At 33.5% G+C, this 72,089-nt stretch overlaps 2 protein-coding genes across 2 annotated transcripts; both read right to left on the bottom strand.

The window, feature by feature from the left end:
• Positions 1 to 45,252: 45,252 nt before the first annotated feature.
• LOC128989030 (uncharacterized) lies at positions 45,253 to 49,110 on the bottom strand. The gene has a single exon (XM_054410884.1). The coding sequence runs from the start codon at positions 49,108 to 49,110 to the stop codon at positions 45,253 to 45,255; it is 3,858 nt and encodes a 1,285-aa protein (XP_054266859.1).
• Positions 49,111 to 63,260: 14,150 nt separating this feature from the next.
• Positions 63,261 to 68,543, bottom strand: LOC128989029 (uncharacterized). Its single transcript, XM_054410883.1, has one exon. The coding sequence runs from the start codon at positions 68,541 to 68,543 to the stop codon at positions 63,261 to 63,263; it is 5,283 nt and encodes a 1,760-aa protein (XP_054266858.1).
• Between the last annotated feature and the right edge of the window lie 3,546 nt (positions 68,544 to 72,089).

Genomic DNA, 72,089 nt, shown 5'->3' with positions numbered 1-72,089 from the left:
TCCATGCATTCAGTGGGAAATTGTTTGTTCTGAAATATTTGGAAAATATGGAGGTTTTCACAAAACTATATTAATAAATTTATCCACCGGCCGGCTCAATAACTGGCCGTGTAAATCGGAAGTTCAGATTAGTAACTCACTGGACTCTGGGGATGTATATGTATATTAAGTAAAATAGCTACAGAATAGTTAAAGTATAATACTAGCAAAACATACCTAGTAAAAAACCTAGTACATACCGAGCGAGTTGGGTTTTATTAGTACAAAATAAACGCATTATATTGATAAACGCATTAACATTTTACAAACTAAATTTATTTACAAAACCTTCAATAAGAAATCATCTAGAGTTTCAATTTTGTTAAATATTTTAGCTTATGTTTAATTCAACAGTGTCACTGAACCAATAACGCCTGTTCGTTCGTGTTTTGAATATTTTATTGAATTAAACAAACACAACCTTATCTGCATTCTGTAAACAAGATGTATTATTTAGTTCCATACCAATATTCGTGTACACATGGGGATTGGTTAAATTAAACGTTACGACAAAATATTTGCCAATTTATACTTTCAAATGTTTACTTTCAAAAAGTTCTGTACCATTAATTAAGCCATATGATGTAAATAAAGCTATAACAAGAAGCTGATTGATTATAATAGATAAAAAGTATAGCAATTAATTATATTGACATAGTATCGATTAAACAGTTGAATGTTTTATCACACAATAGAGAATGGAAAAGGTAAGTGTAAATTGATTCAAACACATGTACAATCAAAGTGTGAGAGGCCAGGAGGCCTGTCTGGCTATGGTTGCCAATTACGGGACTGGAGTAGCCACGATCTCTGGCCTTCACACGGTTAGTTGTAATTGTTTTTTTTTACGGTGAAGGGTAATTAGTCCAATGAAGAGGATCTTTAATTATTCAAATACTCAGTTCGTTGTTATATGTAAAATAAAGATGTTCATGTTGACTTCACAACATAGCATTTGTGATGTTGCTTGACTATAAAATGTATTTTTCATTTTATATTCATTTTTCTTTCAGAACAATCAAATTAATAGAATTTCTTAATTATTAATATTTTTAGTAGATATAATCTCAATTTGTAATACTTTATAAACTCCAAGGTGTATAGGTAGCCTATTTAGTAATTCCTTCAATCATCTAACTTGATAATAGGCTCATTATAGCTTTACATAATGTTCGTTCACTGCATTGAAATACTCATTGTCTGAGCAAATACTACCAAACTGTATACACGTCTCTTTTACTATAATCATAGGCTTGCTTTGTTGTAAGAATTATATTTTTGTATTAGAGGGTTTAGGTAGCTTAAAATGCTAGGAGGGTTCAAGACGTAACCCCTTTGATTTATACATCATAAGAAGCAATTAATGTACAAGAGGGGTTGTCGTAACACGCCTTGCTGGAAAACTTGTCAATCGTTAATTGTACGTTGCATGTATGAGTTATTAGATAGGGGAGTAAAGTGTATCTTGTGCCATCAGGGTGTCTACGATAGTATATCAAAGAAGGTAAGCTAGCTCATAAATAGCTGGACACCATAACTGACATCTCACACATACACACCCTTACACACTCAAAAGAGGCGAGTGACAGCTAGGTAATTAGTATAGTTAAAGGTTCTAAGGATTCTATCAGCCAAGATACATACTGTGTCTTTTGTTCCATCTTGTCCATCATTGGGTTTATGCTAAAGACTCTGCCATAGGTAGTTAACCTTTGTCTTAGATGTGGGGTTTTACCTGACTCTCTTAAAGTGGCCAAGACTATTCCCGTGTTTAAGAAGGGGGATCCATCACTTCTGTCGAATTTACATCCTATATCCATACTCCCCGTGTTCTCCAAGGAGCTGGAGACAGTCATGAAAATTCAACTCATGGCCTACCTTGAGACTAACAACCTTCTCTCGAGTGCCCAGCATGGATTCAGAGGGGGAACATCCACAACCACTGCACTGATGATTCTTATTGAAACGATTACAGAAGTTTTTAAACGAAACCAGTCAATCCTCCTAAGACTCTTTGATATCAGCAAGGCTTTTGATGTGGTGTCCTATGAGCTAATTATAGGCAAACTCACAAAGTATGGTGTAGGTGGAACTGTGCTGAAATCCTTATCTGACAAATGTAAGCAAGTTGTCTTAATAAATGGGACCTCCTTCAGCATTGAAGACATATTACACTGAGTGCCACAAGGTTCGTTGTTTGGTCCCCTCCTTTTTTAATGTAGTGGTAAATGATCCGTCGCTAAATGGTTCCACTCTCCTTTTCACTGATGACACAACCTTGGTAACCAGAGGAAGTGACTTAGAGCAACTGCACATCGATGCTGACAATCTTTTGGAGCTAGGCAAAAACTAGTTTACAGGAAACCGTTTGGAAATAAATGCCGATAAAATCCAGTCCTTGCTCTACACCCTGAATCCAATCAAAGAAAGGGATGAGGCGGTAAACCCTTAGGGTTCTGGTTGGGTCCTATGCAAATCTAGGAACTCACACATCGATGGGGTATGTGCACGGCTATCCAGGGTAATCTGCCGCCTACGGAAACTTCGGTACATCATCCCGAGGCAGTACTTGCTAACTGTCTACCATGCTTTATTTCACAGCCATCTTGTGTACGGTTTGGTATTTTGGGGTTACTCATCATCAATACAGGACAACTTACTTCTACAGAAGAAAGTTTTAAGAATAATAATGTTAGCCAATTATAGAGAACATTGCAGGCCCTTTTTTAACCTGAGAATTCTTACAGCATTTAGCCAGTATGAGTTAAAATATCCCTACACTACTGAAAGAGAATGTCCATATGCTTGACAAAAGATAACTTTACCACCGATATGGCACTCGGCAAGCCCTACACCTCGATATGCCACGATGTCGTCTCACAAGCACCCTAAAGACCTATCCCCGCAATGCCATGAGGCTTTTGAACACTCTACCGGAGAAGCTGCAGGAGATGAGCACAACATCTTTTAAAACGGGTTTTCGTAATAGCCTATTGAAAAGACCACTATACTCCCTGAATGAGCTGAGTGAAGAGTCCCTAGAAGTTGCGTGAGAGACCCCCACCACCCAAACGTTATAATTCCACCACAGCCTAGATAGTTTATTTTGTATGTATATTCAACGCAATCTATCCGACATTGATCAAATTTGGGAAATGCATTTATTTATTACTAAGCTATAAACATTTTACAAAAAAAACAACACTCTTACCCTCCCTGTTGCAGCAAGCTTAAGTTCTCGTTAAAGTAGTTATATTTAAATAAGGAATGAATGTGATATTTTTAAGGAGACATTTTATTGTAAATCCAATCAGGCAAATGGGGAAATTTGCTTAATCTGCAAGTTTGCTAAGGCAGGGGTATTTTTTTATTTTTGATAAGGAAAGTTAATTGATCTTTAATAATCTTTTACAATAAGATACAAACCACACTATTCCGTTTTGTGTTTCAGAGTGTTAAGTATCAACACTGATACCTGTAAACTACCAACACAGCATGCAACATATCATGTTCGTGATATGTATACCGCTGATGAAATTGTCCTGCGTTAGAATGGATGTGAACAACTCCTGAACATTCTATTTTTTCATAATATACTCGTACCTTAAACTTAAAAAGTTAAACCTTTTTCAGGGGAAAAATAACCAATGTTTAAACTCATATATACTACTGCGTATGCCTTTTGTGTGTAGTTTTTCCGTAAAATTGTACGATGCTAGAACAAAAAAACACGTCAATAGTGTATTTAAGAGGCGTATTTTAAGTATAATTCTAAAATATCTACCCAACGAAAATTGAACCAAGAGCCAGCATTGCCTTATCTGCTCTCGATTTTATACAACAATATTTTATAAAAGACAAAAAAATGTGTTTATTTTTGCGATTTCTTTATAAACCCAAGAATCTCCCTTCATCGATATTCTGAGGTCAATGAATCTACAGTGAGGCTTTGGTACAATATACTCGAACTACGACATTGTAAACACTTTAAATCCTACCTTTGATTCGCATGCTGATTCCTTAGGTTTAGATAGCATTGTTTGAAAGAGTACATATGCTACCCTATGTCGTAGCCTGATAAATATGTATAAATCTAAAATGTATTCACAATAATAACTTCTTGTTCTCTTTTTGTCTACTGTGTGCACCCAGGGCTAGAGATATACAAATATATGTATATCTCTAGCCCTGGTGTGTACCTAAAACATCCGTAAATTCATAATACGCCATTAGATGGCCAGTATATTACAACTATTCACCAGATATCCATAACATTGATTTTTGAGGGTGAGCGCCCTGCCCTGTCTGTCTACACCCTCAATTCTGTCAAAATATCCCTCCTTTTAGGGACATGATTTACTCTTACTTCATAAACATTCGTAATATATCATGTAGTAAGGTGTACAATTTTATTCTAAACATCACGCTATCCTAATAAGCCCGTTTTGAACGTTGTAAGAGTAGCATGGAAGATTTGGAAGAGATTATACAATGCACATTATATACGCACCACGCTCTGTTTGTTTATTTATTTGTGGTTTAACTCACTTTACGTTCAGGTGAAGTGTACCAAAAGAACACATTTTCTAACCCTCGCGTCTAAATTCAACGCTAAACCATTAACTTTATAAAGTCACTGGCTAAAGTCACGTAATCAGTCAAAGTAAAGTGAACCAACCTTTGATGCAGTGTCCAAACTACAACGTAACTAAACTTTGAGTTTTGAACCTATAGTAAAGTAATTTACAGGTTCTGGAATTTATTTTATCTTTATTAAGCTAAATTCTTATTGAATAGCCTATATGCTTGGTTGAAACTATGGCTGTTCAATCATTATCTAAAATACTAAAACGTATTGAAAGTTGTTCTATTTTTGTTCCCTTTTTATGATTATTCAAGACATCCTTTTGTTGATTTTGTTTTGAATGTCTTAAAAACTATGTACAGTGCCGGATGATATTTAGTGTTTATTGTAGGCCTAAATATTAAAAAATTATATTCCTTAAATCTTTTTATAAGATCTTCAAGTACTTAACCTTGAGAAAAATGTGGATTTTGTCATCTCCACACCCTCCTACAATATCATATCTGTTACTCACTATAAGTCCCTCGCACCCCAGGGTGTACCCTACTACCAACAGCTCTCTCAGGAGGGGTAACATAACATTACGAGGGTCAGGAGGGTCAGTTAAAGTCCTTTTATGTATCTCAAGAGATGTTGCACACGTAAAACAACAGCCTATCTCTACTCAACAATTTGTTTCTATCTTCTGTAAAGAATCGACAACAGTGTTATTTTACTTGTTTTAAACAACAATGGCAAATAACTTTTACGTAGAGTGAAATTATATGTTATTATTGCTCAAAAAACGTTTCTCTCAGGACTTGTTCCCGCTTATTGCAGGAACTTGTGATGTCATTGAAACTTTCATTGATACTCTCTGGTGTGGATTAACGACGAGTGAGTACAGTACTACGACTATCCGCAGTATATCCTGATGATTAGACCAGTTCGTTAATACCAAGGCAAAAATGTGGTTCGGATTCCACTATAAACTGTAGGTCCCTTATTTTCCATTAGCTATGCTTTTAGTTAACAGCTGTGTCTAAAGAATATGTCGGCCTTGGTCACTAACAAGACTACAAGATCGCACCACACATAATACACTCATCTCAATTCATACTTGGCTTAAAATACCTACTTTGTATGGTCGCCATTTCAATGACAAGAATGAAATAATGCAATTCGATAAGCTTAGTAATAGCTTTGTGTAATAATGCGTTTACGGTTGTTTAACCTGGTAATTGTAATAAAATTAACTTGGAATGCAATACTTTCAGGCCCCACATTAATTGTCAATGAGTCAGAAAAACGTTTGATTTTAAATAAACATTTTTTCGCATTACTTAAGGTTGAAATTTTGAAAACACGTGGCTTTGTCTGTAATACTATTTTACAGTAGAATACAAATACAATATACCAAACTAATAAAATCAGTTAACATAATCGACTTTATTTGATAAAGTGAAATCTGGAAACTTTACATCAACATTCCACAATGCACGTGAGATTTCTGACACAGAAATGGTTGTGTACTCTTGTATTAAACCTATCTCGAAGTAGCTTTATATGACGTAATTATTATGAACATCAAGCATCTTATTATTTTAAGATTGGGATCAGTATGTTAAACAAACTGATCAACTTTTTTTATTAAACCCTATAAGCCCTATAAGCTTTGCTGACATTTTAAAGATTTAGATTAATTTTCATGCCAGTGTAGTAAAATATAATGTTGATTCCAGTGTGGACGTAACCAGAGACCCATCTCAACCCATCCTACAGAGAACAATAGTTCTTCATTGCAGCAACATTATTGTATGCATTACAGTCCCATAATTATGGGACAAATTGTGTTATAAGGTTTGTATTCATTGGTACAACGCAACGCCTGATAATAATTTTTTTTTTTATAACAATTGTTGTTATATTACGTGTTAGACTGTGGTTTACTTATATTCTCATAAGCTGATACTGATGTAAGCGTTCCTTAACATACCAAAACACAATTCAATTTTTCGTGTGGAGAACTATTTTTATTAAAAATCATTTTGTAAACACGGTTTTTGTAACTATGCTCTATGCAATAAATCCTACTTTTAACAAGTTATTGTGGATACTTAGCCATAATTTAAGAGTATACATATAACGTGTTTAAAAAGTATATTTAAATGTAATGCTCTAAATGTTTCGATTGCATTGATAAGTTATGCCTTTAGCTACGATTTGTGTATTGCATTTACACAATTGTTTACTATTAACTCTTGTGAATATTTTATTATAAAATTATAAAGGAAGCCAACCTAAAACATTGTTTTTAACTCAAAATAAACACTTTAACCTTAATTGTTGGGTTCTTGGTGAGTGTACAATCTTTAACTCATTTGTTCACAGTATCTTTTTATTAGCATTACGCATTTTTTATTTGTCTAAATGGGCGTGAATACTTCCTTTTTACCAGAAGGGAGCTAAAATCACAAGTTGTCATGTCAACTCAGATTCCGATTATTACCCAGCCTAAACTGTTACGCTAACTACTGTACTTGACTTTTGGAAGTGACTTCCTTTTGTCTAAGGAGAGTTTACTGGGATGATTACCTTACATTGTTCATTGGACAAAAGTGTTAACTCTTTGAGTAAAAACTTATTTGTAATCAGGTGAAATGAATTTATATGTAAAATTTTACTCTTTTAACAAAAAAGGAAATTTACTTTTCCCTTTGGTTATCTGAAAATTAGCAAATTATTAGCAAAGCATGAGTACGTTGTTAAAAGCAGCCACAGTGTGTGTTTAGTTTAGTTAAAGAACTAACTAACTATTCTCGTACATATAAAAGGAGATAATGTTAGTTGTTGAGTACCATGAGCTGAGCACCATAACCCACGAATGCGCAATAATGTCAGCTATACTATAGAACTACAGCTATATGTTCATTGGCTGTTACATGTTGACCAAAACCACTTGCGTTTGCATGGCTTGTACAGTTGTTAGTGTTTTGTATTATCAAACCTCTATATTTACAGTAACATAAATATGACGCACTTGATCATTTGAACTATCGGTATCCATATTAGTCATGGATATGATTAGTTTGTATACACTTTGCTGAAAAATAACAATTTTGAAAAACAAATTCAAAAATTTTTCAGTCTCCAATTATGTCATATAATACGTAATAAAGTGTATTATATTGTATTATAAGGTTTGCATTCATTGGTGCAATGCCTGATATTAAGTTGTTTTTTTATTGTATTTATTTTTTGTTCAACATAAGTATAAGCAATAGGGTTTTAATATGTAATGTTTTAAGCTAGAACACTTTCCCTATGTATTTCATTTTTCCCTTTAAATAGGATAGAAACCACGAAGTAATCCAGCTTCCCATAAACCAAATAGCTAATTGCATATCCGGCCAATATGTATTGTATACCAATATGTATATGTAACTCTCTAATCAATATATATATATATATATATATATATATATATATATATATACTGATCTGCCAACATTGACACCTCTTACTTTCATGATAAATACCTAACTGCACCTAATAAAAACAAATAACGAATACGTGTCATGTTACTACATTCTTAAAACTTAAACAACATATTTTCTCGTAGTAGGTTTGGATTAAAAAAGGCTACATCCTTCCTTCACCAAGCTGGTTAATTTGCAGTAAAGGTATAACTGTGATATTAAATGTTTTCCCTCAAGTAAAGGTATACGGCCCAGTGAACTATGTGGTAGTTGGTTCCGTTATAAAACTGAACGTGAAGGCCATATAACGGGTGACTGAATGACTCAGGGCCTTATCACAAGTCTACACTCAGGCTATAGAGTTAGTGTGGCTTTACATACAACATACAACATACTACTGAGGGAATACAGTACCAAATACATGCCATGTTAAATCAATGTTAGCCTGAACATGTAACACAGATAATTTAGTGACAGTGGAGATAATTTGCAAAATGAAAAGTATTAAATAAGAATGAATGCTCTTTGTCCAGTGTGAAGCTTACCATCACTCAGCATTATGTTATCACTAAGATGCAGCAAGACTGGGTAGTTAGTGCTAAGCCTCGTTGTGCCTAAACGTATTACTTTAGAAAATATTCACAGACGACGCTTATCGGCTTGGCTTGTGGAGAGACCATTCTACACAGTTGAGGAGTTCATGAACTGGAGAACGTCACCGATGTTCCAGTCAGGGCCGGGGATAGCAGCTAGTACTAGTACTAGTATTAGCTGTACTAGTACTAGTACTAGTACTACTAGCTGCTATCCCCGGCCCTGGTTCCAGTGAGGACCAAACAACCCTCATAGTAATAACCATCACTACCGACAGCGCCTCAAAGCCCAACAACTTTATGATGTTTTATAATGAAATCTCTGTAATGTTTGACACCTATTCTGTACTCTATGTTCAAGAATAAAGTATTCTGATTCTGATACATAACAATATAAACTGTTACTTTGTATCCATACGATCTTTTTACTACAGTCTTTTTTTTACGCAACCCACATTACAAGTACCGTGAGGCACTTTTTAAGAGTCCTTGGAGTTGTTCTAACTCATGAAAGAATAAAAAAAACTACAAAGAAAAAATGTTCAATCTCACAGTGCACTAGATATTTAAATTACAATCACTTTGGGGTTTGACCTATTTTTTGATGATAATTAACTATTCAGTAGCTGTTTGAAATCATCCAAGATGGCTGCTAGCTTCCAAGGATCCTTAAAGACAAAACAAGCTCGTTGGTATCCCTATTTCCTCAACGTTAGTGCCAAATGGCTGGTATGCATTGTTGCAAGGTTATCTACAGGGTGATTGATATAAGTGTGCCATCTGTTTTATTCGAAAACTATAAGAGATATCAAAAAAAGTTAAATAGTAAGTGCCTTGGATTTTTTATTTTAAAAATTGTAGTCAAGCCGAAAAAATATTTTAACCACTATTTTTCCAATATATCCGCCAACTTTGATTTTTCTTATGGAACACCCTGTCATAAAAATGACGTATTCCGGTAGAAAATGTGATTTAAGACAATTTTACTATTATGTTTTTTTTTATAAACCTAACCGTTTCAAAGATAATAATGGTTAAAGTTGTGAAATTTCGAATAGTTTTCGAATAAAACAGCTGGCATGCTTGCTTAGGCCTTTATCGAAACACTTTCTCATGCCGAAATTTCAAAACTTAAACCATTATTATCTTTGAAACGGTTAGGTTTATGAAAAAAACACAGGAGTAAAATTTTCTTAAAATTACATTTTCTACCGGAATACATCATAAAATATAGGGTGTTCCATAAGAAAAATCAAAGTTGGCGGCCATATTGGAAAAATGGTGGCTAAAATATATTTTCGACTTGAGTAAAATTTTCTAAATAAAAAAATCCAAGGCACTTACAATTTAACTTATTTTGATATCTCTTCTAGTTTTCGAATAAAACAGCTGGCACACTTATATCAATCACCCTGTATGAGTTAAGTGTTATCGGGAATGTTTCAATAACAGTGTTATTCACAGCAGTGAATACGACTCAACATGAGTGGTTTGCAAGCTCGAGGGGTAAATTAAAAGCAAACCAAACCTCATAGAACAATGCATATTAGCTGATCGGCATAAGTAAAGAATACAGGGATACCAACACATAGCCTAAGCTGGTCGTGAAAAAGTGTCTCACGGTAGTCGCAACCGTTTGGTTTGTGTTTTAAAAAACATCCTGTATTTTCTATATCCTGAATGTAGAAATACATCAGTCATTGGCAATATTAAGTATGCGTTTTAGGCTTTTCTTTAACCTTTTTTACTGACATAAATCACAGTAGCTATAAATACTCGTAGGACTCCGCTTATAAATCACACAATCTAGATTTTACATTTATGAATGTAAACACTTTTATAAATCACACCCAGTAATTTGATGTGCTTTAAAATATTGTAAACAGAATAATTGAGACAATGGATGGTTATAGCATACTGAATATCATACAACTAAAGTTTGTTGTATCTTTTATCATTTAAAAATTGCTGATTACTATAAATATACTTTATAGAAATAGTTAATTGATTGATCCTTTTTCTACAAGTACAGTAATGCACATTTTATCACAAAAAAGTATTGTAATGTACAAAACTTGTAGCTAGATATTTATAGAATAAGGTACACAGCAAATAACAATTACTGTGCTGGTAATCAAGCTCGATATTGTCTAGGTAATTAATTCCCCAATTCATCTCAAAACACCTCATCTCAATGTCGGCAGCGCTCTAATTAACTGCCGCCTCAATCAGTTGGTATTGGGTTTGACGCGGAAATTATAAATAAATATTAGAAATAAAAATTAATTTAATGGCCTACACAAATATAAAGGCTGGTTGGATTCAAGACAATTACACACATTTTCTATGAAATGCTATCATACTTTATATGGCATGATCACACTTGGGACATGTGTATTTTGGATTATTAATTTTAATTATTGTTGAAAACATAAAATGATTGTTTTACTTCTACTTAAAATATTATTTATATTAATACGATGTACGAAGGATTAATAAGAAATGCTTCTTGATTTATTTGTATGTGTTTTCAGTGTACGATATTTTATTGTATGATATTTTGTTGTCCTATAAAGTGATGTTAACACTGTAAAGAGCTGGTAGGATCTGGGGGGAGGCTATGGTTGAAGATTTGGAATCCACATGTCCAATGTTGAAAGGTACAGAACTCATATAAATAGCACTTGCCTCAGTAATTTTTATTTTCTTTGGACTAATTTTGAAAAGAAATGCTATTATTTAAGATTATTATTATACAGGGTGAATAAAAAGACAACCCCCCCCCCCTCTAATATTTTCCCAAGTAAATACACAGAGATATCCTTTTAGTGGTCGTGAAATCTTAGCAGGAACTTTCATTTTATGATTTTGAAATTTTTGAGTGTCCCCCTAAAATGGGGTATTTAGGGGCCAATACAAATATTTTAAAAGTAAATCCCCTTCAAGTGACACCTCATTTTTAAGTGTTTACAAAAACTTAAGGAATGGTGAAAACTAGAGGTCGCTATCTCTTCTCTATCCAAAATGGTAGCCCGTCAAATGTTGTGGAAAATCAATGGTAAAATTTGTTCGTAATGGCAATATTGGCTACCATTTTGGATAGAGAAGAGATAGCGAACTCTGGTTTTCACAATTCTTTAAGTTTTTGCAAACACTTCAAAATGAGGTGTCACTTGATGGGGGTTTACATTCAAAGATTTGTAGTTGCTTCCAAATCCCTCCTTTTGGGGGGACACCCAAAAATTGTAAATGTAAACCCCCATTTAGTAGTGACACTTCGTTTTGAAGTGTTTGCAAAAAGTTAAAGAATGGTGAAAACCAGAGTTCGCTATCTCTTCTCTATTCAAAATGGTAGCCAATATTGCCATTACGAACAAATTTTAAAATTTTTTACCATTTTACCATTACCAACAGACTTTTTTTAACATCACCTGTTTACAGAACATGAAAATAGCATATAACGAATCAAAGAGCAATAAAGCCCTGAGGTTATAAACCTGTGCGGGATCTATATTTAAAACTCAGACAAACTCTTAATATAGTTTGAAAGTAGATTAAAAAACTTTGGTACTAAGTACAAAAAATATTTTTTTAAAAGGGATAGATTGGGTCTCGGAACATACATTTTACCCACATTCCTTAATGTGATATTGATCTGGTTTATTCTGCTTGTATCATATCTATTTAAAAAACAAATCTTAAAACCTTAAAAATGTAGATGTTTCTAAAGGGCAAAATATTTAAACTTTGAAAAAGAGGGAGAGAAGGTTCGGTTTTTGTTTCGTTTAGTATTATTCTGTCAAAGGCTTTTTGTAGTGTGATTATTGGTTTTAATGCGGTAAAATATGCACCACCCTAGATTTCTATGCCATATTCAATTTTTGAATTTATGAATGCAAAATAAATTGATCTCAGACGCTGTATATAACATACGCTCCTGAGCATGTAGAATATACGGATGTGTTTGACTAATTTTAGTTTTAAGTGTGAAATATGTTCTTTCCAATTAAGTTGGCTGTCCACGTATAAACCTAAATACTTAATGTTTCCTACTTGCTCAAGGTCTTGGCAGTTAAAGATGTTAAAACTTGTCGGGCGTGTTACGCATATTTCAAGAATTTTGTGAAGTGTGAATGTGTTGCTATATTTCTTTCTCTTGTCTCATATCAAAATTTCACTGACCTTAACATGGGATGAGTTGTATGGGTTAATTGTTCTTTAAATATTTTATACTACATCGAAACTGTTCCTATTCCTAACAGTACCAGACCAGAATCGTAAGCGAGATTAAAAAGTCAAAAATCAGGAAATAAGTATCATCAAGCCCTTATAAAAAAGGTGATTTTGATTAAACCCAGAAAATAGCTTGTTAAGCGTTTTGCTTACTAATTATTCATTCCCACTGTATAAAATCATTAAAAGGTGTAAAAAAAGGCTTCACAAAAAATGCATTTTGATCATTAGACACAAAAGGTTATGTCAAGATATAATGACGCTTCGGCAGAAGATGAATGGTTTTGTTGTTTTCACACAGCGACACTTATCATTCACTGTTTTTCCTAGTTGTCAAGTTTGTCAAGTTTTAATCTACCTTAATATTACACATGCTGAACTCCTTTTAACTCACAGAGCAAAGAATAATTATTATTCTTTGCTCTGTGTTTAAACTTCAGGAGTAATACCATAACTAATAACTTTACTATTCAAAGAGCAACATTAATTTATTTCTTGTGGCTTTGTTTAATTGAGAAACACAAAACATCTGAATTATTTAAAATTTCATTATTTGTTTAGTAAATACACTTTACACAAACAATTGCCAATTTAATATGTTTTACAAAATACATGTAGTGTGTGTTAATCATTTAAATTACCAATTCGTGCTATAAAAATCATACCTACGTTGTAATTAACAATAATTAACAGATACAGTACCACTATATAATTATTTTTAAATTAGTTTTCGTTGTGGTCTAATACTACAAGTAATTGCTCATATAATTCGTCTTAAATATAATTTTCAACACTGTCTGTGTTCCTTAGTTTTATTTTTAGTAAGAAAAACTTAACATAATTAATAAGAATGCACACAAAGATGCTGTCATAGGGCAACTATGGAATGTGTAAAGTGGGTACATTAGTAACAACTAACAATGATAGACCTAGGTAGGACATCATATTAATTGTGACTGTGACATACACGATATGGTATCTCTGATATCAATGATGAAAATCTCCCATGAGACGGTCCTTGTACACTCACCACGCCTACTCTCAACTAAATTACATAATTAAGTAATTAACCGCCCCAGTCTTGTCTTTGGGTAGTAGTACTACACCGATAGGCTGGAGCAGGGCCGGGAATAGCAGCTAGTAAGGGCTAGAGCCGGTCAAAAAATAGATCAACCTCAGTGGGTTTTTCAACCATTGAAATGTTACAATCACATTACATTATGCACTATTCTATTTCTAAACGTAACTAAACAGTGGCTCGACCATTTCCTGATCGCAATCTTATAACGCTATGGCTTAGAACATTTGTATATATACTTAGGCATTTTGTACAATATACTGTACAACAACTTGCATGGTAAAAGAAAAATCATAAATATTTTCAGAAACATCGTCTAGCCGTTAAAAAGATAAATATAGCTATCATATTTTTTCCACCATTTCCTCCAGGATATCTATATAAATAAAATTAGAGTTTTGTCTGTACATTGCTTAGAATAATGAACTTTTTGGTTATTTTTACATTTCATAGGTCAGAGAAACCGAATCAAACCTTATCTCAATTTCTGTCTGTCTGTCTGTCTGTCTGTCTGTCTGTCTATCTGTCATTCTCTTGGTAACGCTAAAATACGCACTTTATTACAACTACTCCTCAATAACTATAGCACTGTCCCGCCTGAAACTTATTTTCCAAATACTATACATATATGAGATGGTTTTAGACGTATTTCATCGAATATGAGACAGTTAGATATTTAACAGTAAACCCTTGAAAATCAAGTTTTTGTCGATTTTTGAAGTGGAATTTCTGGAAGCCCATGTTAACCTTATGAGAAATGAAATTATTGAATCTTAACAGCTGTTTCAATTAAACAAGTTGGTTCTGTTCTGTGATGTTCAATAGCATTAAAGTTACAAGGATTACCAACAGGGTGCAGCACTAGCACTATTATTTCTTTTACATTTATGACAACAGCTAATTTGCAACCTGGAGGCGAGTGAGCGTAGCGAACGAGCTAACCTGAAGGCAAGTGAGCGTAGCGAACGAGCTAACCTGAAGGAAAGTGAGCGCAGCGAACGAGCTCCAACATACAGGTGAGTGAGCGTAGCGAACGAACTTCAACCAGGACGTGATTGAGCCATGCAAACGAGATCAGATAGTAAAAATAAAAGTAAGCCTACCGTTATAGGATCGACCGGCAGACACAGAGGTAATTTAACCTTTTATTGATTGTCATACCGATCCGGAACAACAAAAAACAACATAAAATGAAGCTATGTATAATAGTTTGGCCAGCATATCTTAAAATATGCAAACCAACTGCTGTTCGTTATATAAGAAGGTTTCAACTGAATATTATAAGATCCCCGTGCGTAGAACGGGTACACAGCTACTATTATCTATAAGTATAAAAGAGGATGTTCGTATATATATATATATATATATTTGTTTGGCAGTGATAAACTCAGATACCGCTGAACCGATTGCCACGAAACTTGGTACGTACGTGTAGAATTTCATGGAATAGGTTTATACACCATCAATTTCGTGATCCGTCCAATCGGCTCCGCCCCAGTGGCTCTGGAGTTTCCCATGTTAACCTCATGAGAAATGGAATTAATGAATCTTAACAGCTGTTTCAATTAAACAAGTTGGTTCTGTTCTATGATGTTCAATAGCATTAAAGTTACAAAGATTACCAACAGGGTGCAGCACTATTATTTCTTTTACATTTATGACAACAGCTAATTTGCAACCAAAAGGTGAGTGAGCGTAGCGAACGAACTTCAACCTGGAGGCGAGTTAGCGTAGCGAACGAGCTAACCTGAAGGCAAGTGAGCGTAGCGAACGAGCTAACTTGAAGGCAAGTGAGCGCAGCGAACGAGCTCCAACCTAAAGGTGAGTGAGCGTAGCGAACGAGCTCCAACCTAAAGGTGAGTGAGCGTAGCGAACGAACTTCAACCAGGCCGTGATTGAGCCATGCGAACGAGATCATCTTGAAAATGAAGAAGTTAAACGGGGCAAAGCCTGCGGGTTACAGCTAGTTAACAGTATAAATAGGTTTTCAAACCTAATTATTTATTTTGAAACAACATTTCTTTTTCAAGCACATTGCTTTATTTTATGATTGAAACACATTGTCGTCGTCAATACACGAAAATACAACATTTAAAGCTTACAAACAAGGGTGCATTGTTTTTAACTACGCATTGTTGCCAGCGACCACAGAATTAAATACCCCCGCCGCAGCAAACCTGCAGACTAAGCGAATTTCCATTTGACTGATTGGATTTACACTGAAATGTCTACTTAAAAATATAACATTTATTCCCAATTTAAATAGAATTAGTTTAACAAGTACTTAGGTTTGCTGCATCAGGGAGGGTAAAATTGTGTTTTTTTTTTTTTTGTAAAATGTTAATAGTTAGTAAGAAATAAAATAATTTTCCAAATTTGATCAAAATACGTTCATAAACAAGCAAACTACAACAGTTTACTTATTCTCCATAAGAATAACATGGGAATTTTAAATTTACAATTTTTTGGAATTTTCTCCGTAACCGTTAAGCGCATAATAACGCTTCAATATACTAAATTATTTGTTTTTTTTAAGCTCTACAAAATAGTTTGGAAATAAATTGCAAAATTTTAAGTTTTTTGGGTCAAAAATGGGAAAAAACCTATTTTTACCCCATAAAACCCCCCGTAAACACCCGTTCCCATGGTCCGATCATGCTGGATCGCGAACTCGTTCAAATAAACGTAGGTTTACACGTTTGTACCAAAATATTACGTATTGTAATATTTTGCACGATATTTGAGTTATCGTGCTGACGGACACATATATATATAAATATATATATATATATATATATTTATATATATATATATTAGTAGATATATTCATGTCACTTCTGGGCCAAAAAAGGAGCCACTCAAAAATTAAATGAATTTTCCTATTTTTTTATACAATATGCTATATTTTTTACCCTTTTAGGTCAATTTCTAACATTTTTATATTTTTCTAGAAAAAGTATACAATTTTGATGAAATTTTCATGAATATGACTATATTTTACATAAAATTGACTACAAAACAAAATGTTTTTAAAAACAAGTAAAATTTTAAAATTTAATGAGTAGTTTTTATACAAATTTAACTAAAACAGTTTCTTTATCTTTGAATGTTTTAATTTCAGTAATAATTAAGTTTAAATCTTTTTTATTTAATTCTTTAATTGTTTTTTCATCAAATATATTAATAAATCTATGAGGTAAATGAACTTTACATTTTTCTAATTCAACAATAATTGTTGGTCCATATTTATCTTTAACTTTTTCAAATTTTTCTATTTTATATTTTGTATTCAATTCTAAACTTTTTATTGGTTTATATTCTTTGAATTTACATTCTCCAATATTATTAATCTCTTCTAATAGATCCATTTATTACAAAAAATAATTATAAAAATTTTAAACAGTTAATAATTGAAATATATGAAAAGAATTTTAAATATCACACAACAGTTTGTTAGAACTGTTGTGTGATATTTAAAATTATATTTTTTTTAATAATATCTGATGTATCACTTATGTTATCAGAAAAACCATTATGTTGATATATTATGCATGGATCATTTAAAGTTGATAGATGTTTTAAGAATTTTAAAAAAATATTATCAAATTCTGGTTTTATATAAAAATTTAATTCTAAAAGTTTAAAAATCATTGGTAATAGTTTTTTAAATGATATATTTCTTTTTGTAAAACTGAAATATGCATTAAAAATTACTGTAATATTTCTTTTATCTTCAAAATTTAATTCAAAATCAATATTGAATATTTTGTTTAAGAATTGATAGTAAAATATCCAGTTTGTATAATTTCTTTGTTTTAAGAATAATTTTATATTTTTAGGTGTTATTTCAAAACTATTGTCTAAAATACATAACGTATAGATTTCATTGATTAATTGTTGTGTGCGATATGGTTGAAAATGATTAAATTCTCTTAAAATATTTATAAGATGTTTGTTTTTATTTTTTCGTTTATTAATCTTTTTTTCAAAAATAATTTTTTTACATATATTACATCCTATATAATTTTTAGTAATTGTAAAGTTATTAAAATTACGACATTTATAACATATATCCATTTATATATAAAATGTTTATATCTAAATGGAAGAACTTATTCAGTGTCATAAATGTAAGAAGAAAACTAAAAATATTAATCCAGAAATTGTTGAAATGAAGAATGGTTTGTTTAGAATTGCTACTAAATGTTCAATTTGTAAAACAAATAAAAGTAAAATAATTAAAAAGGAAATTAAACCAATAATAAAAAAGGAATTAAATAAAAAAGATCAAATAATTGAAGCTAAAGAAATTCATGCTCTAATAAGAAAAAAATTTCGAAAAAGAAAAATAGTTACATTAGGTATTGATGATTTATGGGCAGCTGATTTAATCATTATGAAAAATTATGAAAAAGAAAATGATGGTTATAAATACATGTTGAATGTTATTGATACATTTTCTAAATATGTTTGGTCAAAACCATTGAAGAAAAAAGATGGAAAACATGTATCTATAGCATTTGAACAAATAATTAAAGATTCAATAAAAATTGGCCATAAACCACCAAACTTATTACATACAGACAAAGGATTAGAATTTGTAAATAAAGAATTTAATGGAATTTTAAAGAAATATAATATTAAAATGTATCATACAGAAAATGAAGAAAAATCAAGTATTATTGAAAGATATAATAGGACTCAAAATGAAAAAATGAAAGTTTTATTTGAAATTAATAAAAATTTTAGATGGATTGATATTCTTAAAGAAATAGTTAAAGAATATAATAATTCATATCATTCAACAATTAAAATGAAACCAATTGAGGTAAATAAAGAAAATGAAAATGATTTATTAAATACAGTTTTTAAATATATCCCACCAAAAATAATTACAAAATCTAAATTTAAAATAAATGATAGAGTTAGAATAGGAAACAAAAAATCAACTTTTTCAAATAAATATAAAAACAATTGGTCAAGAGAAATATTTGTTGTTTCCAGAATTAATAATACAAATCCTGTTACATATAGTATTAAAGACTTGAATGATGAAGATATACTTGGTAGTTTTTATGATTATGAATTGAAGAAAACTAATTTGTAAAATTTTATACTATATAAATGGAGAAGGAATGTTCAAAGTGTAAACAATTAAAAAATATTAATAATTTTTATAAAAATAAAAAATATAAAGATGGATTACTTTCATATTGTAAAGAATGTGATTTAATTTATAGAAAAAAGTTATATGATAATATTATAGTAGAAGAAAAAAGTGAAAAAGTATGTTTGAATTGTAAGGAAACAAAAGATATGGAAAATTTTCATAAACATTATTATAGTAAAGATAAAAAATTTGCAATTTGTATTGAATGTGTTAGAAAAATGATGAGAGTCACAACCCATTGTGAATGTGGTAGAGATTTAAAATGGCTTAGTTATCTTCAAAAACATTTACAAACTAAAATTCATAATAAAAACATAAATAAATTACAAAATTCATAAAAATAATATTAATTTTTGAAAGTATTATTAAAAAAAATTACTGGTTTTAAAAAAGTTTAAGTTTTATTTTAAATATTTTATAATTTTTGAATTAACATATAAATATTTATCTTAATATTCATATTTTATAAAAACATATTTTCTAAGTAAAAATTATTCTTAATAAATCGTGCAAATTTTTCTCCTAATAAATGGAGCGTACAAATAAAAATATATTATGCCCTTATTGTAATAAGAATATATTATCTAAAAATTATAATAGACATTATAATTCAAAGAAACATTTTGAAAATAAAACTAAATATGAAACTGAAGTTAATAACTTAAAACTTTGGTGTAAACAAAATAAAATAGTTGATTATCAAAACGAAAATCTAGATCAATTAAAAGAATTAAAGAAGTCATATGATCCAACAAATTATTCACTATTTAACAGTGAAAAATTAAAAGAAATTGCTAACAAATTATCTGTTAGAAATGTTGACAATTTAAATAGAGATGAACTAATTAAAAGATTAAATAATATCAAACAAAATCCTAATAATCTAAAATATAGATCATTACAATTTATTCAAAATCTATCAATTAAAAATGGTATTAAAATAAAAGATAAAACTAGAAAAGAATTGATTGGATTATTAACTGATCATTTAAAAAATAAACCAATTCCAAAGGAAAATGTAATAAATATTCAGGAAGTGTCATCATTAAAAGGTTATTTTCAAGAGTATTATTTAACAAATTCCAATGATGATTTAGATATATCTGAATATTTAGAATCACAAAGAAATGAAATTAAAAAATTGATTGAAAAACAAGAATTTAAAAATAAAAGAGGTCAGTTATCATTATTTTGTGAATATGAAAGACAATTAGTGAATGGTGATAGTCAAAAAACCCAAATGTATTATCCTTTAAGAAGTTCAGATATATTAAACACTGATGAATTTATTGATGATCAATTTAAAAAATTAATATTAAGAGAAAATTTAAATCAACCATCAAAAGGATCTGGTTGGTCATTAAAAAGATGTTTAGATTTAAATTTAAAACTAAGTAAACATAATTCATTAAATGGTGGTTCATATGTTGAATTACCAATTGAAATAAAAAATAAAAAGTGTTGTATAAATTTCAAAAATAAAGATGAATATTGTTTTATTTATGCAATTAGATGTGCTATTGATAAATATGAAGATAAAAAGTTTGATCATCCACATAGAGTAAAACAATATAAAAATTACTTGAATGATGAAATTTTTAAAGAATTTGATTATCCAATGAGTTTAAAAGATATAAAATTATTTGAAAAAAGATCATTTGATTCTAAATATAATTATCCATCCATGTCAATTAATGTATACAGATTTGATGAAGATAAAAAGATTGTTCCATTACAAATATCTGAAAATTACAATGCGAGATTAGATATTGATCTATTGTATATAAAAAATGATAATAATTCACATTATGTTTTGATAACAGATTTAAGTAAATTTATTTCTACTCAATTAACAAAAAGTAACAGACATAAGAAATTCATTTGTAGAAGATGTTTAACACATTTTTACAAAAACAAAGATTTAAGTGAACATTTAATAATTTGTAAATCTCTTGAACCTTGTCGACCAATTTTGCCATTTCCTGGTGAAACTGTTAAATTTGAAAATTATTATAAAAAACTTGAACATCCTTTTGTAATTTATATGGATTTTGAAAGCATTCTGAAAAAGATTAATACTTGTGAAAATAATCCAAATAACTCATATACAAATAAAATTCAGAAACATATACCTTATGGATTCACAATTTATTTAGTTTCTAGAGTGACTAATAAAATATATAAACCAATTTGTTATAGAGCAAAAACAGATGAAGAGTTGAAAAATATACCAAATAAATTATTTGAATATTTGGATATGATTTCAAAATATATTTCCAAAAAATATAATTCAAAAAACAAAAAGCCTATGAATTTAACTACAGATGAAGAAATTGAATATCAACAAACTAATGTTTGTCACATTTGTGAAAATATAGGTTTTGATGGTGATGGAAGAACAAAAGTTAGAGATCACTGTCATTTAACAGGAAAATTTAGAGGTGCAGCACATTCGAGTTGTAATTTAAATCTAAAATTTCCACAAAATATACCTGTGTTTTGTCATAATAGTTCAAACTATGATACACATTTGTTTATTAAAGAATTAGCTAAAAAATATGGTAAAATTGATTTAATAGCAAATACTGATGAAAAATATATAAATTATTCAGTTAATTCAGGATATGGTTATGAATTTGAAGATGATAAACCTAGAAAATTTGTAAAATTCTCATTTGTAGATACGTTTAGATTTATGGCCTCATCAATTGACAAGTTAGCTAAAAATCTAAAAGAATTTAAACACTTGACTAAATTTATAAAGAACATTGATATAATTGAAAAAGATGATGAAACATTTAAAATATTATCTTCTAAAGGTATATTTCCTTATGAGTTTATAGATGATATTAAAAAATTAAATTATGATAAAATATTAGATAAAGATAAATTTTATAGCTGTTTGACAGATGAAAATATAAGTGATGAAGACTATAAACATTATTTAAAAGTGTGGAACAAATTAAAAGTTAAAAACCTAGGAAATTATTCTGATTTATACAATATTCAAGATGTTTTATTATTAGCTGATATATTTGAAAATTTTAGATCAGTTTGTTTAAAGAACTATCAATTAGATCCTGCACATTATTTAACATCACCATCATTAGCATGGGACTCTATGTTAAAATTAACAAAAATAGAATTAGAATTGATAAGCGATTATGATATGTATTTGATGATTGAAAAAGGTATAAGAGGTGGAATTTCTCAATGTGTTACAAGGTATTGTAAAGCAAATAACAAATATACCAAAAATTATGATCCTAATAAACCTGAAAATTACATGTTATATGTAGATGCAAACAATTTATATGGATGGGCCTTAAGTCAAAAACTACCATATAAAGATATTAAATGGATGAATCCAAATGTATATACAACTAATGAATGGAAAGAAACTATATTAGAATTAGATGAAAATGCTGATTATGGTTATATTTTAGATGTTGATTTAGAATATCCAAAGGAATTACATGATAATCACAAGGATTTACCATTAGCTCCTGAACATTATAATAATAAGCTTTGTACTACATTATTTAATAAAAAAGACTATGTGGTTCATTCAAGAAACTTAAAATATTACTTAAAAAAAGGATTAAAACTAAAAAGAGTCAATAGAGTGATTGCATTTGATCAAGACAATTATATGAAAAAATATATTCAATTGAATACAAAATTAAGAGCTCAATCAAAGTCAGATTTTGAAAAAGACTTCTTCAAATTAATGAATAATTCCGTATTTGGTAAGACAATGGAAAATGTTAGAAATAGATGTGATATAAAATTAGGTAATGAAGAATATTCATTAAAACTAGCTAAAAAACCAAACTTTAAAACATTTAAGATATTTGATACCGATTGTATTGCTTCTCACATGATTAAAGAAAAAGTAAAATTTGATAAACCAATTTATATAGGATTTTCAGTTTTAGAATTATCAAAGCTATTGATGTATGAATTTTATTATGAAAAATTGAAGAAATTTGATCCAAATATAAAACTATTATATATGGACACTGATAGTTACTTTGTGGAATTAAAGAAAGATCCTTATAAAATTATTAAAGAAAATATAAATGATTTCGATACAAGTGATTATAAGAAAGATCATGAATGTTTTAATGAAAAGAATAAAAAAGTAATTGGAAAATTTAAAGATGAATTAAATGGTGAAATTTTAGAAGAATATTGTGGATTAAGATCAAAGCTATACAGTTATGAGTTTGATAAGAAAAATCCAGTTAAATGTAAAGGAATCAAGAAAAGTGTTGTAAATAAGTCAATTAATATGAATGATTTTAAGAAATGTTTGTTTGATGATGTGGAACAATATAGAGAGATGACATGTATTAGAAGTTTTAAACATGAATTATACACAGTGAGAATTAACAAATTAGCTTTAAGTAATAAAGATAATAAAAGATTTGTATGTGAAAATAGAGTAGATACATTACCTTGGGGACATAAAAATATTACTAAATGAGCGATCAACCACATGCATTAATTATACCAAAAGAAGTTTTAAATATAAATGATAACCAAATAATATATTTATATCCAAATATGACTTATGGTAAAATATTTTTATTTAGATATAAAAATTATAATATATATCAGAATAAAGAAGATAAAAATTTAAAACCATATAGAACTAAAATTAAAGAATTTATTAAAAAATATTTTTAATAAATGGAAATAATAATTATACCAAAAGAATTAATAAATAGTAAAAATGATCAAAAATTATATTTATATAAAACAAAAATATCAAATAAACATTTAGTTTATCTTTTTAAGTACAACCAATATTATGTTTATCACTTAACATTTAATTTTTGTATTATGCCATTTTTACATATAGTTTTAAAATATGTTAAAGATAGTTTTAAAGAAAATGATCAAAATATAATTAATATGTAATATTTATAGTTGAATTATTACAATTTATAGGTATATTACTTTTTTCCAATTTATTAAATTCTTTCTCTTTTATTAAGTTGTTTTATATCATTTTTAATAGAACTATATAATTTACATTTATCATTTTTATAATTTATTTCTTCAAACTCTATATTATTTAGTTTTAAAACTTTTATAAACTTATATTTTTAATTATTTAAACAAGTCACAATATTAGTGACTTGATTATTTCTTAATAAATTCTATAAAATCTATTAGTTTATTTAATAATTAAACCTTAAATAAACCTTTACAAACTTGTTTTTTTAATCAATTAATCTACTTCAAGATTTTTATGATATAAAAAACTTTAATAATTTTGATAAATTTCATATTTTTTAATAGTTTATTTAATAATTAAACCTTTATAAACTCATTTTTAATCATTTATTCACGCGTCGCGATTTTTGCGACGCGTCAAATATTTAATAAATTCCATAAATTTAATAATTTATTTAATAATTAAACCTTAAATAAACCTTTACAAACTTGTTTTTTTAATCAATTAATCTACTTCAAGATTTTTATGATATAAAAAACTTTAATAATTTTGATAAATTTCATATTTTTTAATAGTTTATTTAATAATTAAACCTTTATAAACTCATTTTTAATCATTTATTCACGCGTCGCGATTTTTGCGACGCGTCAAATATTTAATAAATTCCATAAATTTAATAATTTATTTAATAATTAAACCTTAAATAAACCTTTACAAACTTGTTTTTTTAATCAATTAATCTACTTCAAGATTTTTATGATATAAAAAACTTTAATAATTTTGATAAATTTCATATTTTTTAATAGTTTATTTAATAATTAAACCTTTATAAACTCATTTTTAATCATTTATTCACGCGTCGCGATTTTTGCGACGCGTCAAATATTTAATAAATTCCATAAATTTAATAATTTATTTAATAATTAAACCTTAAATAAACCTTTACAAACTTGTTTTTTAATCAATTAATCTACTTCAAGATTTTTATGATATAAAAAACTTTAATAATTTTGATAAATTTCATATTTTTTAATAGTTTATTTAATAATTAAACCTTTATAAACTCATTTTTAATCATTTATTCACGCGTCGCGATTTTTGCGACGCGTCAAATATTTAATAAATTCCATAAATTTAATAATTTATTTGATAATTAAACCTTAAATAAACCTTTACAAACTTGTTTTTTTAATCAATTAATCTACTTCAAGATTTTTATGGTATAAAAAAACTTTAATAATTCTAATAAATTTCATATTTTTTAATAGTTTATTTAATAATTAAACCTTTATAAACTCATTTTTAATCATTTATGAACGCGTCGCGATTTTTGCGACGCGTCAAATATTTAATAAATTCCATAAATTTAATAATTTATTTGATAATTAAACCTTAAATAAACCTTTACAAACTTGTTTTTTTAATCAATTAAACTGGTTGCAATTTTAGTGACTTACATCTTAATAAATTCCATAAATTCAATAGTTTATTTGATAATTAAACCTTTATAAACTTATATTTTTAATCATTTAAATCTAATTTTATATAGAAGATTCTTTTTTTAATTTTAAATACACAATCGATCTTACATTTTCATTATTCAATAAATTTCCTTCATTATCTTGAATAGTAATTTTAATATTTTGAATTTTATTTATATTTTTTAAAGGAACATAATTAATTTCATTTGGCTTTTCACTAATCTTTAAACCATATTCAATATTTGGAAAGAAAGAATATAAAATTTCAGATTCTCTATGTAAATGTAAATGATCTTTATGATTTTCAATGCTAGGTTCAACTAAATTACAATGGATTTCAATAACATCAAAAGGTCTTAATTTTGGTAATTTTATTCCTTTTATTAATACATTTGGTTCAATCATTTCATCTTTTAACCCTAATAGATCAATTATGAAAGCTGTGACTATAATTTTAACAGGTGATTTTATTACAATAAAAGGACCATTGTTTTCTAATAAAAATTCATTTTCATTAAATTTATCATATTTATTTTTAAATTCTGTTAAACTTTTTGTAAATAATTTTTTTATGTCTTCTAAGGTGTAATATCCTTTCTTTATATTAAAATATTGATCAATTGTTTTGTTTTGATCAATAATACTAAAACCATATATATTTTTATAATCATTTGGTACATTTAATATAAAATTATCTGAATAAAATCCACAAAGACCAATACTATAATTTCCATCTAAATGAATTGGATGTTCTAATCTTAGTTCAATCTTTGAAGAATTGCCTATAATTTTAAATAATTTCATCTTATTTAAATGGAAAAATTTTTAAAGGAAAAAAATAAGATAAAATTTGATACATATGATGAAAAAATCAAGAATAATCAACCAATTAGATTGTTAATAATAGGATCAAGTGGTTCTGGTAAAACAACATTACTATTAAATTTCATCTATAAAAGATTGATACCATACACAAATTTATATATTTTTAGTAAATCATTAGAGCAGCCTGCATATATAAAACTACAACATAGATTTAAAAATATTGAAATGAACATTAACAAAAAAGTTGCAAATTTCTTTGGTTCATGTGAAGATATAATTTCATTAAATGATTGTAAACCAAATTCATTAATTGTTTTTGATGATTGTATTTTAGAAAATCAAGATAAAATAAAAGAGTATTTTGTAATGGGTAGACATAAAAACATATCATGTATTTATCTTTCACAATGTTATTCAAAAGTTGACATTAAATTAATAAAGAATAAATTAAATATGTTATGTATTTTTAAGCAAAATAATCATTATGTAAAACAAATTTTTGATCATTTTGTAGGTTCTGATATGTCATTTAATGAATTTAAGGATATTTGTAATGATTGTTGGAAAGAAAATTATGGATTTTTAACTATGAATTTGATATTAAAAACAAATGAAGGAAAATATATGAATAAGTTTTCTAATATAAAATTTTCTTCTAAATAAATGTGGTGTATGCTTGATTTAATTGTTGATAAAATATTTGTTATAATAATATTTGCCTTATCTTTAGTGTTTATTTTTTTTATTAAATTTACAGAAAATAAAAAATGATGTGTTTGTGTTTAATTTTAGATTTACTTATTATTTTTGTTTTATTTATATTAATCATTAGTGTAGTGTTGATTGTGCTTAATCGACATAGTTTATGTTTATGTTAACATGGTTTATGTTTATGTTAACATCATTTATGTTTATGTTAACATATTTTTTCTTTTAATAAATGGATAACATAACTGTTGACAAAGCTAAAAAGTTAGATGAAATTGAAAAAAAATTAATAAAAGAATTTAAAAATCAGATTAAAATTGATGAAAATTATGAACAAATTAAACAAAAAGCATATGAACCAATAACATCTGCAATTGGTAAAGTAGAAAATAAAATTGGTGATGTTTTAAATGAAAATAAAAATTTAATGGATTTAGTACCTATTGTTAATCAATTTGCAAACATATCAATACCACAATCTGAAGAAGAATTTATGTTACCTTCAAGTACTCCATTTAGACCAATAAGAGAACAAATTATTGAAGAAGAATCAACATTTATAGATCCAAATATTGTTTCACCTCAAATATTAAATAAAATCATTGGTCCAATTGCACAAAAATATTTACCTAGAGCAAAAGATGATAAATTTGGTTTGTATTGGGATAAACATAAAAAATCATTTATGATTGGTGATAAAATAACAGTAATTGATAATGATGATTTACTTGTTAATGGTAAAACATATACTGGCACTCAAGGTCTATGGAGATTATTGACATATAAAGACAAACCAGATGATAATTTATATAGTCAAGATGATTTAAATAATTACTCAAAAATTTTATGGGAAACAGATTCAATTTATAAAAATAATGATCCAAGTACTAGAAAACCAAAATCAAGTAAAGGTAATAAATATATGAATTTGATTAAATTTATTTGGGATTCTAAAGGAAATATTGAAGGATCTGGTATAAGAAAATATTCAGAAAATAAAATTGAATACAGATATATTGATGATTTAAACAAATTAGAAAGTATAATCAATTATATATATGCTCAAGAAAAAGCTGGAAATAATAACTTTATCAATGAAAAAAGGGCTATTAAAGATTTTATTTCAAACAAATTAGATGAATTAATTGAAAAACCTGATGGTATAAAATATTTAAAAAGAATATTACCAACTATAACATCACCAATTATAGGTTCAGGATTATTAAATGATTTTATAAATAATTTACCATTTGAATTGCATGTACCTGGTTTTCAATATCTAGGACCTGGAACTAAGCTACAAAAAAGATTAAAAAGAGGTGATCCTGGAATAAATGATTTAGATAAAGCTGCTAAAGAACATGATATATTTTATAGAGATCATAAAGATACAGAATCTAGAAATGATATTGCTGATAAAATATTACAAGATAAAGCATGGGATATAGCAACATCTAGTGATCATGATATAGGTGAAAGATTAGTTGCTTTACCAACATCAGGTGCTATGTGGTTAAAAAGAAAATTTGGAATGGGATTAGAAATAGGATTAAAATTTTAACCTATATAAATGGAGAAAGTTAAGGTAAATTTAACTGATTATCAAAAATCTAAAATTAAATCTGCTTTTAAGAAAAATAAAAATTTGACTATACAATTTGAAATAGATCAATTTAAAAATGGTAATGATGTATTATTATTAACTAAAAGACAATTGAATAAATTAGAAAAACATAAAAAATTAAATACTGGATTAAGACTTGAATTTTCTTACAATCAACTTAAACAAATAAAAGATGGTGGTTTATTAAATGAAATATTAAATGTTGCTGATTATATTCCTGGCATAAATAGTTTAACACCAAAAGTTAGAAGAGGAGCTAAAGTAGTAAAAGACAATGTTATTCCAAAATTTAGAGAATTTATAAATTGGTTAGATCAAGAATTAGCTAATGTAAAAGGATCTGGATTAGATGAAAAAACATTAAAATATGTTAAGAAAAAAATTTCAACCCATTGACTTTAGCTGATTTAGAAAAATTATGTCAAAATATTAAGAATTTTAGAGGTGTTTTTATGAGAGATATGCTTCCAAAAACTGTTAATAAATTTGAATGTGGTGTAGTCAATTTAGATTCTTTTTCTGGTAATGGAACTCATTGGATATGTTATTATAAAAAAGATAAAATTAAATATTACTTTGATTCTTATGGAAAAATTGTTAATAAACCTTTTAAGGAAATTGTTAAATATTTAGGAAAAGACAATATATTTTTTAATGATTCACAAATTCAAAATTATAATGATCCACCTATATGTGGTCATTTGTGTGTTTTTGTATTAAATGAGTTGAATAAAAATATAAGATTTGATAACATAATCAATAAATTAATTCTTAATAAATATGGATTCATTAAATATATTTGATCTATTTGGTAGACAGAAAAAAGATTTAATTGAAGTAAAAAATGATTATATTAATTCAAAATTAAATTCCATTTTTAATGATATTAATAAGGATTTAAAAAACCATATTAAGAAAACTAATAATTTGGTTAATGCTATTAGTCTATCCAAAAATTATTTAAGTATTAATTCTAGAAGGATTGTTAATGTAAAACCAAGCATTAACGACTATGATGTTGTCATAAAATCTGAGTTAAATGAAGTTTTAAATTCTATTATTAAGGTTGGTAATGATCATTCAAAAACTAAACAGGATTTAAATGAATTGGTTAATTCATTATTTAATCTAAAAATGTATGTTGAAGATTTAGAAAAACAACTTGAAGATAAACTTGCTGAAAAAATAAGATTAGTAACTGCTGGATTAGCACAAATATTAGAAGATAAACTTAATACAGAAAACCAAGAAGATCAATAATTTTTACTATATAAATGGAGTTTATTTACTGTCTTAAATGTAAACAAAAAACCAATTCTAAAGACATTCAAGCAATAAAATTAAAAAATAAAAATATGATTAAAGCAAAATGTTGTATATGTAATTCAAAGAAAAGTTGTTTTGCAAAAATTTCTTCCTAATAAATGGCAAACTATAACTCATTTGATCTTTTTATTATCAGAAACCAATTTATGTTGACCAATGAAGATTGGAATATTATTTCAGAAAAATATGAATTGAATGAAGATATGATCAGATTGTTTCAAAATAAACTAAATTGGGAAAAAATTGCACAATATCAAACATTAAGTATACAATTTATTGATGAGTTTATTAATTATCAACTTAATGCTTATATTAATTTGGTTTGTAAGTATCAAAATTTAGATGAAGATTTTATTGATAAATATAAAAATGATTTGGATTGGGAAATAGTGTTACAATATCAAAATATATCAGCAAAATTCATCATAGATCATGCACTGAATATTGAACAGTTTAAAGAAAAAATGGATTATGACGAGATTGATTAAATTATTCCAAAAAGATTTATAAAACTATTCTTTATTACAAAAATTTTACTGGTTTTAAAAAACCTTTTTCTTTCCATATTTTTTCATAAATTTCTCCTTAATAAATGGCTAATACTTATGAAATTGAAAGAGCTGAATATAAAAATTTTTATCCTTTATCTAAACTACATTTGAATGAACCAAACAAAAAAACTGAATTTAATATTGATTTTGGTGATGGATTTTGTTCATCTAAGTTTCAATTTTATATTTCAGGATCATTAAAAAAATCTGATGATAAAGACTATAGTGCTACAGATAATGTAAAGTTGATTAATAATTTTATACCATTCTTATTTTCAAAAATTGAAATTAGAAAACATAATAAATTAATTGAGGAAATTGAATATCCTGGACAATTGAGTACAATAAAAGGTACTGTTACTTATTCAAAAACAGAAGCAGTATCCAACATTTGTAATGGATTTCAATCAGATTTCAAAAAAACATTTGAAGCTGTGGGTAATCTATCACATTTTGGATTAGGTTTCTTTGAAAATGTTAATGTTCCAATATACAAAGGAGGATTCAATATATGTTTTGTTAGATCTGAAGATAATGATGCTATTTTTAGATGGAAAACTAAAAAAGTTGATGGAACTTTCGATGATACTACATTACCAGGTGCTGGAAAAGTAATTATTGATGACTTTTTTATTAGAGTTCCAATAATTGAGTATAAAACTACAAGTAAAATTCAATATATTAATGAAATAACTAAAAAAGAAAAAATACTATTTCACTTTAATCATTGGCAATGTATTGAACAAAAGACAATAACTGGAAAAACAGTTAGTTTTGATATAACAAATATTTATCGAAACATCTATAATCCAAAATTTATAATAATTAGTTTTCAAAAAGGTAGAACTAATGATCAATTATATGACACTTCAAAATTTGATAGTATGTATATTAAAAATATTAGAGTAAAATTAAATGGTCACTATTATCCTGATGAATTAATAAATCTAGATATAAATAATGGAAAATTTAGAATTGTATATCAAATGTATCAAGATTATAAAAAGGTTTATTATAACAATAGTGAAATGTATTATGATCCAACAGAATTCATTGAAAATAGACCATTGTATGTGATTGATACAACAAAAACTCCTGTTAATATTTCTGGTTCAAAGAATGATATTATTATAAATATGGATTTTGATTATGATATAACTGTTGCTAGTAAAACTAATTGCTATGTGGTTGTTGTGTCTGAAAGATTATTAGAGTATAATGTAATTAAAAATGATATAACTGAAATCAAATAAAATTATTATAAAACCACCATTTATTTACTACTTTTTGACATATTTTTCAAAATATTATTATATTTTATGAATAATGAGACTACTATTGTTAATTTAAAATTTGTTTCAAAAAAAAATATTAATAAATAAAAAATTTTGATTTTCAAGGTCACAAGAAATAAATATTTTGAATTTTATTATTTAATAAATTTGTACTTACCTTATAGATATATCATACCAAATTTCATGAAAATATCTTTAAAAACAAAGAAGTTATTAAGGTTTTTAGTTTAAGGGTAGTTCACCCTAAATTGTAACATTTTAGTAAAAACATTGATTTTAAACATAATTTTTCATAATTTTTAAGTTTTAGAAATATTCAATAATTTTTTACATTTTTATAAATAAAATACAAAATAAGGGATGAAACTACCCTTAACATAAGTCAAAAAACATTCTTTAATATTCAATGAGTGTATGTTTCAAATTTGGTTAAGATTGGTTTAAAAACACTCAAGTTATAACATAAAATATATTTCAAATAATTCCATTCGATACTAACAATCGAATAATAAGTTATAACATTCGATATTAACAGTTAAATTACTGAATAGGAATTCAAAATAACTCACACAAACATAAACAAATAATATTTACTGAACATTTCAGAGTTATCAAAGCGTGCATTCAATGCACGCTTTCGTTGAACATCATTTGGTTTGGCAAAAAAAAAACTGTCAAATAAAACAGCACAGTCACTTTTTTTTCTACACAAAATATTTACTGTACAATTCAGATTTATCAAAGCGTGCTTTAGAAGCACACTGTCCTTGAATATCATATGGTTTGGCAAAAAACTATCAAACAAAGCAGCAATCACTTGACCTTGAAAATTCTGATTGTTTTATAAACAAGTTATGATTACAAACAATAAAAATAGTCTATAAATAGTTCAATAAATCACTTTTACTTATTAAAATATTAGTTAAAAACACTTGAACAATCCAAATATGGTGATGAACACTTCAAACACATTTCACTTCACAACACGATAGTTTCACAATTTTCATAGTTAATCTTCTTTATACTTCATCTTCAATCAATAAATAATAAACTTTTACCATCAATAAACTCTTATTTTAAATATTTCTTCATAAAACAAAATGAGAATATACATAGAAAATCAGCCAGTCGACAGAGCCACACCCATTATGATAGCTAATGACGAGATTTTTGCTAACTTGACACTTTTTTTTTTGTTCAATCGGCTAGTTTCATTAGCTAACTATTTAACCATTGATTATACATTTTAAGCATTAATTATAAAATACTTTTCGATTAGTTTAGATAAATCAAAATAATTATTTTAATCCACACTGCAATTTACTAACATTCAACTGGTTATTATTTTATTCAATCACTTATTTTCATAAAAAGATCGACCAAACAAATTAGGCCATAGACTAATATTCCTTCAATAAGATTATATTTACAACACAATTTGTTTTTGTTGATTTTTACATTATCTTTAATCATACAGAAATGTATAATATATAAAATAGCACTAATTTTTAACAAGCTTTTCATTGGTGACATTTATTTTTAATTTAAATCAATACTTATCTTCTTATCTTAAGATTATCATTTTTGATAACATTTCATGTTTAAGTTTAAAATTATTTAAAATGAAATATGGACTTGTAATACATCAAATATCATTAGAATTTTCTGAGAAATTCAATACTTTTAATAAATTTTGAATAACTCAAATAGGAAAAATATTATTTACAAAAACAATAATTTAAATAAAATATTTAGAATATTTGAATAAAAAATTTTAAAATTTTACTTGTTTTTAAAAACATTTTGTTTTGTAGTCACTTTTATGGAAAATATAGACATATTCATGAAAATTTCATCAAAATTATATACTTTTTCTAGAAAAATATGAATATGTTAGAAATTGACCTAAAAGGGTAAAAAATATAGCATATTGTATAAAAAAATAGGAAAATTCATTTAATTTTTGAGTGGCTCCTTTTTTGGCCCAGAAGTGACATGAATATATCTACTTATATTTATATATATATATATTTATATATATATATATTTATATATATATATATATATGAATTTGAACGGATGGTGTTTTTGGCCTCTAGGGACCTCAAAACGAAAAAAAATCGGTCCCGCGTCCAGGTCTTACCATGAGTACTACGGTAATAGCTTATTCCCTATATGGGAAATTCGCTAAAATTAAATTCTGTGGTCGCTGATTGTTGCCTAGTGTCTATCATTGTGCGTATATGGCCGGCCGCGCATTTGTTTACGTTAAAGAAATAATGTATTCGTGTTCGTGTGTTTAAATGTAGTATTCTGGCATATTGAAAATGCCAATCTGTCACAATAATTTTATGAAGCAAGAGGCCTTAAAATTAAAATGATTTTGAAACTATTCACCCGAGAATGAACTAGGATTGACGACGAAGTACATAACTGTATGTATAATACTGATATACGTTGTATGTATTGTGTTAGCTTTCCTGTCCTTTTTAGTTATGTTTCGTCTTGGTTGTGGTGTTGAGCAAGGCGTTTTGGCGATTTTTGTAAGCGGAAATCGTCCACTACATTAATTATTCTATATACTTCAGTCTCGTAGAAATATGATACACCATTCACGCTTTCTCTATTTTAGCACATTTTTACTGCTCCAGAGAAATAGTGACGCTCTTGGCAATGTTATGAGCGACATAAAATGTAAGAGCTAATTGCGATTTCATTCAAACACACGTACAATCAAAGTGCGAGAGGTCAGTCTGGATATGATTGCCAATTACGGAACTGTAGTAGCCACGGTCTCTTGCCTTCACACGATTGGTTGTAATTGCTTTATTATAACAGTAATATTCTCAATGTCAACGAATATAAGAGCATATAAATGTTGATAGCATATTTCAGTTCTATTTGTTGGTTATTTCAAAAACGTTAATTCAGTACCTCTGGTCTAAGTCATAAGTTGTGTTCAACTAATCCCAAACTATTTTTTGTTAAGCTTATTTTAAGAAATTATTAAAAATGACAACTACTAAAAATATCGTGCTGATGTGAAAAAGTACAGGCAACAAAATGTTATTGTCCTTGTGAGAAAATTTTTAATTAGAAATAATATGTATTCAGAATTTTAATACTGGATTATTGAGTTTACCCAACTGTTGTTCATTTAATTGAAAGTTCATCGTTCATGTAAGAATTGTGTGTATATTCTAATGTGTATACCAGGGTAATATGTGCTTATAACCAGAGACACATCTCCACGTATTCTACAGAGACCCACAGTTCTTCGTTGCGGTGACATTATTATGTGCATTACGGTCTCGTGTATGTTTTATTTTGCATACACTATAATTTTTTTTTGAATTCACTATATCTTATAATATACTTTTTTATTTTCTCCCCCTATACATAGTATATGGTAAATGTATTGTTTTAATACAAATTTTCGAGATTGTGTTTCGGATGGATATATCGGTGTTGGATCCCTCTGAAAAAAAATGTTTTCGAAGTGATGTGTGTGTCTGTATTTTGTGAGGATGTGTTTACAACCATACAGGCCACAAATGTGGTCCGATTTGGATTAAATTTAGTATATATGTACTGATACATGGTACCTCCAGTTTTTTTATTTGTTAGAAATTAAGATTTTCTATGGGAATTTTTCCCATAAAACTCAATAAAATAACGGAAAATCTAATTTTCACAAAAACAGCCCAAAACTATTTTGGTTAAATTTTGGTATTTCATTGTCCTTTTATTAACATCATGATACAACTATTGATGTAAAAAATACTGTTTGAAAGCTATTGCAACTTAAGTAAATTCTCCTATTAAAGTCATGGTTCCTACCACTGCTTATGATAAAGGTTGCTAAAAAGCTAATGGAAGAAAGTATGTGTCGGATTGTTGATACCGATTATTTATAATTCAATTGATTATGAAAGAAAACAATAGACATGTGTATACTATGGATAGTAAGTTCTAATATATAAACACTAGCTGTACCCGCGGGTTTTGCCCCGTTTAACTTCATAAGTGAGCTCGTGCACATAGCTCAATCACGTCCAGGTTGAAGTTTGTTCGCTACGCTCACTCACATTTTGGTTGCAAATTAGCTGTTGTCATAAATGTAAAAGAAATAATAGTGCTGTACCCTGTTTGTAATCATTGTAACTTTAATGCTATTGAACATCATAGAACAGAACCAACTTGTTTAATTGAAACAGCTGTTAAGATTCATTAATTCCATTTTAATATGAGTACTCATAAGGTTAACATGGGAAACTCCAGAGCTACTGGGGCGGAGCCCGAGAGTCCGATCAGAATAAAAACAGCTTAGTTTTCCAATTTAATGCCTAAAGAATCAGTGTACCCAATTTCAGCCTCCTAGGTAAATGGGAAGTAAGATAATTAGTGATGAGTGAGTGAGTGAGTCAGTGAGGGCTTTGCCTTTTATATAGATAGATGTTCTTAAAAAAATATATATATGTTATGAAAAAAGGGTGTAAACAAAAATTAAAAGATTTTTTTCTCATTTTCTGACCAAAAATGCAGTGTGTACTAGCATTGAGGGTACTAGGCATACAGTATTGTTGTTTCCTTTATCTTATATTCAATTAATTTCTGCTTGTAGTCACCATTCATCAATTTGTAAAACATTTCTTTGTCATAGTTAATATATATAATACGTTATAGCTTCTACAGCCATCCACCTGAGAGAACTCATGGATAAATATTAAGTAAAAATAACTTTCAATTATTTGTCTTCTCCCAAAAACAATTAAAATTGTAACTAACCTTCACAGAACAATATTCAAATCACAAAACCCACATTTGCTCACTCAGTGGGAACCGGTAAATTCTTCAGAAAAATCCATAAAAAATAGTTATAGACAACGTGATTTATATTCAAATACTAGCTGGCCCGACAGACGTCGTCCTGTCCTATTGTGGTTTTATGTCAAATGCTCGTTCATTTTCAAGATGAGCTCGTTCACATGGCTCAATCACGTCCTGGTTGAAGTTCGTTCGCTACGCTCACTCACCTTTAGGTTGGAGCTCGTTCGCTGCGCTCACTTGCCTTCAGGTTAGCTCGTTCGCTACGCTAACTCGCCTCCAGGTTGAAGTTCGTTCGCTACGCTCACTCACCTTTTGGTTGCAAATTAGCTGTTCACATAAATTAAAAATAAATGTAGTGCTGCACCCTGTTGGTAAACCTATTAACTTTTTAATGCTATTGAACATCACAGAATCAAATTGTTTAGTTGCACCAGCTGTTAAGATTCTTTAATTCCATTTAAATATGAGTACTCATAAGGTTAACATGGGAAACTCCAGAGCCACTGGGGCGGAGCCCTATTGACGGATCTGCACCAAACTTCACACAAACCATCCTTGAATAATGCTTAATAATGCCTGAAAGTTTCATTACAATCTGTCGAGCGGTTTTGGAGTCCATAAAGGACAAACATACAAACATACATTGGATTTTATATATATAGACTCGCCTTTGGCTCGCTGGGGGCTCCGCCCCCAGGCCCCCTTTTTTGGTTGGGGGTAAATAGAAATGAGCCATGGCACAAGACCTGCAATTGAGCCAAATTTCAGATCTTTAGCCTCTTTTCACTTCTTTTCAGATCTAGAAGTGGGTAAAATTTATTTAGACCGATGCACCTGTAGGAATAACATTGGGGGGATTATAATTTTCGTGGGGGGTAGGAGTTATATTTTTAAAATGTCAATTTTCGAAAAGGGCGGAAGATCAACAATCATGTCAAATTTCAGAAATCCAGTTAATCTAGAAATGGGTAAACATGATTTTGACTTATGCACCTGTAAGAATAACATTAGGGGGGGGAGGATTTAAAATGGGGGGGTGAAAATACGACGCCCCCAGGCCCCCTTTTTTGGTTGGGGGTAAATACAAATGGGCCATGGCGCAAGACCTACAATTGAACAAAATTTCAGATCTCTAGCTAATCTAGAAGTAGGTAAAATTGATTTAGACCGATGCACCTGTAGGAATAATATTGGGGGGGCCCAAATTTTGACATTAAACCTATGTTTTGGGGGTCAAGGAGTAGAGTTACGAAAAAACACGTAGTGTTTAAAATTTAAAGTTAAGTAAGGAGAATACAAAGCAATATTAATTTTTGCAAAAACAAATTATTTAAGTATGAAAAATGGCGAAAACCGGTAAAAATTTAAAGAAATTTACCAAATTTTGAAAGTTGGGCGTTTTTTGAAGGTTAAGGAGTGCGATTTTCGGGAAACACCTAATAAAGGTTTGTAGAAAATTTGATTCCCGTTCATGAAAATCCTTTCAAATCTTTTCTATCTCTTACTGTTTTCGAGCTATAGGCGATTGAAAAAAAAGTGTTTTGTCGTTTTTAGAGGTCCGCCAGTTTGGATTTTTAAGGTGGGTAAAATTTAAAAATGGGACTTTTGCAAAATTTGCCATAAACTTATGATCCCTTACTACAATAGTACCAAATTCCAAGTCTCTAGCACGTTTCTAAACGATTCATATGACCATACCAAAGTCATTATATTTTAATCTTACTCTCCATAAGAATAACATGGGGCTCGTAAAAGTGGTAAAAAACCTTCAAATTTTGAAATTAAACCTAAGTTTTGGGGGTTAAGGAGTAAAGATACGAAAAATTATTAAAGGAGTAGAATTTAAAGTAAGGAGAATACAAGAACCAAGGAGAATACAAAGCAATAATAATATTCGCGAAAAGTAATTATTTAAGTATGAAAAAATAGCGAAAACCGGTAAAAATTTGAAAGAAATTTATCAAATTTTAAAAGTATGGCGTTTTTTGAAGCTGAAGGAGTGCGATTTTTGGAAAACGCAGTATAGGGCTTTGTAGAAAATTTAATTTCCTTTCGCTAAGATTCTTTCAAATCCTTTCTATCTCTTACTGTTTTCGAGCTACATCCGATTAAAAAAACTTGTTTTTTCGTTTTCAGAGGTCCGCCATTTTGGATGTTTGGGGGGGTTAAAATTAGAAAATGGGACTTTTGGGAATTTCAGCGGTAATGTAAGATCCCATACTACAATACTACCAAGTTTCAAGTCTCTAGCACGTTTCTAATTGGTTCAGATGAGCATACTAAAGTCGGCATTTTTCAATGTTATTCTCCATAAGAATAACATGGGGCTCTTAAAAGTGGTAAAAAACCTTCAAATGTTGACATTAAACCTAAGTTTTGGGGGTTAAGGAGTAAAGTTACGAAAAAAGACGTATTGTGTAAAATTTAAACTAAAGTAAGGAGAATACAAAGCAATAATAATATTTGCAAAAAGGAATGATTTAAGTATGAAAAAATAGCGAAAACCGGTAAAAAGTTGAAATAAATTTACCAAATTTTGAAAGTAGGGAGTTTTTTGAACCCGAAAGAGTGCGATTTTCGGAAAACATCTAAAAGGGTTTTGTAGAAAATTTAATTCCTGTTCCTGGATATACTTTCAAATCTTTTCTAGCTCTTACTGTTTTCGAGCTAAATTCGTTTGAAAAAAACGTGTTTTATCGTTTTCAGAGGTCCGCCATTTTGGATTTTTGGGGGGGTTAAAATTTGAAAATAGGACTTTTGAAAATTTCAACATTAGCTTATGATCCCTTACTACAATACTACCAAATTACAAGTCTCTAGCACATTTCTAAACGATTCATATGACCATACCAAAGTCATTATATTTCAATCTTATTCTCCATAAGAATAACACGGGGCTCGTAAAAGTGGCAAAAACCTTCAAATTTTGAGATTAAAATTAAGTTTTGGGGGTCAAGGAGTAAAGTTAAGAAAAAACATGTGATAAGTAAAATTTAAAGTAAAGTAAGGAGAATACAAAGAAATACTAGTTTTTGAAAAAAAAATTATTTTAAGTATGAAAACATGGCGAAAACCTGTAAAAATGTAATAAAAATTTACCAAATTTTGAAAGTAGGGCGTTTTTTAAAGGTGAAGGAGTGCGATTTTCGGAAAACGCCTAAGGGGGTTTTGTATAAAATTTAATTCCTGTTCCTGGATATACTTTCAAATCTTTTCTATCTCTTACCGTTTTCGAGCTACATCCGGTTGAAAAAAAAGTGTTTTTGTCGTTTTCAGAGGTCCGCCATTTTGGATTTTTGGGGGGGTTAAAATTTGAAAATGGGACTTTTGCATATTCCACCGGTATTGTAAGACCTCTTACTACAATACTACGCAAATTTGAAGTCTCTAGCACGTTTCTAAGTTGTTCAGATGAGCGTACCAAATTCGGTATTTTTCAATGTTATTTCCCATAAGAATAACATGGGGGGGGAATTCGAAATTTCGGGGGGGTTAAATTTAGAAAATGCGACTTTTCGGATTTTTCCCGGGGGTTTGGGCACTAGACTTACAAAACGCCGAAAATTTCAAGTCTCTAGCTCATCTAGAAGTGGTCTAGAATTTGTATCCCTTAGTTACACATGCGGCTGTATAGTATTTAGACTGTATATAATATAGACTCGCCTTGTGCTCGCTGGGGGCTCCGCCCCCAGGCCCCCTTTTAATAGTAGCCGTGATGAGAAATTGTCACGGGGGACAGGATGTTGTCCGGAAACATTTTTGCTTAAAAGACGTAGTGATAACTTGGCAGTTGCGAAGTATTCCTTAGTAGTGCAGACCTAACCAGTCTTGACATGTTAGAGTCTCGATGTAGGGCCGTTGCTACGATAAATTAAATTTGCTAAGTCACAACCTCTAAAACTTTCTTCACATCAATAAGCATCGATATAAAGTATTAGGAGTTAGAGTGAGGTAAAATAATATTTTAAAAATATCTTAGGCCCCCTTCGGTGGCGGGGGGTTAGTAGAAATTATCGGCATGAAGAATGGACCCCTTGCACAGTAAAAATCCCCAAAAATAGGGAAAATAAGGTATAATTTCAGGTTTAAACACGAATTTGGGGTGGAGATGGGAAACAAATTAAACTAAACGCATGGCTCAATCAAATCCTGGTTGAAGTTCGTTCGCTACGCTCACTAACCTTTAGGTTGGAGCTCGTTCGCTGCGCTCACTTGCCTTCAGGTTAGCTCGTTCGCTACGCTCACTCACCTTTAGGTTGGAGCTCGTTCGCTGCGCTCACTTGCCTTCAGGTTAGCTCGTTCGCTACGCTCACTCACCTTCAAGTTAGCTCGTTCGCTACGCTCACTCACCTTTAGGTTGGAGCTCGTTCGCTGCGCTCACTTGCCTTCAGGTTAGCTCGTTCGCAACGCTCACTCACTTTTAGGTTGGAGCTCGTTCGCTGCGCTCACTTGCCTTCAGGTTAGCTCGTTCGCTACGCTCACTCACCTTTTGGTTGCAAATTAGCTATTGTCATAAATGTAAAAAAATAATAGTGCTAATAATATGAGTGTGTAGTTCCAAGGACACAACTATCGAAATGGGTTTTTTTGAGGGGGATGGAGTATAGATAGGTGAAAGGCGCTATGGAACAAAATGTACACCATAAAATTTTGTATACAAAACATTTGTTTGTTTATATATAATCTTGCGTTTATATAATTTTTAATTGACGAGAATCTTCAAAATCGGTATTTTTTATTTTAACTAAAATTATCCCCCCAATTTTGAGGGATAAGTAGGGTGAGTGAAAATTCCGAAATCGGTTTAGGATGAACTTTAGGCATATTTAAAAACAAGTAATAGGTCAAACGTACCCAAAACGGATTTTAACCTACTCCAGGGCAGCCAACCCCCCAAAAAACAAGGAAAAATGGCAAAATTTCAAGTTTAAGCATGAATTTGGGGGTGAAGGAGTGTTGATGGAAAAAAATGTTAAATTACAAAGTTGTAGATCGTCAAAAGTTAGTACGGAAAGGTTCTCTCTGTTTTTTATCAGACCAACGGTTGAGCCGCAACGGACGTTTGAACAAAAAAACATGATGAAAAATTCCAAAATTTTGTGTTTAGAGCGAAATATAGGGGGGAAGGGGTGGAGATAGAAAGAAACTTTATATTATCAGATTGTAGCTCGTTTAATTCTAAATACTGTAAGTGTGCTCCGTTTTTTGATTAGACCAACGGTTTAAGCACAATAAACGTTTTAAAAAAACGCCTTTTTCGCACTGTTCAAAAATCCGCCATTTTGATTTTTTTTAGGGGGGTTAAAATTCGAAAATGTAACTTTTGACAATTTTACTGGTGCTTTAAGACCAATACCTAAATTCGTGCCAAATTTCAACCCCGTAGCTATTCTAGAAGTGGGTAAGAATTTGTATACCTGATGAGTCAATGAGTGAGTCAGTTACACAAGGGGCTGTATATAATATAGACTCGCCTTGTGCTCGCTGGGGGCTCCGCCCCCAGGCCCCCTTTTTTGGTTGGGGGTAAATAAAAAATGGCCCATGGCGCAAGTCACAGATTTACCTAGTCACAACCTCAAAATCTTTCTTCACATCAATAAGCATCGATATAAAGTCTTAGGAGTTAGAGTGAGGTAAAATAATATTTTTAAATAATCTTAGGCCCCCTTTGGAGGCGGAGGGTTGGTAAAATTTATCGACATGAAGAATGGACCCCTTGCGCAGTAAAAATCACCAAAAATAGGGAAAAAAAGGTAAAATTTCAGGTTTAAACACGAATTTGGGGTGGAGATGGGAAAAAAATTAACTAAACGCATGGCTCAATCATATCCTGGTTGAAGTTTGTTCGCTACGCTCACTCACCTGTAGGTTGGAGCTCGTTCGCTGCGCTCACTTGCCATCAGGTTAGCTTGTTCGCTGCGCTCACTTGCCTTCAGGTTAGTTCGTTCGCTACGCTCACTCACTTTTAGGTTGGAGCTCGTTCGCTGCGCTCACTTGCCTTCAGGTTAGCTCGTTCGCTACGCTCACTCACCTTTTGGCTGCAAATTGGCTATTGTCATGAATTTAAATAAATTTAATGGGGATGAAAGAGGGGGGGGTTGAAATGGGATTGGAATACGTTAAGAAATCGTTAAAAACTACCTTTTTGATTGAAAACCCGCCATTTTTAATTTTTTTAGTACGTTCAAATTATAGAAGGTCACTCAAGGGACTTTGTTTTCAACGTTGGGTCCATAAAAAGTACAAATATATGTACGAAAAGTCATTTAAAAATTAAAAAAATCAAGAGTTTAAAAAATTTTTGGAAGTAAGGCGTTTTTTTAAGGTGAAGGAGTCAGATTTTCGATATGACCCCTTCTTTGAGAAAAGTGTCTTGTGGAAATTTAATTCTGAACCTACGATTTTCCCTCAAATCGTTTCTAGCTTTTACCGTTTTCGAGCTAGAGCAGTTTAAAAAAAACCTGTTTTTTCAAAAACAAATAGGGTTTTAAGGGATTTCAATTGGTGAGTTTCGGTTGGAAAAAACTAAATTTTGTGACTTTCTGGGTGGTTTGGTACCCAGACAAACCTTCAGAAAAAATTTCAGCTCCGTAGCTACTCTAGAAGTGACAAAAATGTTTTTTTCTGTCGCCAAACGCCCATATTTCACCTACTGACGTTTACTTCTAGTTTGCTTGTCGTTGCATGTTAATTCTCCATAAGAAATACCTTAAAAAATCGATCTTTTTTATTGAAAATCCGCCATTTTGAATTATTTTTGTAGGTTAAAATTATAGAAGGTCACTCTAGGGACATTCCTTTCAACGTTGGGAGCATTAAAAGTAGAAATATATGTGCGAAAAGTCGTTTTAAAAATTAAAAACACTTAAAAAAATCAAGAATTTTTACAATTTTTGGAAGTAGAGCGTTTTTTGAAGGTGAAGGAGTGCGATTTTCGAAAAACGCTTAACAGTGTCTTGTAGAAAATTTAATTCCAAACTCACGATTTTTCCTCAAATCGAATCTAGCTCTTACCGTTTTCAAGCTACAGTCGTTACAAAAAAACGTGTTTTTCGCTAAAATGGGCGTTTTTAATGGAATTTTTTTGGGGGGGTGCGTTTTGAAAATGTAGCTTTTTGGGATTTTCCTGGTGGTTTGGGACCTAGACGGACCTCCAAAAAAAATTTCAGCTCCCTAGCTACTCTAGAAGTGCCCAATATTTTGTATACCTGATCAGTGAGTCAGTTACACATCGGGTTGTATATAATATAGACTCGCCTTTGGCTCGCTGGGGGCTCCGCCCCCAGGCCCCCTAGCTGTTCGTCGTCATTAGTATACAGCTAATCCAGCTAGCTGTTAGTCGTCATTAGTTAAAATATTCGTTTACAGTGCCATCATAATAAAGAAGTAAAATTTATCTCACTAAAAAAGTGAATAAAATAAGGCAGCAGGGATTGCAGGTTTGCCTTTAAAACCAATAAAAGTTATAATCAAAAAAGAATTGCGGTTACTGTATAATCATGGAAAGTACGGTATATTCAAAGTGGTAGGGTCTAAAGTAATTGTTCCGAGGCTATTATATACTTTAACATGCGGTAATGGAATCCGATCAAGTCATATTAGTTTCTTTATCAGTCAGTCATCAACTGTGTCGAATATCCTGAGAGGAGGTTGGTAAGTCAATCCCGAAATCCAATTCAAAACCCCTTTTTCTTAATAACAAAAATCTATTTTTTATGCTGTAAGATTATATGATAGTAAGGTATTTTTTCAACTGAGTTTTTGGTCAAACTAAGTGATAATATAACGGTAATTAGGGTTGTAATATCGAAAGTTAATAATAAAGTAATAAATATTTCACGAATATATTAGAGTAGATTAATAAGTTAATAAGTTGATAATAGTAAAGTATTGTTTAAAGTAAATAGATAATAGTAAATATCCATGTATATATTTATGAAAATAGATTAAGCTATTTTTGTTTCCCTGTCAGTTAGCCACAAACTGTATGGCATATCCAGTTCCGCCACGGGGAGGCCAGGAAACGTCGGAACCATATATACAATTATTTATATAAACAAAAGTTAGACATACATTGTATAGCGTAAACAGATTGTAGTAAACATTTTATATTTTTGGTAGAATTTTAGCAATATTTTTTTTAATAATAGCAATAGGATATCGTAAATATATTTGTAAAGATTGTAGTAAATTATAAATAAAAATACTTGTTTCCCTGTCAGTTAGCCATGATGCTAATATATAATGGCATATCCAGTTCCGCCACGAGGAGGCCAGGAAACGTCGGAACCACAAACAGTAACACGAAACACATAAAAACACACAAAACACACAAAAACACACCAAACACGCAAAAACACACAAAACACACAAAATATCGGGGACTTTTTTTCAGGCAGACCCCCTATCGTACTGCCATAGATGTCAAATCACGACGGGGAGTTTTGGTAAAGCAGATCCCCTAGCCTACTGCTAACGTCAAAGTTGGTACTAATGAAGGAGTTCGCCATACACAATGTTCTTTGTATGAGCTACTCCTTCGCGAACTCTTTCAGGTCGGACAAGAACCGCAATGTCGTCAGGATGTCTGACCCTACTCAATAGAACGTACAATTGGCCATGAGTGAAACAATCACTACGTAGATCCACTCCGACACGATCAATCGTCTGGCCCTGGCTTTTGTGGCCAGTCATGGAGTAGGCCAACATGAGGGGAAATTGAAGTCTGCGGACGCGAAGCGGCGACCCCTCGACAAACGGAAAAACAAATTGTATCCTCGGAATACAAATAGGATCAGTTTTGCCGGGAAGTCTGGCAGTAATTAGGCGAGGACTGATCGCCGTAACTATTACCTTGGTACCGTTTACAAGTCCGCTGTCGATATTCAAATTCCTCATGATAAGACAAACGGAGCCGATCTTTAGTCGCAAGACATGGTCCGGCACACCTTTGCTGGTGGCCTGGTTCAACAATTGATCATCGACCTCCATGCCGTCATCGGATTCTTTGTCAACTGTGTCCGCGCTCCTCAATTCGTGTACTATGCCACTTGCTAAATTACGTACAACAGCATTAATATTCTGGACGTTAGCGTTCACGGTAGAAAGTATTGCTCGCCTAGCCGTAAGATCAGGGTCATTCAGGACGTAATCGGGGAAAACAAATTGGATAAGGTCGGACAGAGATGTTACATATCTAACGCCAGGCAATGGAATCAGGTTGCAACTGTGCCTGTCTTCGTCAAATACAACAGTACTAATAGTTCCATTGCCTACTCCAAGCAGGAATTCGGAGTATGCGGTGGAAGTACTGGTCCTGTGAGGTGTCGAGAGAGAGAATAGCTTAAAACTTGGCCAAAGATACGATGCACGGAGTGAGACACAAGCAATATCAGCTGGCGTACGTGCTCTGGCAACAACGGGAGCGATCTGACGGAAATCTCCAGAACAGATGACGATCTTGTTACCGAATGGTTCAGGCGAATTCATGAGGTCTCGCAGAGATCTGTCGAGAATCTCAAAAATGTAGCGATGAGCCATCGGTGCCTCATCAAAAACTATGAGCTGTGCGGCTCTGATCAGTTCTGCTCGCTGAGATCCGTTAGTCAAGCTCCAGTATCCCGTGCCGTCGCCGAGGTCAAGTGGTAATCTGAACATGCTGTGTGCTGTCGTACCTCCCGGCATATTGCCAGAGGCGATACCAGAGCTAGCAACAGCAATAGCAACCTGATTTTGGCTCCGAACATAGGCAAGAATGACGCGAATCAATAACGTTTTCCCGTAGCCACCAGGCCCGTCCAGGAAAATAAGTCTGTTTGCCCCTCGACCTCTTTGAAAATGCAATAAAGAGCGGATGTAATTCAAAACAGTAACTTGATCGCTCGACAATTTATGTTCCCACTCATCTACAATTGTCTTCTGTTGGTTCTCGCCGTAGATGAGTAGCTCCCTGCCCAACTCTGTAGTGTTGTCCTCCACGACTGGGAGGCCATGGTCGGCCAAACATGACCCATGACGACGGAGACTGCGGTCAATTTCCAGCAGAGATAGTTTGAAGGCGAGCTCACGATCATCAGGGTGGCGATGCAAATGGTCCTCACAAAGCGCGTCTCGGAAGGATTCCCACAAAAGAGCCGCAGGTGCTCCCATGTTACATATCAGAACGAAGAAGGAACGCAGCTGCGAACCAACCATGAAATGAGCAGCTTCCTTGATGGCAATGCCATACTCATCCTCATCTTCGACCAAGCCGAGGTTCCGCGCTACCTGTTGGAATGTGTTACACCCATCACCACCACGAGCAAACAAATCGGCGTAACCACGGCATGGTAAGATCATCAAGAGGAGACGAAGAAAATATAGCTCGCTTCTGTTTGGCGAGATCCAATAAAGTCGGCAGATCTTGGTGCCACGTAGTCGACGTGTGATGTAGTGTTTACCGTCGGGATGTTCATATATCTCTTCACCACGTGGACGTTTTGAATGGATAATAAATTGTTCGAAGAAGGATTGGTAAGTTAAATTGTCAAACACAGGGCCAGGTGGTCTATTGAAGTATAGTAACAGATTAGAGGTAGCTTGTAGAGCCGCCTCAGCCAAACTGTCCGGACGAAATGTGACACACTGCTTCCCCTCAAGGTGTACTGGAAGGCATTCAACTGTTGGCTCGGACTTAGATATCGGAAAATCTAAAAGCCTCCAACACGCATCACTAGCACCCACCATGCGCTTTGTCACATAGTGCTTTACTTCATCATCCTGCTTCCTTAAGGGTGTCACAGTCACATTTTGCAGTGAACCACCCTTCATTAGGTATTTAAACAAATATTTCATTACTTTCCGTGTCGAAGCTAGCTCTAGATTTATATGAGATTCATATTTTAGAAGCAGTGCAGAATTGTATGGGACAACCCAGCCGTCATGAACAGTGACAGACCTACCACGAGATGTTATGATACCTGTATTGTCGTAATTGCGTATGTAGTGAACAAACCCCTTTTCATCGATGTGAGTGGTTTCACAGGCAGGTTTCGGAAAAAATTTTGTGCAGGATCCTTTCTGATGGTCCCAACAAGGAAAGTCTGTCCTATGATCTGTACCACATGGCCCATGGATCATGTGCCTCAGAACTAACGCACGCAGTCTACCCCCAGCCTCCTCCTCCGAGGGAATGTCGGCACGAATGATCGTGTCTATATCAGCAGCCTCAACAGGTCCATCGCCGTCAATTTTAAATACAATGTGGGCGTGTGGAAGGCCTCGCATTTGCATTTCAATGACGTGGACGATGTATACAGACCGGCCAAATATAGCTCCACTGCGGAGATCTCGGAGGAGTTCTAAGAGTTTAATATAGAAAACTCTACATGCCGTACTGGGGTCGCTGCGGCCACTGTTTCGGGGACAAGCCTTCTGGTTTTCCTCCCACGTAGCGCTGTACGTAAACGTGAGGAAGAAAGTAGGGAAACCAAGACGAGAGACAAGAGCCATCGCGTTCTCGTAACGAAGCTTCATGTATCTCGGACCCCCCGTAAAGGAACTGGGAAGATAAACTTTTCCCGGCTGGATCCCGCCCTCCCCTTGAATCGTTTCATCGTTGACAATATCTCTCAAAACCTGCCCTGAAGTGTGACTATCAACACGCAAAGCTGTCTCCAGTTCGTCCAATGGCCCTGTCCGCATGGCATTTTCATTGGACCGGGTTTGTTTGAATTTAATAAAGTTTAATTTCTCCTCCTCGTACCTGGCATACATCTCCACCTGCCAGGCTTGAGACAGTCGGCCTAAGTGAGAAAAGCGTGGATCCGACAACAAAAGACAACGTGAGTAGTTGTACTGAGACAGCTTGTGATGAAAGTTATCGAGACGACCTATATGCCATCCCAAAGTGCCATCCGGATAAAGCAATGGATACTGGAAAGGTTCCATAAGGGGGCTAAAGAGATTAATAGAACTAGGCCTAGCAGACCCTACTTTCCATATTGACAATTTTCGCGGCTCATAAACGGTCTCGTCGGTGCTGAGTACTGCATGAACCTCAACGCCCGCCTGTCTGTCACCTAATGCTGGGCCGTGCGTGGCTCTATTCGTAATTTCAAAGTCCAAACGAGCGTTGACGGCTGGCTCGCTACCCAGACGGCGATAATGGATAACGTATGGATTATTATGATTGAGAAATTCGGAGATAGAACTAATTAAATCAGCGTCTAGAGATCTTCCGGAGGCAATATTCAGCCGCTCTTCACCATCATCGATGTACAATCGGGATCTGTTTACGAACTGGACGTCTCCAGCCTTAGTAGTGAACTTCTGGCCAGGGGCGTCCAGATTGTACACATGATGGTACATTCTCCCTTCTATTTTAAAAAAGGAAATACCACTTGGATGACGGTATCCACCTGGCACTTCTAGGGCGCAGAAGGCAAACATATCATTATAAGCCCGAGCCCTTTGGAGGAAGAGACGATTCGAATAGAAATCTTCCTCAAGAGCAGGTAAGTTAAGGACATTATAGGCACCTTGCCCACAACACCATTTACTCCGTTCTCTCTCTTCGTCAAAAAGTCGAGCGCTACAGTGAGGGCACTTAAAAATCCCTTCACTCCACAAACTTGTGTTTTTCAATTTATATAATGATATATGATTTAATAAATCCCCCGACCAACTTCCCATTGGGCCGTGATTGAAAATATTTCTTGCCAGGGTTATATTTAAATGCCTAAGCTCGATTAGCTTGGGGTTTTTAAGCCGGAAAATTTTAACTCTTTCACGGCTTGCTTCAGGGTTTTTTTGACTATCCTTCCTAACTGCCTCCCTATGGTCGTCAGGATGAGTTTCGCGATGTCGCCGTTGATTGTCTTTATTTTTCTGGGGGGTATTATCGTTGTATTTTTTCTTTGCAGCCGCTATTTGCTCATCCCTAGACGTAGGTAAGAGTTAAGGACGTCCACGTTTAATCTTTTTTGGTCGCCCAGGTGCTTTAGAGGGTTTCTTCAAGTCAGGGAGGGATTTTATTTTTCTTAGTGGTGAAAGCAGTACAATAGGATCTTGATTTAATTTCGGATCATTGAGGAAATCGGGACTGAGGCACTGTGGAATGGGCTCGTCTGACGGTTCATTAGGGAAATCGGGACTGGTACACGGTGGGGAAGAGATAATATTAAGAGTATTGGAAATGTATGGAGAGAATCGAGGCCCTGTTTCAAAGTCAGCTACAACATGAGTACGAAATTTCAATGCTGCAATTGAGTATTGATGGGCATTGGTGTCATATGCAGCATTACACAACAACAAATTAGCTAAAGAAATGTAACCATCACATTTGAACAGTCTAGCCAGGTTATTGTGGTGATTAACACCGTCGTACTGACGTTCTTCGTTCACTGCATGTGAATCAAACACATACAGCTGATTTTGACAGGACCAAAAACCTACAGTCACGTTCAAGCCGGTGAACAAAAATCCTACATTCTCCGAAGACTGTACTAACAACAGCTCTAATTCACAAGCCAATTCTACAATGCAGTCATTTAATGAGTCACGGGTCTGAGGATACAAAGCGTCGTATACATAATCAATGGCCTCAACATGGACTTGATTGCCAACAACGACGAACTCATTCGGTAGTTCGTCTGGGAATAAAAACCGATCACCCCCAACACAGTCTGCATTGCGCAATGACCTATACAAATTGTCACCGCTCATGAGAATTGAGTCGATGGTGGAAGTAGTAAATTCATTCCCAAGACACTTCCATGCGATGGCACAGGCTGAGTTTGCCACACATTGTGCATTTCTGCTATAACCAAAACGTTTTGTATCACCTTGGTGGAATGACCCAGTGGCAACGCAGGTAACGGCCATTTCAATGCCTTTTTAAAAACTGAATTTCGAATACAATAATGAGAAATACCACGCTCAACAACTAACAAAGCACGTCAGCAGATTTGTAAAAAAAGAAAATGCGTGGAACAGATCAATAGTAAATCTAAAATAAATCAGATTTACAATAACAATAACAATAACCACAACTTTAAAACCACTTATTTCTAAAAAAAACCTAACACAAAAAACGATCACTGACGAGGATATTTTAATATCGTCAGTAAATCAATTAATTACAGACAAAGAAAACACGACTGTCGCCAGTAGAGAAAGTAAACAGGAATAACGAAAACAAAATTTCCCTGCCTACTAATATATCGAACAGCTGACGGGATCACAGTAAACCAATATCAAAACAGCCCGTCAACTATGATTCCTCAACAACAAAACTAAAATACGAAAAGAAACAGCAAAAATACTGTGGTTTTTTATAAGTAAAACCCACAAATTAAACCTATTGAAAGCCACAGAAGAATAACAATAACCACAACTTTAAAACCACTTATTTTCTAAGAAACCTAACCTAACTTGAAACAGGATGACAGACGAGAATTGCCAGCAAATCAAATATTAGCTGACAAATAAAAGACGAAAGTCACAAGCAGAGAAACAGATTTTCCCTACCTATCCCTATAGCTAACAGCTGACGGGATCACAGTTAGCCAATATTTAAGCGGCCAGTCAACTATGATTCCTTAACTACAAAACGAGATATGAAAAAAAACAGTAAAAACCACAAAATCAAACTATTGAAAGCCACAGAAGAACATTAACAGCTATAATTCAACAGTGGATGCCTATAATTAAGCAGAAGTGTATTTGAAATACAACAAGGGACGAAGAACAGAATCACGTGTACTGAACGCAAGCGTGTCTGGACAACGAATGAGCAGGACAAGGTGGACGGCGTCCGTCGCTGAGAAGTGAAAGTTGCCCCCTCCACTGCCCTCCAAGATGGTGGGGATAGTGTGACGTAGACTAATTCGGGGTGTACTGTAAATTAGTACAAAATATATTGGAATGGATTTTATGAGACAAAATAAAACTAAAATCATTAATACGTTTTTCTCTTAAAACGGCTTGTTAGCGATATATTTGCAATTTTTCCCATTTTGTAAAAATAATTTATATCGCCAAATTTGTGTTAACCTATGCTCTGTTTACTGGTCTGAAAACTAAGCTTTAAGGATCGTTTAATTGGCGGACGTTTTAGATTACTAGGAACACTAGGAAAATTATAACAGTTTTGCAATTGGAATGAGTTGTATTGTTATTTTGGTTTTTAATAAAAAAAAAAAAAACAAAACATTGAACATGTGTGTAAATCAGTCCTTAGGCAAGTTCTAGTTGTTTTGTTTTTACTATATCACTGCTTCTTACCGTTCTTGCGTTATTGACTTTGGATACTGCAACTAATATGAAGGGTTCTATACTAAGCATCGTATAGTAATATCTAAAAAGCTTTTAACCGTTGTTCCACGCTTGGTTCAGTTCGAATGGCCTGATGATATTGGCAAAATGTTTACCTTTTATTTTAATTGCCTTTTAATATTTGCACCTCTTGCTAACTTAAGATTCGATGAGTTTGGTAGGCTTTTGCGACCCGGCTACTAAAATAACAGCAAAAATAACACTGAAAGTTACTACATTTACCAACAGGGTGCAACACTATTAATAGAGTGTTTTATATTTATGACGACGGATAATTTGAACTACACCAAAAAGCTGTAATACAAGATGAGAACTGTTTAAGTAGGATTGTTTACTGTTATGCTAATGTTTTTAATTGAAAAAAATAATTTGTGATATTTTGCGAATAGGACATTTATATTCTTTGCATAATTCATCACCTTTTATTGAAAAATGTATCGTGTTTGTATGTTTGTTTTCTCCAAAACAATGTCTGGCAAGCGGAGTAGGCAAGTTATTTTTTGTGAATTACCTACCAAGTCAATGACTTAGATAGAAAGCGTAATATTATGGATGCGAAAGTTTGGAATATGTCAATAACGCCAAAATTACTCGAGAAATTGAGCTGAAAAGAGAGAGAAAAAACACTGGCTTTATGACATATTGTTATACGTTTCTACTCTATTTTTCATGAATACGCTTGATATTAGAATTGCCAAACTGATATTCACCATGTTTATGAGAATTACTTGTTTGGTGTTTTACCAAGATTTTGAACATTATATATATATATATATATATATATATATGAATTATTTAACTTTTCATACAACACATGTATGGAACGTACTAACCATTTTATTTAGGGTTCTCGTCCCGTTGCGGTGCACTGGTAAGGCAGCTAGTTAATTATATTTATAATCGTCAATTTTCATTGCTGTTTTCATTACCAATAATCAATATTGTATGTATACGTACCTATAACAACAAACTTACCACGTTTTTGGCAATTATTTGTTTGGCGCTTTATCAAAACTGTAAAAGATTTTTATTTATGAGTTATTTAAATTTTCATACAGCACATCTGTGTAACATAAGAAACAGATTAACCACCTTTATGACAACTATTTATTTGGTACTTTTCAAAATTGTCAACATTTTTATTTATGAGTTATTTAACTTTTCATACAGCAGCTCTATGCAACATACTAACTATTTTCTTTAGCGCTCTCTTCCCGTTGCGAAGCACTGGTATGGCGGCTAGGTAGGCCTAACCATATTTATCTACGTCAAGTTTCATTATTTAAGCTACTACCAATAATTAATATTGTATGAACACGTACCTGTGAAAAACAAATTGAGTGGTAACTTGAAAAGACAGGAAATATGTGCGAAAAGTCGTTTTAAAAATTAAAAAAACGTAAACAAATAGAGGATTTTTACAATTTTTGGAGTTAGAGCGTTTTTTGAAGGTGAAGGAGTGCAAATTTCGATATGACGCCTTCTCGGACAAAACCGTCTTGTAGAAAATTTCATTGCGAACCTACGATTTTTCCTCAAATCGCGTCTGGATCTTACCGATTTCGAGCTACAGCTGTTAAAAAAAACGTGTTTTCCAAAAATAGGGGTTTTTAATAGATTTTTTTGGTGGGGTTGAATCTTGAAAATGGGACTTTTACTAATTTCACCGGTAATGTAAGATCCCTTACTACAAAACTACAAAATTTCAAGTCTCTAGCACGTTTCTTAACGGTTCAGATGAGCGTCCGAATGTCGGTATTTTTCAATGTTATTTCCCAAAAGAATAACATGGGGAGGGAATTGTTAATTTAGAGGGGGTTGAAAGAGGAAAATGCGACTATTCGGAATTTTACCGAGCGGGTGGGCCCAAGACCCACGTGCGTGCCAAATTTCATCTCCCTGGCACGTCTAGAAGTGCTCGAAAATGCCTGTCAAAACATGCTAATTCTCCATAAGAAAATGCGTAAAAAATTACCTTTTTGATTGAAAATTCGCAATTTTAAATTTTTTTTCGTAAATTAAAATTATAGAAGGTCACTTACGTAACTTTTCTCTTAATGTTGGGAGCATAAAAAATAGAAATATATATACGAAAAGTCGTTTTAAAAATTAAAAACACGTAAAAAATAGAGGATTTTTACAATTTTTGGAGTTTGAGCGTTTTTTGAAGGTGAAGGAGTGCGAATTTCGATATGACGCCTTCTCAGACAAAACTGTCTTGTAGAAAATTTAATTTCGAACTCACGATTTTTCCTCAAATCGATTCTAGCTCTTACGGTTTTCGAGCTAGAGCCGTTTTAAAAAAACATGTTTTTCCGAAAACCGAAATTTTTATGGAATTTTTTTGGGGGGGTAGAATTTTGAAAACGGGGTTTTTACGAATTTTAATGGTAATGTAGGATCCCATAGTACAATCCTACGCAAATTCCAAGTCTCTAGCACGTTTCTAAACGTTTCAGATGAGCGTAAGAAAATCGGCGTTTTTCAACGTTATTTTCCATAAGAATAACATGGGGGGGAAATTGTTAATTTAGGGGGGGTTGGAAGGGGAAAATGCGACTTTTCGGGATTTTCCCGGGGGTTTGGGCACTAGACCTACAAAACGCCGAAAATTTCAAGTCTCTAGCACGTCTAGAAGTGGTCTAGAATTTGTATACCTTATCAGTTACACATCGGGCTGTATAGATTATAGACTCGCCTTGTGCTCGCTGGGGGCTCCGCCCCCAGGCCCCCTTTTAATAGTAGCCGTGATGAGAAATGTTCACGGGGGACAGGATGTTGTCCGGAAACATTTTTGCGTAAAAGACGTAGTGATAACTTGGCAGTTGCGAAGTATTCCATATAGGGGTAAGTCTTGGGAGTTAGAGTGAGGTAAAATAATATTTTAAAATAATCTTAGGCCCCCTTCGGGGGCGGGGGGTTGAGAAAAATTATCGGCATGAAGAATGGACCCCTTGCGCAGTAAAAATCACCAAAAATAGGGAAAATAAGGTAAAATTTCAGGTTTAAACACGAATTTGGGGTGAAGATGGGAAAAAATTAAACTAAACGCATGGCTCAATCAAATCCTGGTTGAAGTTCGTTCGCTACGCTCACTCACCTTTAGTTTGGAGCTCGTTCGCTGCGCTCACTTGCCTTCAGGTTAGCTCGTTCGCTACGCTCACTCACTTTTAGGTTGGAGCTCGTTCGCTGCACTCACTTGCCTTCAGGTTAGCTCGTTCGCTATGCTCACTCACTTTTAGGTTGCAGCTCATTCACTGCGCTCACTTGCCTTCAGGTTAGCTCGTTCGCTACGCTCACTCACCTTTAGGTTGCAGCTCATTCGCTGCGCTCACTTGCCTTCGTTCGCTACGCTCACTCACCTTTAGGTTGGAGCTCGTTCGCTGCGCTCACTTGCTTTTAGGTTAGCTCGTTCGCTACGCTCACTCACCTTTTTTGTTGCAAATTAGCTATTGTCATAAATTTAGAAAAATAATAGTACTGCACCCTGTTGCTAATGGTAAAATTTTATTAATGGGGATGAAAGAGGGAGGGGTTAGAATGGGATTGGTCTAAATATCCATAATTCACCTACTTACATTTAGATCTTGTTTGCGTGTATAAGCATGTTAATTTTCTATTAGGAATACGTTAAAAAGAGTTAAAAACTACCTTTATGATTGAAAACCCGCCATTATAAATTTTTCAGTACGTTGAAATTATAGAAGGTCACTCAAGGGACTTTCTTTTCAACGGTGGGACCATAAAAAGTACGAATATATGTACGAAAAGTAGTTTTAAGAATCAAAAACATCTAAAAAATCGAGAATTTTCACAATTTTTGGAAGTAGAGCGTTTTTTTGAAGGTGAAGGAGTATGATTTTCGATATAACACCTTCTTTAAAAAAATTGGCTGGTAGAAAATTTAATTCCGAACCTACGATTTTCCCTCAAATCCCTCTTATCGTTTTCAAACTACAGCTGTTTTGAAAAAAACGTGTTTTTCCAAAAACGAGGATTTTAATGATTTTTTTTGCTGGGGGGGGTTGAATGTTGAAAATGGTTTATACGAATTTCACCGGTAATGTAGGATCCCATAATACAAAACTACAAAATTTCAAGTCTCTAGCACGTTTCTTAACGGTTCAGATAAGCGTACGAAAGTAGGTTTTTTTTCAATGTTATTTCCCCCAAGAATAACATGGGGAGGGAATAGTTAATTTAGAGGGGGTTGACAGGAAAAATTCGACTTTTCGGAATTTTCCTGAGTGGTTGGGCCCAAGACCCACGTGCGTGCCAAATTTCATCTCCCTGGCACGTCTAGAAGTGCCCAAACATGCCTGTCAAAACATGCTAATTCTCCATAAGAAAATACGTTAAAATTTATCTTTTTGATTGAAAATTCGCCATTTTAATTTTTTTTTTCGTAAATTAAAATTATAGAAGGTCACTTTAGTGACTTTCCTTTCAATGTTGGTAGCATAAAAAGTAGAAATATATATACGAAAAGTCGTTTTAAAAATTAAAAACACGTAAGAAAATCGAGAATCTTCACAATTTTTGGAGTTAGAGCGTTTTTTGAAGGTGAAAGAGTCAAATTTTCGATATGACCCCTTCTTAGCGAAAACTGTCTTGTAGAAAATTTAATTCTGAACCTACGATTTTCCCTCAAATCGATTCTAGCTCTTACCGTATTCGAGCTACAGCAGTTTTAAAAAAACATGTTTTTCCAAAAAAAAAAACTAGGGTTTTACGGGATTTCTTTTGGCGGGTTTCAGTTGGAAAAACTAAATTTTGGGACTCTCTGGGTGGTTTGGTACCCAGACGAACCTTTAAACAAAAATTTCAGCTCCCTAGCTACTCTAGAAGTGACAAAAATGTTTTTTCTGTCACCAAACGCCCATATTTCACCTACTGACGTTTACGTCTAGTTTGCCTGTCGACGCATGTTAATTCTCCATAAGAAATACATTAAAAAACGATCTTTTTTATTGAAAATCCGCCATTTTGAATTTTTTTTGTAGGTTAAAATTATTGAAGGTCACTCTAGGGACATTCCTTTAAATGTTGGGAGCATAAAAAGTAGAAATATATATACGAAAAGTCGTTTTAAAAATTAAAAACACGTAAAAAAATACAGGATTTTCACAATTTTTGGAGTTAGAGCGTTTTTTGAAGGTGAAGGAGTGCGAATTTCGATATGACGCCTTCTCTGACAAAACTGTCTTGTAGAAAATTTAATTGCGAACTCACGATTTTTCCTCAAATCGATTCTAGCTCTTACGGTTTTCGAGCTACAGCCGTTTTAAAAAAACATGTTTTTCCGAAAACCGAAATTTTTATGGAATTTTTTTGGGGGGGTAGAATTTTGAAAATGGGGTTTTTAAGGATATTACCGGTAATTTAAGATCCCATAGTACAATACTACGCAAATTCCAAGTCTCTAGCACGTTTCTAAACGGTTCAGATGAGCGTACGAAAATTTGTGATTTTCAACGTTATTTCCCATAAGAATAACATTGGGGGGAAATCGTTAATTTAGGGGGGGTTGGAAGGGGAAAATGCCACTTTTCGGATTTTTCCCGGGGGTCTGGGCACTAGACTTTCAAAACACCGAAAATTTCACGTCTCTAGCTCATCTAGAAGTGCCCAAACATTAGTATACGTTACTAGTTACACATCCGGCTGTAAAGGTTGGGACTCGCCTTTGGCTCGCTGGGGGCTCCGCCCCCAGGCCCCCTAGCTGTTAGTCGTCATTAGTAGATTATAGCTGTAACAAAGCAGGCAGTGAAACAGTCGATACAACGTTATATAAAAACAATTTCACGAATACACTAGAGGAGGTTGGCAAGTTAATTTCAAGAACTCCACCTTAAAGAACACCTTATAAAAAATCTTTTTGAAAGTTGCGGTAAGAGAGTATGTTTGTAAAGTATTTTTACAACTGAGTTTTTGGCCAAACAAAATAAGGCGAATGGGGATCGTTATAGTGGAAATCGATATTAAATTAAACATGATTTAACAACTATATTAGAATAGATCGATATTTTATAAGTTGATATCAGTTAAGTGATGTATGAAGTACACGATTTAACAACTATATTAGAATAGATCGATATTTAATAAGTTGATATCAGTTAAGTGATGTATGAAGTAAAAATGTGATAGTAAGTTTTAAAATGTATTTTTTGAAATTTAGGAAGGGGTGAGAAGCAATCACCAAGAAGCCGGGAAATTTCAAGTCCGTAGCACACCTAGAAGTGGTCTAGATAGCACTCATAGCATTTCTCAAGTCTCAGTCAAATTTGAAGTAAACGATTCTAATGTACATACCAAAGTTAGAAACTTCCCATAAAAATTACATAATGGGAGGGAGAAATTGTTGAATCGGGGAAGGGGGAAAATCATTGGAAAATGTAACTTTTGTGAATGTTCTAGGTTGTTAGTGACTAAGACCAACAACCCTACCAAATTTAATATCTCCAGCTAATTTTAAAGTGTGTACACGTGATTTAGACCGATGTACCTGTATAATTAACATTGGGGAAGTCGACTATCAGCGGGGGTCATGAAAAACGTGGGAAAAGTAGTGAAAATCGTAAACAAATTTATATAAATTTACCTAATATTGAAAGTAGGGCGTTTTTGAAGAGTTTTCGAGCTATAGCTGTTTGAAAAAAACGTGTTTTGTCGTTTTTAGATGTCCGCCATTTTGGTTTGTTGGGGGGGTTAAAATTGGAAAATCGGCGTTTTGCATAATTCACCTTTAATTAATGATCCCATACCACAATACTACCAAATTTCAAGTCTCTATCACGATTCTAAACTGTTTAGATGAGCACTCCAAGTTGGACACTTTCAATGTTATTCTCCATAAGAATAAGATGGGGCTCGAAAAAGTGGTAAAAAAAAACCTTCAAATTTTGAGATTAAACTTTAAGTTTTGGGGTCAAGGAGTAAAGTTACGAAAAAAACACTAAACTAAGGAGGATACAAAGCATTAATAATATTTTCAAAAAAGAATTATTAAGGTATAAAAAAATATCAAAAACAGTTAACAATTTTTATAAAATTTACCAAATTTTGAAAGTAGGGCGTTTTTTGAAGGTGAAGGAGTAAGATTTTCAAAAAACGCACAATAGTGCCTTGTAGGAAATTTAATTCCGAACCTAAGTTTTTTCCTCAAATCGTTTCTAGCTCTTACCCTTTTCAAACTATAGCCGTGTAAAAAAACGTGTTTTGTCGTTTTCAGAGGTTCGCCATTTAGGATTTTTGGAGGGGTAAACATTTGAAAATGGGACTTTTGCAAAATTCACCGTTAATTTAACATACCATACTGCAATACTATTAATTTTCAAGTCTCTAGCACGTTTCTAAACGGTTCAGATGAGCACACCAAAGTCAGACACTTTCAATGTTATTCTCCATAAGAATAACATGGGGCTCGAAAAAGTGGTAAAAACCTTCAAATTTTGAGATTAAACCTAAGTTTTGGGGGGTCAAGGAGCAAAGTTACGAAAAAAACAATGAGTAAAATTTTAAGTAAACTAAGGATGATACAAAGTATTAAAAATATTTGCAAAAAAAGAATTATTTAGGTATACAAAAATTGCGAAAACCGGTAAAATTTTGAAATAAATTTACTAAATTTTGAAAGTAGGGCGTGTTTTGAAGCTGAAGGAGTGTGATTTTCGGAAAACGTCTAAGAGGGTTTTGTAGAAAATTTAATTCCTGTTCATGAAAATTCTTTCAAATTTTTTTTAGCTTTTACCGTTTTAGAGCTATAGCCTTTTTAAAATAACGTGTTTTCTCGTTTTCAGAGGTCCACCATTTTGGATTTTTGGGGTGGTTAAAATTTGAAAATGGGACTTGTGCAAACTTCACCGTTAATTTAAGATCTCATAGTACAATACTACCAAATTTCAAGTCTCTATCACGTTTCTAAACGAATCAGATGAGCACACTAAGGAGTAAAGTTACGAAAAAAATGTTGTGAGTAAAATTTAAAGTAAACTAAGCAGGATACAAAGCAATAATAATATTTGCAAAAATAATTAATTAGGTACGAAAAAATTGTTAAAACAGTTAAACATTTTTTAAAAATTTACCAAATTTTGAAAGTAGGGTGTTTTTTGAAGCTGATGGAGTGTGATTTTCGGAAAACGTCTAAGAGGGTTTTGTAGAAAATGTAATTCCTGTTCATGAAAATTCTTTCAAATCTTTTCTAGCTTTTACCGTTTTCGAGCTATAGCCCTTTAAACAAACGTGTTTCTCGTTTTCAGAGGTCCGCCATTTTTGATTTTTGGGGTGGTTAAAATTTGAAAATGGGACTTTTGAAAAATTCACCGTTAATTTAAGATCCCATACTACAATACTACCGAATTTCAAGTCTCTAGCACGTCTATAAACGAATCATCTTCATAAGAAAATCAGGCAGTTGAAAGTATTTAATAGAAGGGTCGTTTGTGGTGAATATAAAACACGTCTTGACATGTTACAGTCCTGATGTAAAGTTGCTGCTCTTAAGATCGAAAATTTGCTAATTTACTGTAAAACTTAAATTGGGTTCAATAAGTATTGCAATAAAGTTATAATATTTGGAGTAAGAGGGAGGCAACAATATTACAAATAAATTTAGGCCCCCTTTTGGGGCTGGGTGGGGGGTTAAAATCATCGGTGAAGGGAATGTTCCCCCTTCGGGGGCAAGCCACGCTGTTGTAGTAAAAACATTAAAAAATAAAAAATAGTAAACTTGTATTATAAACGTTATTATTATTGCCACTTGTACAGTTTCTGCAAGAGGGGTTAAGGGGGTGGGTGACATAAACAACGACTTTCAACTTGGTTGTAATTCAAAAACCTACCGTTTCACAACATTAAACCTACACAAATTAAAAATATCTAGAACGACGAGTAACAGCTTTACATGAGATTTGAGTTTTTTTTTTAAATGTTGTAGATGTTGTAGGTTTGGGGGTGTATAAGATGAGATTGGCCTCTTTTTTATTTTTCAAATAACGTACGACAATGAATAACTTACTAATTTTTACTAAGACCTTAATATGCTCGAAATGCCATTTTATTCCCCGCATGCTAATTCTCTATTCGATTAACATGGGGGATATTTTAAACCATAAGGAGGGTTTAAAATGAGAAAATAACGATTTTAATCATATTTAAGGTAATTTGGACCGAATACCAACATCGCTAAAAAATTGCAATGTTCTAGCGCTAATATGAGTGTTTGTAAGTAGGCTTATTCGTAAATTCCAAGGACACAACTATCGAAATGGGGTTTTTTGAGGGGGTTGGAGTATAGATAGGTAAAAGACGCCATAGAACAAAATGTACGCCATAAAATTTTTATACAGAACATTTGTTTGTTTAGATATAATCTTGCGATTATATAATTTTTAATTGACGAGAATATTCAAAATCGGGATATTTTATTTTAACTAAAATTATCCCCCCAATTTTGAGGGTTAAGTAGGGTGTTTGAAAATTCCGAAATTGGTTAAGGATGAACTTTAGGCACTTTAAAAAACAAATAATGGGTCAAACATACCCAAAACGGATTTTAACCCACTCCAGGGCAGCCAACCCCTCAAAAAACAAGGACAAATGGCAAAATTTCAAGTTTAAGCATGAATTTGGGGGTGAAGGAGTGAAGATGGAAAAAAAATTTAAGTTACAAAGTTGTAGATCGTCAAAAGTTAAGATAGGTCGGTGCTATCCGTTTCTTGATCAGACCTACGGTTGAGCCGCAACGGATGTTTGAACAAAAAAACATGATGCAAAATTCGAAAATTTTGTGTTTAGAGCGAAATATAGGGGGGAAGGGGCGGAGATAGAAAGAAACTTTATGTTATAAAATTGTAGCTAGTTTAATTCTAAATACAGTAAGTGTGCTCCGTTTTTTGATTAGATCAACGGTTTAAGCACAATAAACGTTTTAAAAGAACGCCTTTTTCGAACTTTTAAAAAATCCGCCATTTTGATTTTTTTGGGGGGGGTTCAAATTTGAAAATGTGACTTTTGGCAATTTTCCTGGTGGTTTAAGAACAATACCTAAAATCGTGCCAAGTTTCAACCCCGTAGCTATTCTAGAAGTGGGTAATAATTAGTATACCTGATCAGTGAGTCAGTGAGTGAGTTACACATCGGGCTGTATAGTTAATTAGACTCGCCTTTGGCTCGCTGGGGGCTCCGCCCCCAGGCCCCCTAGCTGTTAGTCGTCATTCAGAAATGTAGGAAAGGGTGGGAGGCCATCACCAAGAAGCAGGGGAAATTTCAAGCCCGTAGCACACCTAGAAGTGGTCTAGAAAGCACTCTCCGCATATCGTATTTCAAGTAAAAAGATGGTAGTTAATAAATTTATTAATGAAAATAGATTAAGTACCTAATGTTTATTTCCCTGTCGGTTAGCCATAAACTGCAAGGCATATCCAGTTTTGCCACGAGGAGGCCAGGATACGTCGGAACCATATTTACAAATATTTGCAAATGTACAATATAGTAAAGTTTTGTATAAGATAAGTAGATTGGTAAGTATGTAGATTGATGTAAAGTTGATAATAGTAAAGTATAAAAATAAGTAAATAGATTATATTATAAAAGATAATATATATGGCGGTAAATATTTATAGATTTAATAATTAAAATCGATTGAGTAATGTTTGTTCCCCTGTCGGTTAGCCATAAACTGCAAGGCATATCCAGTTCCGCCACGAGGAGGCCAGGAAACGTCGGAACCATATTTGTAACTATTTAAAAATTTACAAGTTAATTAACTTTTACATTGAAAAGTTAACAAGTTGATAATAGTATCATAGTATTATAGTAAATAAATATATTGTAGTAGACATTTATTTACATATTTATGAAAATAGATGAAGTAATAAACGATTGTTTCCCTGTCGGTTAGCCATAAACTTAATGGCATATCCAGTTCCGCCACGGGGAGGCCAGGAAACGTCGGAACCATATTTACAATAATTTACAAATGTACAAGTTAGTAAACTTTACTTACAACTAAAAGAAATATATACAACAACTTAACTAACTATAAAAAGAAGAACAAATATATACAACAACGGGGACTTTTGATAAGGCAGGCCCCCTATCGTACTGCCGATGTTGTCAAGTCACGACGGGGAGTTTTGATAAAGCAGATCCCCTAGCCTACTGCTGATGTCAAATCAGGTTTAGAGAAGGAGATCGTCATACACGATGTTCTTTGCGTATGCGATCCCATCTCGGACACGGTCGGGACGGACAAGGACGACTATATGGTCTGGATGTCTGACCCTACTAAGCAGGACGTACAACTGACCATGGGTGAAACAGTCACTGCGAAGATCAACTCCGACGCGATCAATCGTCTGGCCCTGGCTTTTGTGGCCAGTCATGGAATATGCCAGCATGAGAGGAAACTGAAGACGGCGGACACGAAGCGGTGACCCCTCGACGAACGGGAAAACGAATTGAATCCGGGGAATACAAATCGGATCATGTTGTCCAGGGAGTCGCACTGTGATCAGACGAGGTCTTATTGCAGTCACGATCACTTTAGTGCCGTTTACGAGTCCGCTGTCAATGTTCAAGTTCCTCATGACGAGACATACGGAGCCAATCTTGAGTCGCAGGACATGGTCTGGCACACCCTTGCCAGTGGCCTGGTTCAACAAGTGAACGTCTACATCCATACCATCGTCGTTCTCCTTGTCCACAGAATCCGCACTCCTCAACTCATGAAGGACGCCATCCATCAGGTTGAGAACGGTGTTATTGATCTGCTGGACATTGGCGTTCATGGTCGAAAGAATGGACCTGCCAACAATTCTGTCTGTGTGTTGTAGGTCACAAGCAGGGAACACAAACTCGATCAAGTCGGGAAGGGATGTCACGTATTTTACACCGGACAGTGGGATCAGGCCAACAGAGTCACGGCCTTCCCCAAAAGGAACAGATGTAATTGTTCCATTGCCTACTTGAAGGAGGAAGTCAGAGTAGGCAGTGGACCCAGAAGTCCGGTGAGGAGTGGAGAGAGAAAAGATTTTGAAACTTGACCACAGAGATGACGCACAAAGTGATACACAGGCAATGTCGGCCGGAGTACGAGCCTTGGCAACAACTGGTGCGATCTGACGGAAATCTCCGCAGCAGATAAAGATCTTATTCCCGAATGGCTCAGGTGAATTCATGAGGTCACGCAGAGATCTGTCGATGATTTCAAAAATGTACCGGTGAGCCATCGGGGCCTCATCAAAAACTATGAGCTGTGCGGCTCTGATGAGTTCTGCCCGCTGAGATCCGTTGGTCAAGTTCCAATATCCAGTGCCATCGCCGAGATCGAGTGGTAGCCGAAACATGCTATGTGCTGTCGTGCCACCAGGCAGATTACCAGCGGCAATGCCGGAGCTAGCGACAGCAATAGCGACCTGGTTACGACTACGGACGTAAGCGAGGATTACGTGTATTAGGAAGGTCTTGCCGTAGCCTCCGGGTCCGTCAAGGAAGATCAATTTTGTTGATCGACGATCGACTTGGCCCTGTAGTAGAGACCGAACATAATCGAAGACCGCCCTCTGGTCGCGGGAAAGTTTTGGTTCCCACTCATCTACAAGTGATCTCTGACGATTTTCACCGTAGATGAGAAGTTCCCTCCCCAGTTCGGTCGTGTCGTCGTCTACAGTAGGGAGACCGTGATCGGCCAAGCAGGATCCCTGACGTCGAAGGCTTCGATCGATCTCAATCAGAGCCAGCTTGTACGCAACCTCGTGATCAAGAGGATTCCGCTCCAAATGGTCTTCGCACAGTGCGTCACGGAAAGCATCCCACAAGAGGGCCGCAGGAGCTCCCATGTTGCACAGAAGGACAAAGAAAGAGCGGAGCCTCGGGCCGACCATGAAACGAGCTGCTTCCTTGAGGGCTTGGTGGTACTCGTCCTCGTCCTCAACCAAACCGAGGGTGCGCGCAACCTGTTGATATGTCGTGCAACCATCACCACCACGAGCAAGCAGGTCGGCGTATCCCCGGCACGGAATGACCATCAAAAGGAGCCTAAGAAAGTACTGCTCGCTTCTGTTTGGCGAGACCCAGAAGAGACGACAGATCTTTTGACCACGCTTTCTTGAGGTAAGGAAATGCTTGCCGTCTGGATGGTCGTACACCTCAGCATTACTAGGGCGTTTGTTATGAATAACGTACTGCTCGAAAAAAGACTGGTAGGTTAAATCGTCGAATACCGAGTCAAGAGGCCTATTGAAATACAAGAGCAGGTCAGAGGTAGCTCCCGAAGTGGCGTGTGTCAAGTTGTTAGGGCGGAAGCACACAGTCTGTTTTCCCTCTAGGTGGACAGGGAGACAATCGACTGTGGGCTCAGACTTTGAGATGGGAAAGTCCAAGAGACGCCAGCATGCATCGCTGGCTCCCACCATACGCTTCGTGACGTAGTGCTCAACTTCATCGTCTTGTTTACTAAGAGGAGTAACTTTGACGTTCTGAAGCGAGCCACCCTTCATGAGGTATTTAAACAGATACTTGATCACACGACGAGTAGAAGCTACCTCCAAGTTGATGTGTGCCTCGTATTTAAGAAGTAATGCTGCGTTGTACGGCACGACCCAGCCGTCATGTACTGGAATCGATTTGTTTCTTGAAGTTATACTCCCCTCATTACCATAATCACGTCGATATTTTACAAAACCCCTCTCGTCTACATGAGTTGATTCACAGGGAGGTTTGGGGAAAAATTTAGAACAGCTGCCTTTGGCTGTGTCCCAGCAAGGGAAGTCGGTCCTGTGATCCGTACCACAAGGGCCGTGGATCATGTGCCGCAGAACCAACGCCCTTAATCGGCCTCCTGCCTCCTCCGGAGATGGAATGTCAGCGCGGATGAGGGAGTCTATGTCCGAAGCCTGCACTGGTCCATCGCCATCGATTTTAAACACGATGTGGGCATGTGGAAGGCCCCGCATCTGCATCTCGATGACGTGGACTATGTAGATAGACCGACCGAACATAGCTCCGCTGCGCAAATCGCGGAGGAGTTCCAGCAGTTTGATATAGAAAACTCTGCAGGCCGTGCTGGGATCACTGCGACCGCTATTTCGAGGACAGGCTTTTTTGTTCTCCTCCCAAGTCGCACTATAAGTAAATGTGAGAAAAAATGTGGGGAAGCCGAGACGTGAGACCAATGCCATAGCATTCTCGTATCGAAGTTTCATGTATCTCGGCCCCCCGGTAAACGAACTTGGGAGGTAAACCTTGCCAGCCTGTACCCCACCCTCCCCCTGAACTGTCTCGTCATTGTTAATGTCATTGAGGACCTGACGTCCACCACGATTCGCCGCTTCAATCTCATCCAACGGCCCTATCCTCATGGCATTTTCAGCTGCCTTCGTCTGCGTGAACTTGATGTAGTTGAGCTTCTCGTCCTCGTATCTGGCATACATTTCGACCTGCCATGCTTGAGACAGTCGGCCGAAATGTGAGAAACGAGGCTCAGACAGCAGAAGGCAACGGGAATAATCATACTGGGACAATTTGTTGTTAAAATTGTCGCGGCGACCAATATGCCAGCCCAAAGTGCCTTGAGGATAGAGCAGAGGGTACTGGAAGGGTTCCATGAGAGGACTGAAAAGGTTGATAGAAGTGGGTCTTCCGGATCCAACTTTCCATACGGATAGCTTGCGGGGCTCGTAAACTGTCTCGTCGGTGCTTATGACAGCGTGCACCTCAACGCCTGTTTGCCTGTCGCCTAGAACGGGACCATGGGTAGATCTACTTGTCACTTGGAAATCCAAGTGAGCGTTCACAGCTGGCTCACTACCCAAACGCCGATAGTGAGCGACGTATGGATTCTGCTGTGACAGGTATCGATTGATAGAGTCAACAACGTCACCGTCAAGTGATCTACCCAAGGCAATGTTCCGCCGTTCTTCACCGTCGTCGATGTAAAGACGGGACCGGTTCACAAACTGAACGTCCCCAGCCTTAGTGGTAAACTTTTGACCGGGGTCAGACAGATTGTAGACCTGGTGGTACATTCTCCCCTCGATTTTGAAGAAAGACAGACCACTGGGATGCCTGTACCCACCAGATACCTCCAAAGCACAGAACGCAAACAGGTCGTTGTAGGCACGAGCCCTATCGAGGAAACGACGATCAGAATAGAAGACTTCGTCAAGGGGACTTAGATCAAGGACGTTGTATGCCCCTTGTCCACAACACCACTTCTTCCTACCCTTTTCCTCCCCAAAAAGTGGAGCGCCACAGTGCATACACTTAAAAATATCATTGTCCCAAAGACTAACTTTTTTAAGACTAAAAGCTGGAATATCATTCAACAGCTCCCCCTTCCAAGACCCCATTGGACCGTTATCAGAAATGCTTCGAGCAAGTGAAGCTGGCAAGTGACGAAGATCGGAAAACAGAGGATTATGTAGCCGGAAAATCTGCACCCTTTGACGAGAGGCATCGGGATTTCGTTGGCTGTATCGACCAACCGCCTCCCTGTTGACCTCAGGGTGAGTTTGGCTATAGCGATGTACAGCCTCCCTGTGGACTTCAGGGTGCGTTTGGGTGTACCGCTCAACAGCCGCTCTGTTAACCTCCGGATTGTCTTGCGAGTACTGAGTCTTTTTCTGTCTGATAAGATCAGGGTGCGACTCCCTATACTTTTTCTTTGCCGCGTCAGCTTGCTCTTCGCGTGTCGTGTCCAGAAGTTTTGGACGACCACGTTTTATTTTTTTGGGTCTACCAGGACCTTTAGATGTCTTAACGACTGCCTCAGAGGCAGATTCAGATAATTGTGATAATACAGAGTCTGGGCATGCGATCGGGTGGACAGTTTGATTGATGGAAAATTTAAGTTTCGTAACTGAGAACTGTCCACCGACGAACACTGTATTTGCCAATAGAAGGGAGGCCAGGGAGGGAAAATTATAACAAACAAACAGCCTAGCCTTGTTTTTTGTCTCATCAATGTCTCGACGACGGCCTTCGTTCACCGCGTGAGAATCAAAGAGGTAGAGTCGCTTTTGGTAACGCCAAAAAGCTACTGCTACCAATTGTCCGGTAAACAAAAAGCCGCCATCAACAGAGTCCTCGGGAATGGCTGTTTCCAACACTAATGATAAGGATCGGACCACCTCATGAAATTCGGCGTAGGAACGAGGATACAACCCATCCCCAACATGTGAAATTTCCTCTATGGTTACAGAACGTTCTGCAACCACAAAGTCCCTGGAAAGGTCCTCAGGGTACAGATACCTGTTACTGATGCTATACTCACGGCGAGATTGTGTGTACAAGCGATCGCCCGCCATGAGTATATCGTCAATAGCATTGGTACTGAACCCCCCGCAGAACACTTGCCAGGCGAGGGCACAGGCTGCATTAGCCATGCACTGAGAGTTGTTACTGTCAGTGAACCTTGGATCTCCTTGGTGAAAGGATCCGACAGCAACGCACGTAAAATCCATAATAGGTAACCAATACTCAAATAACACGAAGAAATCCGAAGAAATTAGAGTTTAGAGAGGCAAGTGAAATTCAACTAAGGTAGTCAAATAAGAACGCAGAAATAAGAGCGAGAACCAAATCACCAATTCGTAACAGTAGTTTTTGACTTATAACCTAAGTTTTGGGGGTCAAGGAGTAAAGTTACGAAAAAACATGTTGTGAGTAAAATTCAAAGTAATGTAAGGAAAATACAAAGCAACAATAATTTTTGAAAAAAAAAAATATTTAAGTATGAAAAAATTGCGAAAACCGGTAAAAATTTGAAAAAATTTAACAAATTTTGAAAGTAGGGCGTTTTTTGAAGCTGAAGGAGTGCGATTTTCGGAAAACGCCTAAGAGGGCTTTGTATAAAATTTAATTCCTGTTCCTGAATATACTTTCAAATCTTTGCTAGCTCTTACCGTTTTCGAGCTACATCCGGTTGAAAAAAAATGTGTTTTGTCGTTTTTAGAGGTCCGCCATTTTGGATTTTTAGGGTGGTTAAAATTTGAAAATGGGACTTTTGAAAATTTCACCCTTAGCTTATGATCCCTTACTACAATACTACCAAATTCCAAGTCTCTATCACGTTTCTAAACACTTCACATGACCATACCAAAGTCATTAAATTTCAATCTTATTCTCCATAAGAATAACATGGGGCTCGTAAAAGTGGCAAAAAACCTTCAAATTTGGAGATTAAAATTGAGTTTTGGGGATCAAGGAGTAAAGTTACGAAAAAACATGTAATGAGTAAAATTTAAAGTAAAGTAAGGAGAATACAAAGCAATAATAGTTTTTGAAAAAAATATATTTAAGTATGAAAAAATGGCGAAAACCGGTAAAAATTTTGAAAAAATTTAACAAATTTTGAAAGTAGGGCGTTTTTTGAAGCTGAAGGAGTGCGATTTTCGGAAAACGCCCAAAAGGGTTTTGTATAAAATTTAATTCCTGTTCCTGAATATACTTTCAAATCTTTGCTAGCTCTTACCGTTTTCGAGCTACATCCGGTTGAAAAAAAATGTGTTTTGTCGTTTTTAGAGGTCCGCCATTTTGGATTTTTAGGGTGGTTAAAATTTGAAAATGGGACTTTTGAAAATTTCACCCTTAGCTTATGATCCCTTACTACAATACTACCAAATTCCAAGTCTCTATCACGTTTCTAAACACTTCACATGACCATACCAAAGTCATTAAATTTCAATCTTATTCTCCATAAGAATAACATGGGGCTCGTAAAAGTGGCAAAAAACCTTCAAATTTGGAGATTAAAATTAAGTTTTGGGGATCAAGGAGTAAAGTTACGAAAAAACATGTAAAGAGTAAAATTTAAAGTAAAGTAAGGAGAATACAAAGCAATAATAGTTTTTGAAAAAAATATATTTAAGTATGAAAAAATGGCGAAAACCGGTAAAAATTTGAAAAAATTTAACAAATTTTGAAAGTAGGGCGTTTTTTGAAGCTGAAGGAGTGCGATTTTCGGAAAACGCCTAAGAGGGTTTTGAATAAAATTTAATTCCTGTTCCTGGATATACTTTCAAATCTTTGCTAGCTCTTACCGTTTTCGAGCTACATCCGGTTGAAAAAAAATGTGTTTTGTCGTTTTTAGAGGTCCGCCATTTTGGATTTTTAGGGTGGTTAAAATTTTTAAAATGGGACTTTTGAAAATTTCACCCTTAGCTTATGATTCCTTACTACAATACTACCAAATTCCAAGTCTCTATCACGTTTCTAAACACTTCACATGACCATACCAAAGTCATTAAATTTCAATCTTATTCTCCATAAGAATAACATGGGGCTCGTAAAAGTGGCAAAAAACCTTCAAATTTGGAGATTAAAATTAAGTTTTGGCGGATCAAGGAGTAAAGTTACGAAAAAACATGTAATGAGTAAAATTTAAAGTAAAGTAAGGAGAATACAAAGCAATAATAGTTTTTGAAAAAAAATTTAAGTATGAAAACATGGCGAAAATTGGTAAAAATGTAATAAAAATTTACAAAATTTTGAAAGTAGAGCGTTTTTTGAAGCTGAAGGAGTGCGATTTTTGGAAAACGCCTAAGAGGGTTTTGTAGAAAATGTAATTCCTGTTCCTGGATATGCTTTCAAATCTTTTCTAGCTCTTACCGTTTTCGAGCTACATCCGGTTGAAAAAAAGTGTTTTTTTCGTTTTCAGTGTTCCGCCCATTTGTATTTTTGGGTGGGTTAAAATTTGAAAATGGGACTTTTGCATATTCCACCGGTAATGTAAGATCTCTTACTACAATACTACGCAAATTTGAAGTCTCTAGCACGTTTCTAAGTTGTTCAGATGAGCTTACCAAAATCGGCAATTTTCAATGCTATTTCCCTTAAGAATAACATGGGGGGGGAAATTCCAGATTACGGGGGGGTTAATATTTAAAAATGTCACTTTTTAGAATTTTCCCAGGGGTTTGGGCACTAGACCAACAAGCGAGCCAAATTTCAACTCTCTAGCACCTCTAGAAGTGGTCTAGAATTTGTATCACCCGTGAGTCAGTGAGTTACACATCGGGCTGTATAGTTATTTAGACTCGCCTTGTGCTCGCTGGGGGCTCCGCCCCCAGGCCCCCTTTTAATAGTAGCCGTGATGAGAAATGTTCACGGGGGACAGGATGTTGTCCGGAAACATTTTTGCGTAAAAGACGTAGTGATAACTTGGCAGTTGCGAAGTATTCCATATAGGGGTTGTTTAGTGCAAACCAAACCGGTCTTGACATGTAAGAGTCTCGATGTAGGGCCGGTGCTATGATAAATTAAATTTGCTTAGTCACAACCTCTAAAACTTTCTTCACATCAATAAGCATCGGTATAAAGTCTTGGGAGTTAGAGTGAGGTAAAATAATATTTTAAAATAATCTTAGGCCCCCTTCGGGGGCGGGGGGTTGAGAAAAATTATCGGCATGAAGAATGGACCCCTTGCGCAGTAAAAATCACCAAAAATAGGGAAAATAAGGTAAAATTTCAGGTTTAAACACGAATTTGGGGTGAAGATGGGAAAAAATTAAACTAAACGCATGGCTCAATCAAATCCTGGTTGAAGTTCGTTCGCTACGCTCACTCACCTTTAGTTTGGAGCTCGTTCGCTGCGCTCACTTGCCTTCAGGTTAGCTCGTTCGCTACGCTCACTCACTTTTAGGTTGGAGCTCGTTCGCTGCACTCACTTGCCTTCAGGTTAGCTCGTTCGCTATGCTCACTCACTTTTAGGTTGCAGCTCATTCACTGCGCTCACTTGCCTTCAGGTTAGCTCGTTCGCTACGCTCACTCACCTTTAGGTTGCAGCTCATTCGCTGCGCTCACTTGCCTTCGTTCGCTACGCTCACTCACCTTTAGGTTGGAGCTCGTTCGCTGCGCTCACTTGCTTTTAGGTTAGCTCGTTCGCTACGCTCACTCACCTTTTTTGTTGCAAATTAGCTATTGTCATAAATTTAGAAAAATAATAGTACTGCACCCTGTTGCTAATGGTAAAATTTTATTAATGGGGATGAAAGAGGGAGGGGTTAGAG

Source organism: Macrosteles quadrilineatus, unplaced genomic scaffold, assembly GCF_028750875.1.
Source record: "Macrosteles quadrilineatus isolate MER2022 unplaced genomic scaffold, UCM_ALF_1.0 Scaffold_3__2_contigs__length_128488019, whole genome shotgun sequence".
Classification (NCBI taxonomy): domain Eukaryota; kingdom Metazoa; phylum Arthropoda; class Insecta; order Hemiptera; family Cicadellidae; genus Macrosteles; species Macrosteles quadrilineatus.
Note: the sequence above shows the minus strand (reverse complement) of the source record. Positions and strands in the feature narration are given on the sequence as shown.

What these genes read in the sequence shown, in the direction of transcription:
- LOC128989030 (XM_054410884.1), bottom strand. Translation starts at nt 49,110, where the DNA reads ATGTACCATCATGTGTACAATCTGGACGCCCCTGGCCAGAAGTTCACT.
- LOC128989029 (XM_054410883.1), bottom strand. Translation starts at nt 68,543, where the DNA reads ATGGATTTTACGTGCGTTGCTGTCGGATCCTTTCACCAAGGAGATCCA.